Below are 66,972 nucleotides of genomic sequence, written 5' to 3' on the forward strand. Positions count from 1 at the left end.
TAAAATACAATAGATTGCAAGTCATAAGTGCAATATTTGAATCCTTAATAAACTTATATGTGCGAAAAGTCAAATAGAATGGCGATAAAATCTTTTCTGACGAATTGCGCATCGCTTCCGCACATGTTGCGAGATGACGTTTAATAGACAAAGATCAATCATCGCATTTTGCTCTTTTCCCCGAGGATGGCAAGAGATGCAACAAGTTCAGAGATGACTCAGCCAACTCTCCCACTGCCTCCCCACCTCTTTCCCGCTGCTTCCCCGACGCATCTTCCTCATGCTGGCCTTCCAACGGATATGCATGATCCCTGCTTCCTCACAGAATGATTGATTTCTCTCGACCCGAAGTAAACAGATTACGAATTTTTCCACAGCGTAGGGAAGATTGTGTGCTTACCCCAATACGCGCGTATAAGAACGAAGGCTCAAAACATTGTTGGCACAGGGGTGAAACAGCGACTGAACTCATTCCGATCGCATACGACAGATGTAGGTAACGGTACGCCCTTTTAGCAGCTAAAAGCACACTTATCATTATCACTCTGGCACTGTCTGGTGAGCCAGCATTCAAAATTCAAGAATCGCATGGCATAATAGTAATGAGGGCACGAGAAAGGAGAAGAAGCTCACTTTCCCTCTCAGAATTGATCCGCAACACTTCTATGGAAAGAAAAAAAAACCAAACAAACCAAAAACAATCAGTAGAGTACAAAGCCTTGGTCGTTCTAAATCTAAAATACCAATCGGAGCTTTCAGTAAGGGAGAGCTATTGTTTGATAAGGAATGTGTAGTGAAGACAGGGTGTCACAAGATCACGAGAAACAGAGTAGTATTATAATTGTTTGTGATAAAATTTTCAAGATTTAGAAGATTAAAGTGTCAAGCGCTTTTCGCGACTTATAGCCTTAACCAAGACGTTATTCGTTGAATTTCCTCGTAGTAATATTACGATTCTGTGTAACAAAACGTGGACAACTCGAATGAAATTAAATCAGATGAAAATATCAAATTTCTTCTTGCCCAAAAGCGACACGATTGAAAATCCACATGCTTAAGGTTCCTGAAATATATAGATTTTAAATATTTTCAAATAGTTGGTCAATGTATTATCCAGTAAAATAAAATTTTCCCTCATCGGATGAAAAGATGTGAAAGAGTTATGTGATAACCATCTGAAATCAGTCAGGCACACTTGATACAATATTCCAATTTTTGGAAAATGAAACTGCAAATAATACACCATATTTTGTGACTTTAATATCCCCCGTTAATACTGTTGTTATATTGCACTGACAAAATATTCCTAACATTCAGGAAAAGTAAAAGTTGAGGTTGTTCGGTCAGCAACTTTTGAGAAAATAAAACCATCTTCCCATGTCAATTTTGGATTACCGACACTTAACATGTCTGCATAAATACAGCTTTGGCTGATCGACATTATATTAGTATAAATACATGTATAAGAAAGGATTCCATGCTTATCATTATAATGTTGGTCAAGGGTACAGCAACCTGAGGAGATCAGAAAACAAGCTGAATTTGCGAACACTTCTTCAGGGGGGACAGATAAAAGTGAATTTAGATTGGCTCGAAATAGAATTACACTGGGAACACCTGCTGCGTGGGACATATAGTACAGAGTCTACACTCGTCTTCACGAGCTAACCTCCCCCTCCTTCCCTCACCTACCACTCACCGTCACAAAGATCCTTGCTTTTCCGCTCCACTCGCTCCTGAAATGCGCGGGATTTATTAATAAGTATTGACCGATACCGGGCCTCATTTCGGGAGCCACAGCCCCTCGGGGTGTACGGGATTCATCTCATTCCCGTCCGTAATTAACCTACCAAGCAGTGGCGGTGTGCTGCTAAAACATTGTGGCAAGCACATCAAGGATATAGGGGAAAATTCCGTTTTAAAAGAGGAAAAAACACACACAACATGCTAATTTTACTGGACTTGGTGATTTCAAAGTTCTGAAAGACCAACGAATTAATGACTGAAAAGAGTTATTTTACATGCATTACAAGAAGAGAGAGAGAGAGAGAGAGAGAGGAAAAATAAATAGATACACAATAAATTACTTCCTTCAATGTTCCCCATCACTGTTTAGGCAAAGCGATGCTGGCCACAACCTCTGGGAAAAAAAAGTCAGGTTGGAAATGTTATCAAAATATTCATCACTGATGTTCAGCGATGTCGACAAGATTGCCCCGCCGCCCGGCTATATAATATCGAAATCGTTTCGCAGACTCCGCCCTGTTTTCATTTCTCAAAGTTGCGGCGGGCGCAGCCATTCAGGCCAATCACGTGATCAGCAATGGAGAGAGCATAAATTGACATCATGCGGCTGATTTCGTTTCTGCACTTTGTACTCCGATGCAAGGGGACTAATAAATATATTCGTTTGCGGAAGGGACTCGCTTCAATGCGCTGCGAAATCCGCAGTCAGAATCTCGTCTTCAGTAGATGTGAAGCTGTCCTAACCGACGGGGGGGGGGGGGGGGGGGGGGGGGATGCTAGAGAGGGCACGGACCATATTTCTTTGCTATTCTTTTCCAGTCAGAGGTAAATATGCGTCCAGTTGGAAAAGTCACAGACTTTGGAGGGGGCGTAGTGATGATTGATAAGTCTCCTAAAAACTAAACGCTGGGACGGCAACGTCAACAAACACGAGATACAAAATAATATTCTTTCTGAACAGAAATTTCTCCTAACTACAACAATGCGGGTTTCAATCCTATTGTTATAGTGCATAGATACTGCACTTTAGAGCGTATTTCAAGGTACACATGCCCCAGTTAGCTGCAAGCTCACAGGGAACTGAAATTATATTGTGTATATTGTGAGATAAGGTAAAGAAGTTGGTGGAATCACTTAATATACTAGTATGATACATGCTATATAATACTGTATATATATATATATATTGTTATATTAAAGTATTTTATATGTATATAATGTGTGTATATTATATATATATATATATATATATGTATGTATATGAAATCACGATATAGATGGACTGGGCTGAATTAGTGCTAAATATAGGATGCAGTAGCAATGCGCCTTTGATCGATACATTTATTAAATTTGTGTGGATAAAGGATTTTGGATGGGGACGAGTCGGTGAGAGAAGAGGCCGGAGTTAGGTTCTAGAAATATACACCAATATACAGTGCGTCTGAGGCAATATCCAATTTCGACAGGAGTTTGTAAATGTTAATATTGAATCATTTCACGCACATATAGGCCTACCAACTGTAGCTGAGGTCGAGTATACATTGACTCAAACACCAGCTAGTACAGACAGGGCTACTCTTGGGTGAAAAATGTGCAATACTTGTTTTCACCTTGAAAATTTAATATTTAATATCTCTTGTCACTTTCTATTCAAGAGAATCTTTCGTCACTCTAGGTCCAGAGTGAGAGGAAAATAGTTTTCATCTCAGTAAAATTGGATGTCTAGGTATTAAAGAATAAGACTCAAAAGTGCACAAACACCTATTAATCGCTGCATTCCCCGAGTAATCTAGTAAAGCTATCATTACTGTCCTATCAGCACGTCTCAAGTTTAGAAGTTCTCAAGTTAGAAAAAGAAATCCTCTGCTGGGTTTGTGTGCAGAACAGACCAATTCATCTGTGCAAAGTTGTAAACCAACTGCTTGCAGTTGTAGGTTACAGTGTGACGTATACCGTGATACTAGATGAATTAATTGCGTCTGGATTCACACTTAATATCTTTCGAGTAAAAACAAAATCAAATGTTTTCTCTGAGAATCTCTGCTTCCAGCCGACACTATACTTTGCAACATCTTATTCTACATACCGACGACAATATATCAGAGAGAAGTGTCATACCTTAGTTGCATCACCTCGGGGAAAAAAAAAGCATATTATTGCTGTAAAGAAGTTTTCAAGAACAGCTACACCAACAAAACCGCCTTTAATGAATTCAATTCAGAAGGCTACCATACTACAGTGTACTTGATATCTTCAACAGGCGCATGTGTCTATGCGTATCTACTTACTCTTCGAATATCAAAATTTCTGATAGAGAAATACCTCAGCCAAACACATCTCATGGAGCCATAAAAATGCACTCTTCTAATGCGGAAAAGTGGTTTACGTAAATATATCAACAAAAAAAATTAGCCAACGCATACGACATTCATTTGAGTTTTTTTTTTCTTTTGTTTTAGATGAATCAGGTCCCAACCAAAGACCTCTACGCAACGTATCGCATAACGAATATAAAACATTCTCATATAAGATAGATGGCATTGCTCCGGGTGATATTTGAATATGAATACATACAATCCACTGGGCTGTCACTCACAATCTAGCGATTATCATTGTTGATGTCAAACCCTTAGGCTGACTGAGATATGGCTGGACAGATTCATTACTGGGATGCAAAACAAGCTACGTTTTATGTTTTTCGTTCTGCGGAGAGATTATTACAACAGTTGTTGCACGCAGGAGGCCGATGTAGGGTAGAGCCGAATCCTATAGGGCCGACTCGGCAGGGTAATTCTGCATGGGGCCCCCCTTTTCTTCAGGCGCACGAACCGATTCAGTAGATATCTTCTGTCGCGCTTTCACTACCCCGCGTCATTTTGTGGAAATATTGCAATACGATCGGGCTTATTCAAGCTATGATTTGCCTAGTACTGGGCGCTCCTCAAATCCAAGAAAAAGCCTTCGACTGTTGCTTGCTAATACCCCACCCTAGCCTTTCCATCATCCGCTTGAGGGCAGCGGAGGCGCCAAGAAGGAAGATTCTATTTGGTTAGTTCTTAAAATTGCCGAGGGTGTAGGGGGGGGGGGGTAAAAGAATGCATCCGTTCTTCCAACAAGCGTCTATTTGTCGTTGCTCTTCAATCGCTTTTTTTGAGATCCAGCGGAATCAACTGGAATTCGGCCCAATGATCAACAGATGGGTGATGGCGCATGTACAATGATTTCATGCATCTGAAGCGAAAATCCCATGCTATTCAGTATGAATTTGTTTATACATGCGTTTGTTAATTCTGGCCACCAAAAAAAAAAAAGGACTTAAAAACAATTTTGTTTTAAAGTCCTGAAAAAAAAAAGTTAGTCAGTGGAAAGTCTTTGAAGGACGTGAAAATCAGGCGTTTTTGGGCAATGTCACACTTTTAATTCGCACATTAGAAGTCATGAATACAACAAAGAGTAAAGAATGAATGAGCATTTACACTGATTATAGACGTCAAGTTTTATTGACAAGGTCCATGTAAAGAGGATATCACTGTATCAAAAATGAAATAACAGAGGACCACAAAATGGTCGAAATTAGAAAAATACAAACAAAGACGAACTTCGTACGGGTGAACCATTCTGTTTTCTTGTGTGAGTTTTGTGGTTGTTACTTTTTTTTTCTGTATTCGTAAAATCGTGGAGATCTTGCTTGTCAAATTTAGCCATCTGGTCATTCTAAAATGTGTAGCTTCCAAGAGATGCCTGATCCATCGCTGTAAGAAAAGGAAGAGTGGATTTCATGGGACTTAATAAATCAGGGTGCCAGGCATGGCTGGCTACAACCTTTCATTTCATAAATCCCTGACGGTTCCCACCCCTATACCATTCGGCTACAGCACGCTCGGCCCTGACGCATTGATTCACTCTGACCTCATAGCTAGGAGATGATAATGGATTTGTTGGACACTGCTGTTAGCGTGCATTTATCATCTACACCAAATCAGCTCAATGGTCCAAGCGATTCCTTCCTGCTTAGCGTTGCCATCAGGAAAGTGAAATAATGAATAAAAATAATTTCAACATAATAATTCGTGTAATGACAGTCTTTCAAAGATCGTTAGATGAAGTGATGGTGCACAATTCTGAAATGAAGGAAAGGAGAGAAAAATTATTCTATTGGTGATGAGTGTTACTTTCTTTTCTGGTGGTTGTGATAGCAATGCTAATGTGATTTGATTTGATGCCTCAGGGTGGTTATTTTGTTGCTCCAGCAGTTAATAATCTCCTACCAGTGGTAGTGATGATTCCAATGGACATTTTTTTTTTGTTTGGTAGTGATTGCAGTGATATTAATGTTTATAACTGATTGCGGAAGACATGGACGAAGGGTGGCGATCGCGATGATCACTTTGGGATATCATAACGAAGGCAGTTTCCATGGTAATTATTTTGGTGATGGGAATAATGATGAAGGCGTTGAATGTGACTGCAGCTTTTGATGATGATGATGATGATGATAATGATGATGATGATGATGATTTTGTTCACACGTGAAGTAATAATTGATATTCATCCTAACACGTACATTTAACAATATGACGTTGAGAATTGATAGGCAAAGGCAAAGGGGAAAAGCAGCTTATCTGCAAGATAGCTTCGCAATGTATCATTTATACTATTATCTGGAAAAACTGGGATGATGTATTTCATTTCATCGCTCTGGAATACTTAACGAGGATGATAAAATATAGATTGCGGAATGAGGTGTAGTAATCATTCACGATCCCATCAGAAATATTACTCAAGATGAGCTACGTGAGTAGAAAGCCAACAAAAACAATGAATTTGACTCTGCAGGAGTTCAACGCCCGGTGTGGTGGAATATCAATCGCCACATACCGCCCAGCTCTACGTCGCATATCCAAGACTCGCACCACCTGCCGTCCAAAGCAACACTTCCGTTTACCGGGTAAAAACAGCACGTGCATTTTTTGGGTGCATTGCCATCAGTAATGAGGGGAGGTGTATTCATCCCTTGAAAGCTGTGTGTCTCGTTGTTTCGATTCCCACCGCATCTTGTAGATTCAGCACGCGCCACTGCATCCAACAGAGACGGACCAGGTAGTTTACTATGACGAACTCAATGTTAGGAGTTTGTGGTCGGTTCAGGTGGGTGAACGGCCTTTGCGTGAAGCGTAGACTAATCAGTAACAATCGATCGAGACGCAATACTTTATCGTCTTCCTGGCGATCGTTATCCAGGCGCCTTCTCAGTTAGCAAACTCCCCGTATCCGATTCTGTGGTTCCGCTAATAAGTGTTTTGCTGGATTTGAGTAAGGGCTATCGATGCGCGAATATAATGCTGGAGGAAACACGCTTTCGGCAGACATGTTTCCCCAACATGTTCCTGCGGTTTTCTTGGTTTCGTTTCTCTCTCTTTCCCTCCCCCTCTCCTTAATAAGTGGTGTTTTAATCACACCGAAAGAGCTACAGGCGGGTTTCGATCGATTCAGTTGGCAAAAAGTTCGATTGTAAGCTGTGCTCATACAGCAATATTGAATCAGCGCAGAGAGTGAGCACTTGACTATTTCCTGGCAGACTGGAACAACATGTCCGAAAAACTGACAAAATAGTACTCGATTCATGTAGTCAGACTAAGGACCTTTGGCCGCGTGAGAAGAGAAAGTTTCAACGATGGCAGTACTGGAAGCCCCTACTACGTTACGATGTTTATCACTCCTGGTGTCAGATGTCTGTATCAAGGCCATCTAATGTAGTATGCTAAAAACCCATATCTTTTGAGACAAGGAGGGTAGCATCGCTATATAACAAGGTTAAGAGCAGATCGGCTTTGCGCAGATTTATATCTTTGAAGGTATCGCTCTCATCGCTCTCACAACCTTGGAAGCGTTAGAGACCGAAATATTGCATCAGCTGTTTGCTTTGTGTGTATGTGTGTGTGGGGTGTGTGTGTGTGTGTGTGTGTGTGTGTGTGCGCGCGCACGCGCTTGTGTGAAGACACAAAATAAACCCTAATAATGAATGCAACAACCTTCATGATTTGATTGTTCAGGAAACCGATGTGTTTTGAACCTATTTATAAAATCAGCTTTCTGTCCGACGAAGGCCATAATCCATCAAACACACACAAACATATACAAACATGGTATACACAGAAAATAAATGAACATGTTATTCAAAAAGAACCAGTGTTTCGTGCGGTTTTTTCAGTATCGCACTAATGTCATGTTGAAACTAAATATGAGTAGAGGAATTCTAACCCACACAGCCACACACACATACAGATATTATATATATATATATATATATATATATATATATATATATATATACACTAAGCAAAAAAAGTAAGTTCCCCTCCAACATTTTTGGATATATCTCAAAAAGTATTTTACGGATTTTCATAATTCAAACGGGGATGGATAGGGAATTTCATTACTCATAACATGAATGGCGTATCATTGCCACCAGATATTATTATTTGTGTAAAAAGACGCATTTTATGTCAAAATGCATGGGGAAAAAAGTTGCATGGGGAAAAAAGTTGCACTTTAGGCCATAATTATGAAGCATATTGTATACATTTCCTATGTAAGTTCACAAATGACCTTTTTAAATTGTGTAATTCTCAGGAATTTCTTCAGGTACTATATGCTTCCCTATTAAACAGATGTTATGCATACTTTTTAAACAATAGCCTTTTCAATATGAAAATGTTGGTAGAAGCCATGTGATTTGTAATTCCAATTTGGGTTGATCACATTAATGTGCCTGTGGCCATTTTACATCATGCGCTCAAGTTGTAGATCAGTTTGTTGAGGGAAATGGCATCAAACCTATGGAGTGGCCTGCAAGATCCCCTGACTGTAATCCAGTAGAGAATCTTTTGGATATCATTAAGCGGAAAGCGAGCAAGAAGGTGAAAGATGACACTTCATTCCAAGAATTTCAGCGCATCTTGCAGAGAGCATGGGCCTATATTGAGCAGCGCCAAGTACAAACTTTAGTTAACAGTATGAGGAAGAGATGCCGGCTGGTCATTGAGCGGATGGTGGACATATCAATTATCAAATACTTCACTGTATGCTCATGAAAAGAAAGAGACAGAAAAATATGCAATAAACCATGCTTAAATTTTCAGAATCATGAGTGATTGTTTGATTATTTGTGTAAAAGTCACTGCAAAACACTAAAGTGCAACTTTTGTTTGCATGCGTTTTGACATAAAATGCATTTTTTCACACCAATAATGATATCTGGTGGCAATGATTTGCCACTCATGTTATAAGTAATAAAATTCCTTATCCATTTCCGTTTGAATTATGAATATCGGTAAAATACTTTTTGAGATATATTCAAAAATGCTAGGGGGAACTTACTTTTTTTTGTTGAGTGTATATATATATATATATATATATATATACACATATAACACACACACACACACACACACACACACACACACACACACACAAATAGTGTACAATCACCATGTTAAGGAAAGGGGAGCATTCTGTGTCACGTGTTGCCATAAATTAAGTAGACATCAGCCACAGTCGCCGTAGTAAGAGGCATCCACCATTCGGCTTTTTGCCGGAGTACTTTCGTGTTTCCTACGCGTATTTTAGTCAATAAAAAACAGTTCAGAGAATTCTTCCCATTTTCATTTGGGTTTCTCAACGCGAGAGTGCTTCAATACAAGATAATTGCAGACCATTTTAGAGCAATTTATACAGCCAGACACTAATGAGGTAGGAAATCCCAGAGACGATGAAAACACAATCGGGAAAAAATGAATGACCCTTTCTGGTCTAATCACCGTAAACACGATGCAGCGCTGTATGGGTCGTAAGGTTTTTATCTTTTTACCTGAACACGCGGCAACAGGTCAATGTCAACTCAGAAAAATAATGTCAATCAGAGCAATGCAGTGGAAGAAAGGTCAGGGTGAAAAGAGATATGGCAGGTGTGTATCTGAAGGGATGCAAAATAGAAAAGACATGATAATGACGATGCTTATTGTCGAAAAGTGCACCAACTTATCATGAATATAATGGAGGAAGAGGAAACCAGATAAACAAAACGATTCCATTCGAATAAATGAATTCTCTTTCTTGCGTGGAGTTGCTTTATGTTACGACTGATAACAAATTGCCCTTCATCAAAAATACTGAATAATCCTATTCTTATTTAAGGACAATTTATGAACCGGTTGCAAAAGGATTCTAGTTTAGATTATATTGGAAAAAACCCGCAGAAACATTGACATTTATCATGAAATGAAGTAAAAATGAGACAAATTAATACCGATACCCTAAAAACTGATGAGGTGCAGAGGGATGATGACATTAAGAGGAGAAAAGAACACAAGAGAAGGAAAAGACGTGATCTATCTTTGGCGACAGTCTAAACCTTTAAAATAGCAACAGATGAGAAAGCGGAAAGCAGCCGCGACAGTTTGTGCATTAGGTCCCCGAGCAGATGATGAAGCCTTAGCCGCCACCCTCCTCCCCCGCCACCCCCCCCCCCCACACACACGCACACATCATGTCGTTCTTGTGGTATTGATGGGAGCAGACAAAGTATAATGCGCTATTGTGCGCATGTGCTGCGCATGCGTGACGAGGGTGGTTGACGTGCTTGCGCGCGAGAACAAGTAGGCTTAAATGCCGAATATTTCGCGAGTCAGATGTTATTCGAGAATCTAAAAACACGCGAAAATATTACCACTGATCCCGACATAAATGTGACGTGCAAGCATAATTTCTCCATTCAGCGCTGTACTGCACGATCGCGAATTTAACCTCTCGCCAAATTGTCGGGAAGTCCCGATTCGCGAAAAATCAGACTTGCTAAATTATGGCGTATACGAGTTAGCCATGACATTGGAAGATCGGCTCTTCAATCACACAAGAATTATGATCACTTGTAGGAAGAGAAGATTAATTTTCTCTGAGTGATCACGTATTGACTATTCGTTGAATTACATGTGTTCGTAGGAAAAGTGTCTCCCTTTCAATCAACAATTGGTCTCCTTTTAAGCTTTTATCTAACTTTGCTTGCAATGGCTCACGGAGGTCCTGGTCCAATTTCATTTGAAAAAAAAAAAGTGTGATGGCAACTCCTGTTGCAGTGGCAAGTGTCATGGTAATGACAAGAATAAGGCTTCCTGATTGGCTGTTGCTACAAGAACTTGTCACTCCAGTAAAAATTGATATCATAACATCCTTTATGAAATTGCTGGTTGCCTCATGCAAAGATTGAAATGTCTGCTGCATAATCTATGTAAAACGTGATCATGAAATTTCAGTTCCTCCAGAACAAACTCGTCATAAACAGTCAACCTTCTGGCAGAAAGTAACGCGACATGACTACCTCATTTCGACTCGATAACTCTTTCTATATGATTCTTACGCAGCTTATTTACTCTGATGATTTGGTCTTTGGCGTGAGTTTCCATCTTCCTGTTTTGACTTTGACTTTGACTTTCAAGGAAAGAAACCTCAAGGTTTTATCTTTCTTACGGATGGCTGTGCTTTCTTGTTGCAGGAGCTTTCTGTTCTCTCGATTATCTGACGTCCTTGAAAATACAACGGTATGCTTCTCCCACGCAAACTCAACGCGGTTTCTAAGATTCCTTACCGCAGTCGCTTAACTTTTTTTTTCTTTTTGCGGAGGCGCCATCACGCAAAAGTTCTGGTGAACTTCTCAATTTTGACTTGCGAGAGCCGTGATACCGTTCCATTCCTTTGTCGATTCCCGCCAATTGATGCTGCGCTTCTCTCCCGCTGACGTGACGAAGGAGCTGGACTGGGCGAGCGAGGTCGAGAGGACAGCCGAGTGTCATTCGCTTTCAACACACTCTTCAGTAATTTTAGTTTTACCCCCTAAAAAGATCCCCGAGACAGTTTAACTGAACGTCTCCCTATGTTTGATGTTTTAAGGCCGTCTCTGATAAGGAAAATCAATCACTGAATGGCAAGGTGTTGAAAATGTTGACATTTTCAAATAACGTAATGTGTCACATTAGAAGAACACATGACAGTAACGACCGCAGAAAGAAACGAATCGAAATAATTATAGGTGGTAAATTCCATGCGGCAGTTTATGTCTGCATAAGACTTCCAACATGAGAATTGCTGTAGGCGTGTGGAATAGTTAATGTATCGACCCACAAGCAACGAAAGCGGCTAGATTGAATAAGCCTTTCAAGGAAGCGACCCTCATCGTTAAAAATGTTAAAAGGGAGAAAGAAGAACGTCCCTAATGAGAAAAACAAAGAAGAAATAAAACCAGACAGAATCATTGAATGGGGAGGTGTTGTAAATGTTAACATTGTAAATAACGTCCTGTGTTACGTCAGTGGATAAAACCGTGGCGTCCGTTGGTCTTTTCCCCCAGAAGCAATAGAACATAATATCCTCTTGCTAGTCTACTCTTGGCCCTAACATGATAGCGGAACACAAAGACGATAAATCTACAATGACAACACTGATCGTTTCCTTTTTATCGTATATTCATTTTATTTGATATAAAATCGATACATATCAATAATCTCACATCATGTAAACATATTCATCCAGCGCTGCCCAGACTTAAACAATGCAACCGGATTACAGAACCGACAAAGTAGTTTAACAACTTTACACGGTGAAGGAATGAACATGGATCTTTTTTTTTTTCTAACACCGCTTAAATTACAACTTTTAATTCGTAGATTAATCGCAGTTAGCCGTTATGGAACCTCGTTGAAAATGAATAACCTTGAGATTACATACATCGTACAGTTGTTAAACTGTTCAAACATCTGAATTAGTTGTTTCTCACATCTTTGAAAGAGTAAAGTACATGTTTTGGACAGCTGTTGCAATAGTATCTCGAGAGGTTTCCTGGTCCTCACACTAAAATGACTAACCAAGCTACAGAGAAATGCAAGTAATTAATAACTCTAAGTAGAATGGATATGATCATCGATCCGAAAGTGTCGTTGTTAAGTTACGCGAGTATTTCGTTCCATTAACACCTCGATTAATCAAAATAAATGTCGTGTTTACGCTGGCAGCTTCTGCGAAGATCATCGTACTTCATACATGCACACTTTGGGACTGATAGTCCATCGCAGTTCAAAATTTTCGAGTCTTTTTTTTTTGGCACTCGTTATCTGCCTAACTGCTCAGTGATAGCCTTCAAAACACGCCGATTGAGATGAGGATTTAAACTCGGATTGGTGGCAAATACCGCCGCAATTTCAGACAATCTGTCAGGACCTTTGCAGTCTTAAAACAACACATGGGCACTGCTGCCCCAGAGGCCTGGCACAAAAATCGTGACTTAATTGCCAATTTCCGTCTTGGAGCCGTCAAGGGCTTTCTTAAGGCGACCAATAGGTGTCCCCTCATCTCTTCTGACCGGCTGGGTCGCTATCTACGTCAATTGCGAGCTTGTGAACCATCTCTATGGCGTGGGAGAAACCAAGTTTGACTTCACATGCTCAGGACCTTCAGAATGAATGCTTACAAGGCAGAGAAGTCAATTAATCGAGTGTTGTGTCAGGTAAATGGTAAAATTACCAAAATTGTAGTACAGCATCTTCGAGATTCCTCCATTCCTTGAACACTGGTCCGAGACTCTATGCGATACGCATCTACAAAATGACATGATTTCATTTTCATCCCCTACTGATATAAACGTGCTGAACATTTACAGATATTTCAGTTTACTGGTTTATTCCAACTTTCCGCTGTTGAATCATCTTGCACGCGACTGTTACTAATCATCAAAAGATGCTATAAGCAAAGTTTTGAACTGACATGGCACTGCACAGTTGTAGGTTATAGACATACACTAAAGCGAATAGCAGCAACTGAATCGTCACAAAAGCTCACTTTAACACATTTCCATTGAACTCCCGGTTATTAATGCACCGAAATCGTGCTTGAACAAACATGTAAAGGTATCGAGAACATGCAGGCAATTGGGGTTACCATAATCTCTGGTTCTGAATCGAGGAGTAATTCCTGTATTAGTCCCATCAATTCACCCCACTAAGCAATGCAAGAAGGATGTACAATCAAGAAATCAATTTCTTGAAGATAGATATATGGGTCTTTTACATTGATGCAGGATGGTTATTGCAATAACGTAGTTTTTGTCATATCTATTTCATGTCATCATCACTGTTTCAATCGTGTTAGCCAAATGAAATTCTGTTCTCTCTCAATCACACGCTGCAGTAGCATGACTCAGCTTTAGGAATCTCATTTCTCTTTTACACATGTCCGCATTGTTACTGTTTTTGCAATGAAATAATTCTTCCACTTACTGACAGACTGAGTGGTCTTGACCTGAATCGTACGTCCCTCCCTTAGTATTTTTACTCTCCCGAAAGGGAATTGGACCAAAATGTGAAAGATTCATAGATTTTCATTAGAAATATGGTTTCAGATATTCCTTTCACAAATTGTATCTTTTTACAATTGTCATATGTAAAAGATTTGTTTTTGAGTTAAACTATCTGCAGATGGCAGTAGCTCCTTCATGAAAATAGCGATAGCTTTTTAAACACTCAAAGCTTTTGAACAGATAACACGATTTTCCTCTTACTAATTTCATTTCACTAATCTTTTTGCATTCGTTAAATATACGTATGTTTGAGAAAACTTCCGGTTGAATACAGTCTACCTTAACAATTTCATGAGGCACGATTTTTAATCATCGCGCTGTAAAAAGATACAATGCTAGAAGGAACTGTAACAATGTAAGTGAAATTGTTGAAATTTCGGTATGCATGTCTGGAACGCAAATTGAAAGAGAGTAATGATACGCGGGCACATGATACTTTTTCCGCCATTAATCCATGAGGACACTGCCCTGTGCTGAAGCCATTACCAGTTAAGATAATTTCCCATGAAGTGCAGAGGAAATGAGGTCTGGATGTAACAATAGCAGACGATTGCTTTGAATAATCAGCAGTTCAAACCTCTGCTGCTACTATAAAGTATGTTATAGCAAGAGGGATGACATCTGCATTTACAGAAGCTCGTTTAATTACGACGGGAAAATCTCTTAATGCATATAGGATTGTCCACTTGATATGATAGATTAATCGGAGGCAGCGACATTCAAGGATGAAAGGGATTTCTCTGTTCAAGAATCATATCAGGGAGATAAGAAACACTATTCTTTGGGCTTACATTGAGCAATTACGAACAACCGGATGAGGGTATACTTGAAGGGAATTTCCCCCAAGAAAACCAATCAAATCATCTTCTCATTCTTTTACACAGGTACACATCAACCTTTGCAACAGGCAACCGAATCACGGTAAGTGAAAAAAAGGTGAGATCTATTCTTTTTTTTTACATATTGTTTTTGCTTGGCATCTAGCGAACAAACAAGATGACCGATTAGACACAACAGTGTTGGAAAGAAATATTATGGATTTTGGAGCAGGAAGACTGAGATAATTTCAGAAGTTAGTTGGAATTTCAGGTGACAGCATTTGTTCATGCAGTATCCAGAAAATAGATTATCAGCAAAATAGTGCTGCATCTAGCGTTGGAAAGCGTATCATCTTTTACACAGAAACAGACTGGACCCATATTACTACACAAAACGCACGACGTTTGTTTCGATACACTGATACTGATGCAACGTATGAATATAATGTATATGTAGACTATAGAATTAGACTGTGGGTTTAACGAGGAGACTTGATTTATTAGTTGTAACCTCTACAACAAACCATCAATCAACGGAGAGTGAGTATTCAATCTACATTGTCATCTACTTGATAAAACACGTCTTCATTCAAGCTGAGAGTTGACATAGCTAATGCAAGCATCCGCGCGCTGCGTCTACGAGGCGATGCAGCGAACGCAAAAAGGAGGCTGCGTGTTTCAGCAATCTTTAATTTCAGAGCGGAGGAGTAAAAATAGAAGCCAACGTTGATTACATCTGGAAGACGGAGTCACGTCAGTACAGGCTGCACATGTTACAACCCAGCATCGAGGCATCTCTTACCAAATGACGTGCCGAAGCATGGCGTTAGGGCTTTTTTCCCCTCTACGCCGGTGCAGGCCAGAAACAAGAGTATAATTTCAAAATGTCTTCTTATCCAATAATAGTTTCATTGAAACTTTAGAGCAAACCAAATCTCTAAAGCAATCCAAGACTATGTTAGCGGCTGAATTTGACACTCCACCAGTAATCAAATAATGGAATGTACCAACTGCTTAAAATTTCCAACTGCAGTTGATTTTTTTTTTTGCTGGCATAATGTTTTGCTTCTTCCAGTTGGGTATCAAATTGTCCACAAAAAGTAACATTATTACAAGTTTACAGGTACTTTATATGTTTGCATATGTATATATTTCAAGGAACGTAGGCTTAATATAACATTATTATCAAGAAGATAATCTTTTCTGAATATGTTGTCTAAAAGATACATATATTGACTGGCCTTGATGTATGGATCAGGTAAATCAAATTCTGAGTGTGCAAGTAAAAGAGCAATAAGTAGCATTCATTTTAGTGGTTTGAATGATAAAGATTTATGACAGTTAAATAGTTAAAGTTGATGCATTCATTGCGCTGATCAGTTACCAGTTATGGTGATCTCATTTTCCAGATCAGTACTTTCATCTTTGAGAGCTCCAGTATTGACCATAAATATATAGCGCATAGGATATCATTGAATCTTTTTAGATACGACAATGGTCTTTATAATCTATATAATAAATCTGATAAAGTTAATAGTTGTAGCAATATAATCTGGATCTTCAAATGAATGCGAATCTACACATAGTCCTGTATAGATCGGCAAACCGTTGTTGGAAGCTCTACGATCAAACTATACCGATGTCTCCACATTGTCGCTGGATTGTTCCTCCGTGGTGTCCCCTTCCCCGCCCTCCTCGGGGACGTGCATGTTGAGCGCCGCGTCGTACGGTGGTGGTGAGTCCATAGGGACGACGACCACGCCCTCGCCACCTGTTGACTGGTTGAAGTCATTGGCGCGATGCCATGTAACCGTCCGTACCTCTCCCTCCCCGTCCATAAGAACCCAAGACTCGATCTGCATCTCGTCCACCACTTCGCTCTCATCCTGCTGACTTCCTTGGCTACCGAAGCACAGAGGCAACGACGTTGGACGTCTGTGACGTCGATTGCTAGGCGTCGACGAGGCCGACATCATCGGCTTGCGAAGACTGGGATTGTGCTCTGAGTCTCCGGTCGGAATCGCAGCAGTTCTGTTGACAGAATCACTAGTAGCCGCAGAGGCGTTGTTGTGTGAATTCGTTGAAGGTTTAATCCGACTGAGCATATTGCTGATGGCTAACACGTGGCTAGATGTGCTACGGGATGGAAGTATTCTCAAACTCGTCGACGGGGTGTGACCATTCGATAGTGACCGATTGTTTGGCGTTAGAGGTGAGCGAAGTGTCCAGTCGCTCGTGGATGACTGCGCTGCACGATCGTTTGATAAACTAGAAACATAGCACAACCCTACAGCTGTGGTGGCAGATCGACGTAATGTCCTCGATCGGCCGTTTCCATGAAGATAGTTGTGTCTCGTATTTGTGTCGTGACTATGGACGATGTGTTCGTGCTTGCCACGGTGCGCGGCATTCGGTGGCCCCGGTCCTGTCGGCGTCAAACCTGACCGGGATCGGTTCCCGTTTGCAACTTCCATGAGGAGTGCCTCGGAGTAGCTAGGCACAACATGGCGGTTGTCGCGTATCAGCGTCTCTAAACTCCTATTACTATCTACCGCAGTGACCCTCGTGATCGTTCCACTTTCACCCGCCCATGGTTCCACGGTTATCATGTTCGCTGTATAGTTCGTGCCGAAGAGCTTCTCAATTTGATAATCGACTATGGCAGTATTCATGGATATCAATATTCTGAAAGGCCACGAGAGCATGGATAGTGAGGTGACCCAGAACATTGACATGGAAACGTACCAAGGAAGCTTCTCAGAACACGCGTACGTCACCATTTCATCGGTAAACTCCACTTCCGTGAGGCCAAGACCTTCTCTTGTTTCCAAGTTCTCATCTCGTCCTTCGTTCTCTGTAAAGAAGCGCGCCCTCTGTGACAAATAATCGTTCTCTGCCTCCTCGTTGAGGAACATGAAGTTTTTGTTGAAGGTGATCTTGGTCAGAGGATGGTCCTCTAACCCAAGTAGCTGCCTGGACACGTCCTTCACGCCACACTCACCAAAGTCGAACGCACCTGCCGCGGAATGCGTGTTGATCCTTTCGAAGTACTCCTGCGTTGTGGTGTACGCATCGCCGTGTCTGTACCGAGTTACCTGCCGCGTATGCCTATTGTAGTGGTAGGAAATCGCGCGCCACCATACAACCGGGTAGGCATTGCGTATTCTGCGTATACGGCTATACACAGTACTCACGTCTTCCTTGTACTGAATCTCGATGCGGACATCGCTGTACCAACACTCGACCAGGTAGACGAGGTAGAGTAGGACTAGGAAGGCGACTGGGATGAAGGTGTAGCCGTCCTGGCAGGGGCTGTCCTTCACTGTGACCGCCTCCCCTTGCACGGTGTAGGCCACCACCTCGACGATGCTGGTCTGACACCAGAAGACCACGGCCAGACTGCCGTACATCAGCAGTGTGAGGATAAGACACTTCCAGTGGGTCTCTTCTTTCAGGCTCGTGCAGGCCGTGCGGCGGATCGGGGTTTGCTGCAGGGGGGAGACGAAAAGTTGACATTATTTCGTGGGTGACGATAGGCGGAAAATGCAATATTCATAATAGTCAGAAGCTGGTGTACTCAGCTCAAGTCATCGAGGATTCATGTTAGACTATGATGGTGGAGATACCACACTTGGTATTTTCATTACAAGATGTTCTTTTCCTTGTTTCAAAGTTTCAATTTTAAAGGCCCTTAGGATTCAGGTTTCAGTTCAGTTCAGTTCAGTTTTTTATTTCTGCATTTCAAAATCAATACAAATCAACAAATCAACAAAATACTTACATAGTCATTTACACAGCTAATATTCGTAACGTTTGGATCTTACATACATTTTCTTTTTTTTTCCTCGTTCTTGTTCTTGTTTTTATGTTCTCGGGGCAGAGCTAAGTGAAGATCAGGTTTCAACAAAGATTGCTTAAAGACAAACAATTCAGCTATTGGTTTTGAACTTCAAATGTGCTATTACTTACAAAACAGGACTTTCTCCAAACCTGAATCGACTCTGATAGCATAGTCTTTCTGATTTTTTTTCCAAGGGGGTTGTTAATCACAAGAGTTATGGGGATTTATAGATGCAACACGATTCATCCTTGTTAAATCACACTTCAGACAGTTTCACGTAGAAAACAAAGCATATACACAACTTACTCATGGTTTGAACATGTGCTATAATTATAAATGTATCTTTTCTTGTTTGTATTACTTCTTGCATTAAATATGTAATCGGCACTAGTCCCGACTACTACTGCAACTCTTCATGTTAGCAAAGCTATTAACGGCGATTATCTTTCATTGGACCAACATTGCACTTTGCCACAAGATCATCAGTCGCTATAACCTTTTTCCAAATCATAGAGTGAACTTCGAACAAAGCCCCCCCCCCCAAAAAAAAAAAAAAAAAGAAAAAAGTAGATTAATAAAACTTTGTCAAGTGTTCACGTAAGTCCGGAAGCAATAATAATGTCTTAAATTCCGCGGCATCGAGTTCATGTTGGAATGTTGCTCGCTCCACTGAGCACCCGGCGTCAAGGCAACATGGATATCCCATCATCGGATGGGTTTTTCATTATCCGCTACGTGCTCCGGCATACCAGCCTGTGATCCCACATCCATCACCATCACATGGCAGAGATCGGTGAGCGGCAAACACACCCGGATGAGTCGTGCTTGTGGGAACAACAATCCACCCCGTCACAGGTTTGATGCCTTAATTAGCGCCAGACGATGTTCATTACATCCACGGCTCATAACTCTCGTAACTGTAACATTTCATCTCTAATAAACTGCTGTGTTATATAGAGCGCCTTCTTTGCTTTTCTTGCCGTTAGTAGTTTGCTATATACAGCTGTAGACCAATCAACTCACATTCTAGGATAACACGGCATTCTACTTGGACTTATTAATCACAAGCTTTATCCTTACACATATTGATACAATTAGCATAATGAGGAAGAGTTAATGAAATAATGAAATCTAATAACACTAAAGAGGGGTCGCGAGCAAAGCAATAATTAGATAGAATATCGGAAGGTGTGTACAAAAAAAAAGTTGTCAATTCCAAGTCGCTTTGGACTTGCTCAAATTATTACGCAATGTGATTATGTTTAAGCAGTGTCAGGAATCAAACTTGACTTGAACCGCCAAGTTACGTACTGGTGTATTAACCCTTTCTGTGCCCTGAACTTTGGACAGCGTGTGTAACGCTCTTAGGTTTTCTGTGCCAAATTTGCACTCAAAGCACGCATAGGGTTAAAACAGAAGTCATCTTGCTAACTCTGAATCAACACAGCGTCATTAGTTGATTTTTGCCAATTATGAACTGCCAAGTCAAAAATATCTTGCCGTTTTCCACCTGTTGCGTCTTGCCTAAATACACAACGCGCGAAAAAAAAAAACAACGAGTCTTTCTCACGCTTATTCCGTTCCATCAAAAAGTGGTAACACGCTCTCTCATCAACTTCTCATTATGACGTACAACGATCATTACCCATCTGCGGATTCAACCGCCACATGGCGTTTGGTCACTGAAATTATTGCTTGACTGTCGATAATTGCCTACAAGGACACATTGAGCTTAAGCATCAAATGTGAACGACGTAAAATAGATACAAATTGTATCTGAACCAGCAGATGGTTACAGGTTATAAGCTAATGTATAGAATGCGAACGAACTGCGGTCAACGTCTGAACTGGCGGATGATTACGAATGAAACTAATGCGTCGAATGTGAACGACTTACAACTGATATCGGTATTAAGAAGACAACAGACTTGGCCAATTATTTATCGAATGTGAACAATCTAAAGTTCACACAAGAATTGGTAGATCTTACATAAAATTCTAACTACCCGATAAAGAATGCACTCATCCCGAGGATGATACATGTTTCAGACATGCTGAAGATTTGATTCCAGGCTAGCTAACTTCTTGACTGTCAACGAATGAAGACGAGTACGACGAGATCTAACTGTGATTAAAACGCATTTGAATGCGTATTACTACACTGCTAGAAATTAGACAAAATGAAATCAAATAAAAGTGCTCCATAATCTAAAAACGTGTGCGAACTTATTGTCATTCGCAGTTGCATTTTTTACGAATACACAAAAATACGTAATTTTGTATTATCATACACACATACAAAACAAGAGACAGAAGAATGGGGATAATCATATGCATTAACAGGGTAGATAGCTCGCTAAAATCAAGCTAAATAGGGGGAGAAAAGAGGGTGTTTACGAGTACAAAACATGACCTGACCTTCAGATTTATAAAAATGCAGTCAAAGAAGCTAATCAGATCCTGAGGCTTTCTAAATTGACCGCGCTGCTGCAATGATTAAATCTCACTTTTTTATCTACTCTCAATCAGCACACAATGATCAGCTGGCGGCGGGAAAGCCATGGCATGGCTAGGGCATACCCTGTCCGACAGACTCGAGGCTTTACATAGGACAAAACCATTGTCAAGGACAACCGCCACTCGACCAAATTAACCACCCTGTGGACTCCAACTGCCGGAGACACCACCCCCTGAATACCAATCAAATTTCGATCATGGAGAATTAAGCTTTATGAATTCCCTGACAATGAGCGCCAGCCGGTATTACTGAAAGCACTGGCTTGTGATGGCTAGCACCATTACACAATTTCATACGCTGCCCAGACCACAGAATTCAATTAAGGTGAAGGGGTATACAGCTCTATTTCTGCCGAAAAGAACGAGCAGCCACAACACTCTGATTTTTGGATTGCAACTATAATATGTTTTGCACCTCTATATTAGGAACACACATCTCTTCCTGCGAAACAAGTCAGGGTGGTTGGTACTACGGATATTACACTGACTGTCGTCGTTTGAAAGTGAAAGACGGTGGGCATTCTTCGCCGACACTGCTTTCACATTGTGAAGGAACAGTGTGTTCCTTCTATAACGGGCAATGACATGTTTCGTAGGAGAAATTTTTTGCGGTGACACCAAAGAGGTTCACGAGATAGATTCACAACAGGCTTATTTCCTGCGAACCCATGTTTGCTGCCGACACTCAAAAACACCTGAAGTATGTGCCAAACTGGATCTGTTTTTAAGAGATAGGAAAACAATTGATTCATTCTTGTCTTATTGCATGATGACCAGCCACTCTGCAAGGAAGATAATGTCTTTATGGTGGCAATTGCTTTTCCGCCATCCCTAGTCATAAAAGGCAAGCAGTATAACTAATGATAGAGACACGGGGGTGTGCGAATAAAAATTGCACGAAGATTAATGAAATAAAATTTAAAATTACTCAACTGGACATGTCCGGACACTTTCCAGACGTATAAAGACTTATTCAAGGATATTACACCATATCAATTTCCTTTGCTGAAATTGATAGGAAAAGTGATAAAATCGGCTTGATAGGAGGATTTACATAGTGCACATATTCCTTGACGGGAGATACTTTTGTTTTATATGTTTTATCAGCAGGAGAAATTTCATTTCATTTAATGAATAAACGAGCAAAATATACCCGACATTAGAGTTCAAAATTCATTTCCAGATTGCTCAGAAAGATGGCGGCATCAAAGCCCCGTTATCAAGAGGCAAATGCACCTGTAGATTTTTTTTTAACCCCCCTAGAAGTAAAGTCAGTTGTGGAATTGAAGATGGAACTCTAAAGTCATTAGAGAAGAGCATAAAGCCATTCGTTTCAATTGTTTGGGGGGGGGGGGGGGGAGTTGCGTCGATTGTATGTCATGTCCCCAGTGTACAAACACTGCTTTTTAGTGGACCCTTCATTTTTCTTTTTGTCTCGGAATATAGATAACGTAAAAAAGTTTTATATTCGTTGATTACATCTACTGTAACAGTAAACCAATGTTTACTCAAGATCTTATTCCGTGGAAGAAGAAATAAAGAAGATAAATTGAATTGAATAGAATAGAATAGAATAGAATAGAATAAAATAGAATAGAATAGAATAGAATAGAATAGAATAGAATAGAATAGAATAGAATAGAATAGAATAGAATAGAATAGAATAGAATAGAATAGAATAGCAGAGGATAGAATTGATAGCTGTAGTGCCGCTATGGGTGGAGCGAGTGTTGGACGCATTACGTGTCATCGTATGTAGATATCGTCGCCCAGTTGGGGATGCCCTGCTTTAAATCTACTGGTGACGACAAAGGAATGAGAAATGAGAAGTGAGAACACGTTACCCGTACATCTTCCCACATCGCCTCTCAGGTGGAAACGGTGATGAGGCTAACATGATGCTCGTTTCCCCAAACACTTTGACATTGCTTCAGGCGATCCACTATTATGAAGAGTTCCTTTCCAAAAGTTGCTAAATCCACTTTTGATGTTAAGGGACAAAAATGATTTTTGTTCCACATGCTTCTGTGTGTTTTCACGCAAGGACTTCATGTCCAGTTATAGTGACCCTATCATAATAAAGTGTACCTTGGAAAAATATAATGTGTCTACACGTAATTTTAAAGAATTGATGCTCTTTTTGATTTTGTGGATTGAACACCTTTTGGAACAAAGCTCAATTTTACTGCCTGATTTCTTCCCTTTTCTAAAAGAGTCAAAGAGTCATTTGATGAAAAATAGATTTAGCACTTTTAGAAAGAAACTTTTCATACAAACCAACCTATGTGATCACACTAATGGGCTGACTCCATTTTGAAAAGGAATATGTTGGCAATAACGTTAAGCAGTCAAACCCGTATGATATAGGTTGATAAAATAAATCAATTCTCCGTCATTTTTCCTAGCAGAGGCATACTAACTCGCAAGATGCAAGAGTTACAGAAAAGGTGCAATACTTTTCTCTCAGCGCTCAATTTTGTCACTTGATACGGTATATAGTTACCATGGAGCTGAACTTATTATGATGACGTCATATATCCTGAAATAGTCAAACTTCGATACGCTTGCTAAGCGTTCCAAAAGTGCAGAAGCATGCCTTTATAGTTATCACGACAATTCATCTTGCTTAGTTGTTAATGGAATGGGGGCGGGGTTCGTCTAATCACGTAAATTGACAATGTTCGATTCATTGGGCATGGCGATTCAATCAGCGAACCGAATGCCTATATCTGCTTCCGTGTTCTGCCAGACAAGCAGTCGTCGCTAATTGACAGAGAGAGCTCGCTTTAAATCTTTGCCATTATTTCTGATTTACCATCTAATTCCGTTTTTCCTCTAACAGAGCCATAAATTATCCCAGACTAAGCAATAGCTTTGAAACAACTAGAGCCATTCGCCAATAAATTCTAAGTTTACCCTCTTGCAGATTGTTTTCTTTTCCCTCGAGCAAGTGTGCCGAAATAGGCACATTTGGATACTTTTCCGATACGTAAAAGGCTGAATAAGATTCATACGGCTTTGCAGTATGCATTTCCTTTTATTCCAAATTTGACAACTACGCAGACGTATCTATATTTAAGAAGGCAAAGCCTTCCTGAAGAGCCAATTGTTTTGCCGAGTGTGATCGATACTGAAGGGTGATGACGTTGAACCGTGGTCGTCACTTTTGGCACTTTTATGTGTCAACACCGAGTCACAGGGATTCTGGTTGACGTCAATGATTACGACACCTCGCGATGCAAAGCTTGCACAGATCGTAGTCGACTAATCTCCACCGACAAGCGGATCTCAGGAATAAGCCATTCACTTTGTGCATGAGCAGAAAAAAGGACAATTTTGCCAAACAGGCATGTTGCCATATAAATTAACTGACATTAACATCTGTGATGTAATGATTACTCATGTAATCCTCATAAAATGTTGTTTGCCAGCGTTTTCACCTGACAGCAACAAAGTGTTTATTAAAGCCTGATATTTGACAATGATGTTCGGAAAGAGTCTGTTAATGCATTCAGTACACTACAAAAAATGAAACTGATGTTTCCACGAGTTTTAACTGACGAGCCATTCTGGTCACCTGGTCTACGCAAATTCATTCTTTGTTTGAACTTGAATTTCATAAATAGTTACGTCGGGAAAGCTTAATATGCATTATGTCACTTTGAAAACGAGTGAAGTGCGTAAGAAAGTGAAGGGGAAAAACCGTCATTTTCCAAAATGTGCACATGAGATAATTATGAACTGGCTTAAAAGGAACGTCAAACGTGCGCAGTGCACTTGACGAGACCGTCGCGCACCCTTCATTAAAGGGGAAATCCAGTCCAAATACAAGTTAGTCTGATAAGAAAGAGTAAAATGTTACGAGTTAAACGGTAAAATTTTGATTGGAATTGGGTGAAAAATAAGGAAGTTATGACATTTTGAAGTTTCGCTGATTTTTCAAGAAACAGTTCTTGAACGGCCAATACAAATATGCGAATGTCAAAGTGAGCATGTCATCCCCTCACAACTTGCCATATAGTTCGTACACAAAATTGTGAAATTTCCAGTTTTTCATTCAAACGCAGTTATGTCCGAGGCTCAGATAGTAATATCATATCTAACTATTCTGAAGTTATTCAACCGGGAATAACGTCAATGTTTCAGACTTCAATGACAGACACATTAATTCTCGTCATTTTTTTTTACACGATCAATGAAAAATTGTGAGGTTATGACATGCTTACCTCAATCATTTGAATATTCATATCTACTGTACAAGAACTGTTTTGCACAAATTAGCAAAAAATGTTCAAAATGTCGTAACTTCCTTATTTTTCGTTCGGATTTCAGTCAAATTGTTACTGTTGCACGCGAAAGATTTTAACTCTTTTTTTTTATTGTACTAAGATTTGGACTGGATTTCCCCCTTTAAGCTCCCTATCCATGAATGCCGTTGATATTATACAGTCATGTTGGCAACAAAACTGAGGGAGTCACAAGCCAGATGACAAGTAATGCATAGCGAGCGCAGCACACGCTCATGACAAATAATTTTTTTCTAAGCCTGAACAGAAAAGAAAAGAAAGAAATGTCCAGTATCATCTACCAACATGGTAACATCGCTTACAAAAGAACTAACGTGCCATCGAGACATACCGTGGCGTGATTATGAAGCTTACAGGTACAGTTACCAATCAATCACAAATCTTAAAATGTCTGAATATTCACCAACACCTGTTACTGTAATAACGGGCTCTACGCCCACTTCAGTTCCAAATGATACGAACCCCTTGAAATTCTTTCAGAAACGCCTTAGGCGTATAAAATGAGAGATATTCTTGAATAAAGGTAAAAATAAAACCTAAAAACTCAGGGATATTATGTTTCATGACATTCCAGTCACGCACAGACTTGAGTTGACAGTAATCGATCGGCTGCATAAGTGATTTGCACCACGTGATATTTTTGCGATATTCACCTCGCGGAGATAACCAAAATGGCGGGATTTGTTCCTCTCTCTTTCTCGCCCCGAATTGTCTGCTGTTGAAATGGGATGACAGTGAGACGTGAGCGAACAAAACCTCTCGCCTGGCCTGTAGATACAATTCAAAACGGCTATCTTTCCTTCAACAAAGGATGATCATAATATTGCCAGCTATAGACTAGTCCCTTTGCGGTCACGATTCTCCATTGTATTCACTTGAAAGGAATCGTGGTAATGATTGTACACAGTTTAATTGCACATGATTTGACAGTATTAAAGTGATACTATTAAAGTGTACTATAGTGATATGGCGAAGATACTTTAACACGCGTGGTAAAGTAAGACAATGAATCATACATATTGGAACACAAATACATTAACCACGAAAAAAATCTGAATTGCCTCACTGTTTACTCAGGTTTATCACATCTGCATGAGCCAATTTGTTGGTGTCATTCGTGACGTGAAGCCTATAATTTCAAAAGCTATGAAACATCACAACAGCAGACGAAATCAGAGCACATATGTCACACATTATAGCATCCTTATCTACATGATAATATTATGTAATGAAGTCTTAATTCACTTCCCTGTTATAAACTCGCTTTGCGCGCGACGTTTGCAATGTAAAACAGCACACCAAAACAAATCGATGACAATGGGGATGATGGCGGAGGACGTACTGAGAAGCACATTCATATATCTTCAGCCGTGAATACGCCTCCCGGAAGGTAATACCACAAAGTTGAAAAGTTCCTCACTGTTTGCAAAATATGTTTACAACACAGACTTTAAAAAAGAGCTCTCTAAACAGATATGTTGAAGTCAAAATTACCGGTATAGAGAAGACCGTTATTAATGAACTGTTATCATAAATTTCTCCCCAAATCGAATTAAAAGAGGGAAAAATACACAATAATGCATAGTCCCACAGACTCATCCCTTTGAAGAAAGTACGCGAACTTTATCTACGTGTGTGTATTGAAAATTACACTACATAGAGATCAACTTATTACTATTATTATTAGTAGTATTATTGTTATTATTATTGTTATTATTATTATTATCATCATCATCATCATCATTATTATCATTGACCACTTATATCAAACAGTTGTCGTCATTACCATCAATGTCGCTATTAGTACGTATTTTATGATAAACGCTCTTCATTGCATGGACAACGTCAAGAGTACGAATAAATCGAGGTAAACTCTGTATGAATGCGTCTTTAGACAATGTGGCATCAAAATAGATTCCCTCTACTACGACTGTGTGTTAGTTTACCCCGTCAAAGACAATCACTATTTAATTGTGACGTCAGAACGTACGCCCTATGACAATAGGGATCGTATGGCATAAAATGATCCAGACAACTTCCCAATGAACTAGCATCACTGCAAGTAAAAGTTTCTCTCCGTTAAAAACATGAATGACAATCATAATGAATGTTCATTCAATGTTTAAGTGATTGTCGCACGGCAGGTCACGGAATCAAAGAAATAGAATGCACTTTGAGTTATATCGCCCATGTCGTATTTTATACTGCGTGCACAAACATGGGATACGGCGGCGGTTTGTGATTGAGTGCAAGCAATCAGTGTTATTGGGTGTATTTGGATAAATCGTTTCCTTTTGAAATATTCATCTAGAAATATCGTTTTAAGGATTGCCATTTGTTGTAAGCGAAATTGCATACTTTACTAAATCTCCCTCAATTTGTATGTAAGACACACACATAAAACAAGCGTTTGAAATAGTATACTAGGAAAACTGGTTTGTACCTTCGTTTGTGTTTTTTCCCTCTTTCATTGAGCAGTATTGCGAGATTACGCGCGCAGCTAGCTCAATCAACTCAAAATGTCTGGGGGTATTACCGGTAATACACATCAAATATGGCGGCTTTCAACAGATTAGCGGTAAATGAAACCTATAGACGGATATTTCACTCAGCATAATGCAAAGTTTTGTAATAGACATACTTCTCTTGCAAGCAGAAGATTTATCCAAGTCTCTTTTCCCCAGGGGTGGACACTGTATAATTTATGAAATGCTGCTGCACACATCTTAGTGCATGTACAGTATCCATACTTGCTCTCATACAGTATCATTAACATAAAAGCTGCACAGATACGCATACGTCGCAGTATTATACAAAGTTACATGCACGAAATTTATTAAAAGTACGCATACCGCGAATTTCATGACATGGTCAATAGAACGTAAGCATTTTCCTCACAAGCACGTAACTGTGTGAACCGCACCGATATTTGTTTCCAAAAGAAAGAAAATAAGAAAGAAAATGTTTCGAGGTGCGCAATCGAATTTCACTGTGTCAAAATGTTTGCAGAAGGTTGACACTAGAGACAGCAGGTGGTTTTGGCGGGAAAGGCTACAGAATTAAACGAAGTTTAGGGTTTCACGCGGCAGGCATTCAACGTGTTTGTCAGAGTTTCAACTTCGAGCTGCCTGGGACAATATTTGTCAGCCGAACTATTTCAAATAATGCAACATTTTGTTGACCAGGATTTCGACCAATGAAAGGCGCACTATTTCGAGACGCTGGTCGCTCTTTGCGGAGGCGTGTACACGGGGGGTAAGCTTACAAAAAATGTATGTGAAGCTAACAACAGAAGTTTATTTTGCAAAGCAAGGAGCTTCACACGCAATTCTTCCCCGTCAGGACATCCTAGCACAAAAAGCATGTTCTCTGAAGGTGAATTCATGATGTCGTGAGGTATAACCCCGACGTCTAATCACATCATTCCATAAAAGGACAGGTACTGTTTATTCTAAAAATAAAGTCACTTACTGAACATGCTTTTTTTTGCTATCAAACTTGCACGAGGCCGCGCAGTATGGGCATCACATTCACGTCGTATGGCTTGGCCACGAATGGCGTGAATGGTATAGTTATGCACATAATAACACTTGAGATATGCATGATATAGTCATCATCAGTGATCAAGTTACAGCGTACAGGTTTGTACATCCATCAATGTACACAACATGTGTGAGTGCAGATAAGCTTCGATGCTTTGGTCACGTAATATACGTCACAGAATGAGTGTGCGTGTATATATACACCACTTACTCGTAAACTACATACAGTTTATATGAATAAACCAGTGAAACTAAATGCCAACGCTTTGATATCATGTAATAATACCATAATAGTGTAAGTTAAGCTTGCATCTATGATGCATTTGTAGAAGTTAATGTTTAGGATGGTTAATCGTTACATGAAATCGTCACATTCACTTTCTAATATAGTGATGATAATGACAATGATAAATGTGAATACCATTTGGTATATATAAAAGATATCAATTATCATATGAATTCATAAATACAGAAAATATCATCTCGGTTCATATGCAACAAAACTATTTAAAAAAAAGGCCCACGGAAAAGGAGTGCTTCTATACTGTAAACAACTCATGCCCTAGACGCAAAAACTTTGACTTTCTTAAATACAGAAGGATTTAAGTAATTCATAACAGGACAGACCGGACAGAAAATAAAAATCCAAACATAGAAGACATAAAAAGACATAAAAAGCACAGCAACATGGCATGACTGTAAAAATGCCTACTTACAAGCCCACAAGAATCAGCCTGTCTATCCATATGTGAGATCTAAAAAACGAACACTGATACATCCCTCAAAGCAGGAAATGTACAGGTTTACTAATCTATTATAGGCCTTTCGATAGGTCTTCCGCCGTTACATCAGTGCATGTGACAATACTATTGATAATAGATGCATAATCTCTACCTGAAGTGTTAGACTGTTGGAGGCAATTAGGCAATTCATACAGGTACCATAGACGTGACTCAATGAAGCACGCTCTCACTGTCTATCAATATTGTGGTGTAACATGACTTCATCGATGGTGATTTGTTTTCTCCATTCGGGAATGTGTAGGTTTACTAATCTATTAGGCTTTTCGATAGGTCTTCCTCCTTTACATCGGTGTGGTGGCCCCAGACGTGACTCAATGAAGCACGCCCTCACTGTTCATCAATATTGTAGTGTAACATGACTAAGTGCTGCCTTTTGTTTTCTCTATTCGGGAAGCATGATCAAAGCAAGAACAGCGCAAGACCATTACAACTGAAGCTAGACTATAATGTTTTCATCTCATCTCATGATCAAGGACATCGCATGTAGCACTTAGCCTAATGAAACCAACAATCTCCAAAGTCGCAGGAAATTCAAGCCTCTATCCACGTCCAGCAACGCTGCTACCACGAACACGGAGAAACATTGTAAAAACAACTAAAGATTGTGCTGTACTTGTTGGGTTGCAACCATACTCCTACAGCCATTTACGCAGTGGAGCGAAGATTATGAGTGGGGCCAATCTTCGACTTTCGATATCACGGCCGCATTCAGTTGATAGAAATTGTCAATTTGTAGTAAAACTTGACAATATTCTGTAGGTGACCGGTATAGTGTGACGGGAAGCTACTGGTATAAGTAGCTTGACAGTGCATGATGTCAATTTGCCGTACAATTGGCTTACTGGCATAAATAGTTAAGAAAAACATCTGGCTAAACCTTAATATCAATGTCTCAAGAATACTCGGAGACCACTTTCAAACTGTGGACAGCAGCTGAACTTAAAACGAATCACACACATGAAGGATCCAACTGTCATCATCCTGATTGGAGCCTGACTGAACTTGTCTCAGTAAGATTTCTTAACCTTTCTGTTCAAATGGATTCATCCTCATAATATTTACGAAGGAAGAAAAAGTAAATGTAAAGTGGAAGGTTATCATGTCATATGATATATTTGTCTACGTGGTTCCAAGACAAACCTTTAAAACACCCAAATGAGTCTGATGTCCTTTTTAGTTGGGGGACGTGAATGCTTCATTGGTAACTTGAAAAATGTCGTTATCTGCCTTGCATTAAGGTGGCGCGATTACTGAGTGATTAGATTTTTTACCCAATTCTCATTAATCTATCTTTTGCTGCAGTTCTTAATTTGTGTTAGTTTGCAAGGCTCTTGCGTGCTTCTCTACTTTGCAAACATCTATTAGGGTAGGCCTAATTAGAGTGGTAGCGTAGAACTAATTCATCAAAGTACTCGGATACTTTTGAACAAGACTGCTCAAGTCACATTTTCACGCTGCTGAGAATATCAGCGGCAGTATACGGGTTTCAAAATGATACATTCTCCCTCGAAGGCTTATCACACGCCATAAGACGCGTTTCGAGACAAATGTGGTGTTGAGTTAACCCGTTGAGGACGGTTTGATTTTGCCACAACACGCATTTCCCATAGACACCTGCCCGAGTATACTCGGGACTGGTCCTCAACGTGTTAAAATTATTCCAAGGTTTTCCTCCATCTGCAACGTCTCAATCTAGAATACTTGATCCAGCGAATAATAATGGAAAACACATTTTTCGTTCCAAGCTGGTAACCGCAACATATAAGATTCACGGACGGTGTTAATGGCTGTAATCTGATTAAGCGAGTGTTATCTTCATGAATGTTTAATTATCAATCATCATTATCATCTTCATAAATGTTTAATTATCAATCATCGTTATTATCTTCATGAATGCTTAATCATCAATCATCGGTACTATACCTTCATAAATGTTTAATCATAACGGTTTAAACTTTCATGACATCTATCAGTTTTGTTGCAAAGACATTTAAAATCTTGTGAATAATGAATGAACGTTTCTAGGGAATTGTGATCTATGCACAATTGAAAGTTTAACCTAAGTAATGATCTGGAAGATTTTACATCCTTGGGGGGAACTCAAAACTTTCTTTTTTGTTTTCTTTGTAAAGCTGTGCGGAAATGCAATCCGCAAGTTTAAACATGAGCCCGTCCGCCGAAGTGAGATGTGTCTTCCGGGATGCTCGATTTTGATGTGTATGTCTCCTCCATTTATCAGCGGTTCGATATCATACATTATTCTTCCTTGTCTTGGATGTGTACCGTTCGCGGAATACGAAAGTGGTACTCTCAGATGGAGAAGTGGTGGGATATATTCTATTTCTTCTTTTGGCTGGGTGGAGAATATGTTTCTCTTCCTGATCTTACGGAGACGAGTCGTCCTCCAGGAGCCGACTGGCTCCGTGGGTTACGGAAAATGAACGATTGTGACTGGAATGGGGAGATGCCCGATCCATCATGGCTGATTCCCGCCACGGAGCGCGGAGGGCGCCCCGGGGTAAGTATCGGCGGTGATGGTGGAGATAATGAAAGATGAATTTAACGCCCTTCGCAGAAGGACTAGGAATACACGCGTGAGACTGTCTATTGGATTATTTTAAGACGAGTATATAAATATTGGCTGACGTGACTGACGTACGGGTATTTAATCAAAGGCAAGGGCTTTCGGTTATGTCTTTTTACAAAACAGAAAATTATTCCTCTTATAGCATGTTACCTTTCGATATTGTCAACCTTAATATCATACAGTTCACGCGTGTATCCTATTAAAAACCATGCATTCCCGATATTTGAACATACGGTTTGTTTAACTTTTTAGAGCATCTACAAAATACGAAGTGCGCAGAAAATCAAAATAAACTTTGATGAGAAACATAAAGTTAAAAGCATCGTTCACATCTGAAATTTCCCCAATGCGTCTCCTCATCGCTGTCCGTGCAAGTCAAGCGCTCATTTTCATACTACAAGACTAGTATAAGTAACTCGCTCGCAGTGATCCTTTTCACGCTGCTCCCTCTGTTTGCTATCTGGACTTTTCTCTCTTTTTTTTTTTTTTTTTTTTTTGGACAGGCAGACGCTGGATGCATCATGTCGTGCGGCGATTCTAAAAGAGCGTTATTAAATCTCTTGGTTTGCTCTCCTCGCTTCCTCCTCAAACTCGCGTTTATCACTGCACTTTGACGACCCGGGAAAAAAACCGAATTAACGTGAAAACCGAGCGCACAGAATAAACCAACAGATGCACTGACACGCCTGTGCCACGCATGCATTAGGGCATGATAATGACGTGGGATGCATCAGGTACTCGTTGGCAGTGGGCGAGTTTAAAGCTACCGTAGTCATCGCCGAAACCCGGGCAAAAAATCGACGCGTCTTTGGGATGAAACACGAGAGGAATAGAATTCAGTGGGGACGTCATCGAATAGCTTTTCACTAGAACGATGGAGGGAAAAAAACGGGTGGAGGAAGGACTAGAATCGTTGGCAGTGAGAGGATTTTTAATAAATTTACAGCCTGCTTTGATATTTATAAGATTGCTTATACCAAGTAACTTAATCTTCTTTTCTGCTTTACTGGGCAGCACCGCGTCTCCACATAGAGACGAAATCTTATCTGTCTTACAACCATGATTATTCATCTCCTTGGCTATAATTTATGATGAATGTCGAACCACTTAGGAATAGTTTTAATGCATGACTTACTTCTGATGTAAGGAAAGTAGCAAAAGATGGATGACTTTACTAGCTCTATATCACACTCCGATAAAGAGACACACTTTTCGAATGGTTTGCCAGCAAGGAATGAGAGACTTTATACACACAATTAGATGGTGTCACGGGCCTAGATCAGCTTATATCCTTTAGGAATTCTTACAATTTGCAGTGTTTCTGTGTTGTGCAAAACTTTGCAACGTTATCAGGTCTTTATTACGCAGACGCCTTCTACAGCTTCGGGCAGCCCTCGCTGTTGAAATTGAAGAAGCGACTTTAGATCGCGACTACGCAATCAATGAAATGAATACATAATATGCCACAATCGATTTTCCTGGGCTGTCAAGATCTTATGACACTCGAGATAAAAGAACACCAAAAGCGCGGTCACCGAACCAGCTGAGCTTCATTCCTACTACACTTTATATGGATTGAAATGACGACCCCCCCCCCCCCCCCCACACACACACACGTTCATTTGAGCTTGTGGCAAAAGAAAAAAAAAAAAGACACAAACAAAAATCTGTTAGCTGCCAGGAATGATACATTGATAGCGAGGAAAACTACAGAATGTGTTTTTACGCTCACAGGCGTAATCCAACGACGGAGAAGTAGCAGTATCATGCCTATTAATCTTACCTAGTATAGTGATCGTGAAGTGGCATCGGATGAGGAAAGGAATTATGCGTAAAAGACGTCTTAATTTGATGAGCAGAAGGTGGTTTGGGCACTGACTGGCAAAGAGGGAGCTTATTTCAGGGGAAAAACTCCAGGCGAATTATACAGTTCATCTATTTCTGTTACTCAAATTGGAGAGCGCCATTGCAAAACGAAGGAGAGTGCATCGATTTAGTGAAGCGTCGTTATCAAATTGGAAGAAAACGTTCATTGACATCAATACTGGGTCGCCCTGGGATGAAAAGTACTGTGATAGCACTGACCTTCACAGCGATGGGACTCTCTCAGTAAAGTGTCAAATGCCCCCCACATAATGTAGGATACGAAATTGCGTTTAAATGGTAAGCCAGCATCTGACCACACGATACGTCGGGGAGAGATTTAGGCGCGAAGACCAACGTTCTTGTATTATAGAGGGCATACGGTGCTTCTTTGCATGCATGTGAAGATGTGAAGAGTGTGGAATATCGAATAAACCTTGATCGACATCATTCAGCAGCTCGTCTTCCTAATCGTCAAAAAGAATGTCCTACAATCACTATCATGCGAGAAATAGAAGATGTGTGTAAACGCATATATCGGTTTCAGTATTCACTAAAAACGCATGCAACGTGCTCTTCCCACCATAACTGTACTAAACAATAACAATGTATTTTTTATGCAACACGTAGCACCGACATCGTGTGTGTGTGTGTGTGTGTGTGTGTGTGTGTGTGTGTGTGTGTGTGTGTATTTGTAAAATGCTGACAAATTTGATTATTTAATCACCTTGCGTGATGTGACTCAGAACAAAACTATACAAGACGGTGTTCGGGGGGGGGGGGGGCATTTCATGAAGCTTTTTGTCCGACAAAGTTGTCGGAGAAATTTGCTCTAAGCCAATCATATGCAAGGATTTCAGTAACTTGTAACAGTTTGTCTGAAAAATATCCGACCAAAACGGTTCATGAAATGCCCCCCTGATGTCCATATCAAATGAGATTTTATTTTTTGTTATCATTTTTCGCCCATTGACTGCAGGCTACATGCTCTGCTCGAGTGGGGATGCCTCCGTAGACTGCTCCTAGAAATGGATTCTATCACGAAGTAAATGTTGTGCTTCTATCATCAATGCAGTTCCTATTTGGGAATCTGGATCACAAATATGCATCTACATTTCTCCTATTGTTCAAAGCATTTCATTTTCTCGGCGAGGGAAGTATCGTGGTGTCTGTACAGCACAGTGACGCCAGGTTGTTAGCCTTCTCATCGAGCCTTCGAGAAAATGTATATGAAATCTCAAATAAATCACCTCGGAATTGCATTTACTGCTGATTTGAAAGTAAGTAATGATTGTTTTGAGAGTAACATAATTTCATATAAGACGTGAAGAGATGAAAATCCCTGTAAGCTTTTGATAATGTCTTACAGTAGAGTACATGTATGTGGAAGATTTGGTAGTTTGTGTTCAGTATAATACTCCGAAGTGAGGATCCGAAAACTTTTTTTTTCCTTCTTCTTTTACATTTACAAAATTTTCACTTTGATTGCTATACGATTTTATTTTGCAATGATAATTGTAAAAAGAATGACATTAAATCTCTTGATTTCTATTTTCGTCCCACTTTTTTGTTGTTTTTATTTGGGGGCAGGTGTTGTTATCTATTTGTTTTTGTTTTTGTTTTTTGGTGAAATTACCAGTTCAATTCAAAATTCAGTTCATTCTCAACGGAACACAAGTTAACACGGTGTGCGGATAAGATGACAATATAATGACGTCATTGTCCACGTCATTGTTTTGCTATAAATTATGATTGCCATTGCAATAAAAGGTTTAGGTTTACAACACGTTCCAGCGAAAAAAAAATGCCAGACCCACCAAAGAGCAGTGCTTGCATTGTGCATGTCACTCAAATAAAATTTAGATAAATGTATGAAAAATGAATTTACCTACACATATAGACATAGATAGAGACAAATATATAGAAATAAATGGGGATATGCACATGATATAGGCTATAGCCCACGAAGAGAAAACAAAAGCAAACTCGGGACTGGATATTGGACATGATAGGACAATAGACGCAAGAAGACACAAGAAAAAGAGAGAAGACAAACTTATTTAACAATGAAAACAAAAGGACAAAATTATTCAACAATGAAAACAAAAGGACAAAATTATTTAACAATCAAAACAAAGCCTACATAGAGAGAAGTAAGAAAATAAGATGATGAATCAGACAGATCTGAATCGTACGCTTCAACTTCTTGATAAATCATAATACTTGTACATGATCGATATTATGTATATGATTTTACAAAGAAATGCTGGCAAATACTAAATGATGACACAAGCTAACTAATCTGCAGATGAAATATACGACCGTAGTAGAGAATGATTGAGTTTATATGCGCTTAAAAGAATTATCTGTAAGAGCATGTTTTATTTTATCAAGAGAGTTCCAGAATCAGGAACAAGTATATAAAAAAAAAAAATATTTTGGGCTAACAATGTTCATTGTACGAAGGGAATATGAAATTAATTGGATTGTCTAGTAGGATTATAATGGGGAAAATGTTTAAACGTTCTGTTAGATATACTAGGGAGAGAGTTGTACATGAAATGAATGCGAATTTTCGATTTTCAAGGTTTTGTTCTGAAAGAACGACTGATTTGTATGAGAGCATACAGCAGTATCATACTGTCATTGCCCTAGTTCTGGGCATGGTTCCTAAATCAGACATTGACCTGATGCTTGCATATTGGAGGCGATGTATTTTCCTGAACCATGGGTAAAGTGATTGATTTCGTGAAATTTCCCCAATGAAGCACGAACCAATAAAGAAGACCGGGGGGGGGGGGGGGGGGGGTATGAAGTCGGGTGATCTGCGGTCAACCAGTGAGGTTGACGGCTGCTCTGCCGTGGCTTAAAGTCGAGTATCTTCTCTTGTCAAGACTTCAAAACTCCTTCTGATCTGCTCTCGTTTCTCTCTTCTCGTCCCCCCCCCCCTCCCTCATCTTCCTCCCCCTCCTCCACAATGATTCGTACACTTCGATCTTTTCCACTTTGCTAAGTGAGCTAATTTGGGCGCCATTTCTGGCTGTCGATATAGCCCTTTACACAGCACTGCGAAAGCAAGCACTCGTCCATCGCGAGAATGGTGTCTGTTTGAAGAGGCGGTAAGGTATGCGGGTGCCCGGCTCGTTACGCTCAAGCATTAGACACGCCTCACAAATCGCCCCACCAACAAGACAAGCTGCTTGGGGCAACATGTGGGTAGATCAAACGCACCCCGCTCATTAGAAACTTTCCATTTAACGAATAATCATTTTGGCGCTTTATATATCGGTATCACCTCACAACCTCTGCACTTCTGCAGAATTGCTAAAGATGCTGACAACGATGCTAACATTATGATAATAACAATGATAGTGATATATATATATATATATATATATATATATATATATATATATGGGCCGTGACGCGAGAAAAGGGCCCTTAGGGCATTAAATACCGAAAATGAGTTTTCACCTCCACATTGTGGAAAGAACTCTGACGTATTTAGATATGCAAACCTTTTTCTGAAATTCCAATCCTAAATGACCCCATTACGTCATTCAAAAAAGTATGTTTTGTCCAAATCCTGTCACTTTTTGATGTGTCTATGCATGTGCGCGCAGTTAACTAGTTGATCTGTTTTTGCGCGTATTGCTTTGTCAAACTTCCGCGCCGTTTTCTGGCGTTTGCGCGCAGCGGCGCTAAGGGCCCTTTTCTCGCGTGATATATATATATATATATCAACATCGGCGTGTTCAAAGATTCGCTATGATATAAGAGCCGATATTGTGCCTCATGTTTATTGCTCCTGCACTATTATTATGAATATATCGAAAGTCATTTCAACCGGCATTTTCACAAGTGTTTTTTCGTTTTCATAATAAGTAGAATGTGATTATTTTATTGTTGTACAAATGTATTACAGAAAACGGCTTTGCGTAACTGACAGAGCACAAGAACATCCTTTATATTTCATATTGTTCGTTACACATTACTTGTCAAACTTCATCTCCATGACAACACATCGTGTTATAGAAGAGTTGATGGAAAAACCATTTATCATGAGCAATGAGTCACACTTATGTCGAATCGCAACAAGCCATTAAAAAATACTCTTGGCGATTGCACAAAAACAATAACAACATCGTCTGCTGGTTTGCAAAAGGTTTCCCATCATTTAGAGAAAAGTGGGCCTCACGAAGATCACGATCCATCAGCATTTGATCCTGAGTGTGGAGGGAATTCTGTCCAAATCACATGAAATCCCGAGTCTGCCACTCAACACGTCCCACTTTCTCTAAGAGAGGCGAGTGCGGGGCAGATGAAGGAAAACATATCGCCTTTCAAGTTGCAGGCAGGGTTTGTATATACGAAACAGCAAAAACACGTAGCTGTGACAAGCAATCGCGATGAAAGTCGTGATTTGGAATACACCCACCTATTCGAATGTCCCTCTACCCCTGGTAAAGAAGTATTATATATGTATATACATACATACACACACACACACACACACACACACACACACACAATACACACATATATATATATATATTATATAATGTATACATATATGTATATATTATCTTTTTTTTTTTCCGAAAAGGAGGAACAGTGAGAGGAATAATGATGTCAAAGCTATGCACGATTTCTCCTTCCTTTCTCATATCTCATCATATATATATATATATATATATATATATGTATATATATATATATATATATATATATATATGTGTGTGTGTGTGTGTAAAGCACAAATTCAGTGATATCCACCATTAGAAACAACATGAACAATTGTCTCAAGACTGGATTGAAATGATTGTTTCAATATATTATTATACATGAAGACGATTACATTGCTGTGCTAACATTAAGTGAAGAAAGATAATCATATAGTAAAAAGGAGGTAATGGGCGGCCTCTTTGTCAATATAGCGAATAAAACTCTGGCCTAGACAGAAGGATGGGAAATGCAGAAGGACGAAACTGACTCGAGGCAGGTCAGATATGATATGAAGGAGTGAGTGCCTGCGGCTGAGATGGCCGAGCTGCCGCGAACAAACGCGCCCACTAGTCCGCATAAGTAGCTGTGTAAGTGTCGTCTGCGCAGAAATCGGAAGCGCCAAGATTTTCCGCCAGGTTCGAGGGAGCACGGGGTAAAAGGAGAAATGCTCGTGTGTCCTCTTCTTGATGGCGTGCGGACCCATCTCTTGTTTAATTGACTAGATATGCTAATGGCCACGTCTTCGACTTGAGTGGCCTCATCCAGCGTAGATAGAGAACTCGGTCCCGGATAAAATGTCCTCTGGAGTGAATAAAAGTCGACATTCCGCGCCATCTTGTTCCGAGAGGAACCCAATACAGGCATTTGCCCGCGGCTGGGATAGCAAACTATAATTACTTTCCAGAGCCAACAGCAACATGAGTGCGAGGATAAAAGAAAGAGATTGTCAGTAAATCCGCAGATTTGTTTTGCTAAAGCGAAATGAAAGAGAAACTTGATTGGAAAATGTATACCCGTTAAATCCACCCTTTTAGAGATTCTAACGCGTCGACGTCACGTTCAATTTTGAACGAGATATCATATTCACCAAATTACACGTTTAGTATTCATTGTCATTACGTCATCGTACATAAAAAAAATATATACATATATAGAGAGAGAGAGAACTTACGCAGCTATTTCTTTTTGCTATTTTTGCATTAATCACTTGCACTCATTTTAAGTAAATGTCAACCAAATTTTATTAATGAAATATGTCTTCTTAGTATTACGTCATTTAAAAGACTATAGTGCGACATCGTAACACAAGTATGCAATATAAGTTTATTTCATTCTCTTTTACATCCTTTCTTTCTATGTCTGAAAAAAAAAATCTTATCGTTCCAATGCTTTTGTTGTTGTTGTTTTTTATCAGATTATAGGACCTGAATTTGTATTGTACCACTGGCTTCCTAAACACTTTAATTTCGGCGCGAACAATATCCTGGTGAAAATGACGATATCAATGCTTGGCTAAAAACAAAAAGTAAAAAAAAAAAAATGTTTGTGCGGAGGTAAGCGAACTGCGCTCGGGTGTCTCCAAAAGTAAGTTCTGCAACAAATACAGTAAACATGCTGAGCTATCACTTTCAAATGATGTCTTTAAGTCTGGTCAATCTGCGGGCGCTTCATCGGATAGGAATGATCAATGAAACGAAAGTAAATCTCCAGAAACAGAGAACAAACACTTCTCATCGCTTGTTCAATTACACGGTGCGCGCTTTAAAGTTATCCTCCTCCGGAAAGAGGCAATCAAGTATATAAAAACAACCATAAAATATATTTGATGATAGTGTATTTTATAGTATATATATACATATATATATATATATATATATATATATAGATAAGTAACAAATATACATGCAGTTTGTGTGTGTGTGTGTGTGTGTGTGTGTCCGTTTGGTACACAGCTCTTTCAGAATCATCGAGAGTGTATAACAACATGGCCATAATACTGCTTTGCTTGGGCTCGTTATTCTCTGTCATGATCGGACAGTAACGCTGCATAATGAACCAAACGTGGGGAGTTACAGATGTAGAGAAATGCATTTTGAAGCCTAACGAACCTTTCAATATTGACAAAATTGACATATTGTATGACATGCAGGGATAAGCTCTTCTCGATCGCTGTCTGGTGCGTCAAATATTATGTGCGTGCCTACGCAGCTTTTTTCGCCGCGTATCTTCTAGCTGCTTGTTAGCAGACAGCATGATCCAATAAGTTTAGGTACCGCGTAATAGGTTTGAGGTTGGACGATAATGTTCTGGGAACAGGCCGTGTGTCGAGCATGTAATACAACGCCTCTAGTCATGAAAATACCTTACCAGAGCCCTCAAGGACCGTGTCTGTCTCTTTTCCACTCTGTGTAGTATTCGTGAATAAAGAATCAAAGAAAGAAAGGTTATCAATTATAGCACTGCAAGACCAACATCTTGTAAATTATGATTTTGAATTAAGGAATGGACGACCAAATAGGATATCAGGTTACATCCTTACCCAGGACTTGACATAAGTCATTTTAATCGAAGAGTGGCTGTTTCCTTTTTTTTTTTAAATTCAATATTCCCAATTATTCTCTAAAGTCATTTCTATACATTTGTTTGTGACGCTTTGTCTGGTGATAATTTATTATTAATTATGTGTATATATTTTGCGTTTTCAGTGTTGATGTATCTGATCGTCTCTGATAGGATGCAAAGACCATTCAAATTGATAAACTAAACAAACTGAATTAAACTTCATAAACATTATAAGGTGGAACACGTCCGTCTATACGTTGTTTAGTATTACAATCCAGGGAGCACTTTGCTAGGTGAGATATGAACACAATTTCTTACGACAGTTGCAAGATTCTTTTAGAGTGCCTTACGATTATTCAGAGACTGTATGCAGGGAGGAAGTTCGAACAACATCCTGCAGCAAATTGAAGCAGTTGAAATAAGTGATGTAGACAAGCGAGAGGACTGGATTAAATCCGGGCATTAAACTTCATGATGCAGCTCAGCCTCTTCACACTTCCACGTCGGGGCGGGAAAAGCGCATCGGCGTATAAACTTCGACGTGCGATCGTCTGCGCGAAACCAAGTCCCCCGTGGCGATATCAAATCGGCGTGAAAACGAATTTATCGGCTGCAGCGTCACACATCCGCATCCATATACACCTTAACTCGACACATACAAAAGAATAAACTCTCCGGTTACCCCCCAAGACCTACGGCTTCGTATTTACCGGATTAATCATTCACGTTTACTGAATTTTCCCTCGACGAAACAATCGTATTCAGTCGGTTCATTTGCATATTCCTGTCTAGATTTCAGCTAACGAGTGATTTGCACGCGTCAGCATGTTGTGAGCAAACTGTCTGCACCTATATCTTCGCTTTTCGAATTCGTGTTAACTTTATTCAGTCCACTTTTACATTTTGTCAGCACGCCACAAAAACAGATCTACAAGTATGCCTTTTCTCGTTGTTTCGAAAATGAACAACAGGAAGAGCTAGGAATGGAAAAAGTCAAGTATGCATCGCACGAACACGAGTTTACCCTCGAGATAGGAATAGTGGGACTTGCAAACGCAAAAGAATGAACAAACGTTTCAGCAGAATTTTGTAAGCACTCTCGCGCAGATTTAACATCATTGCTGCCAGCTGACATTTTCACTGAGAACCGCTTGATGAATCATAATGCCGGACTAGACTACTGTATAATGATGTGGTTTTCAAATAAAAAAATAAAAAGAGAAATAATTCGGTTGTGATCTATACCCACGTGACTGAAAAATGTCTTTTTGAAGAAACTCAAAACTGAGCCCCCCCCCCCTCCCTCTGAATAATATCTTTCTTTCATTTAATGTCTTTTTTCTTGGAATAATCTAAGTTCTTGTGATGGATTTCTGGACACTTGATGCAAATCATTGTAATCGATACAGACTGCGCCATCAAGGTGCCGAAAAGGGAGAGTCTGCGTGAACATTTTCTGGTCAAGTACGCTTCTCATAATCCTCAGTGTTGGCGCCAAAACACAATTTGAAACACAATCTCAGCGCAGATAGCAGACGTCAGAGTGAATCGTCATAGAATCACGCTCATCAGATGGGAACCATGTCAAATACAGACAATCATATCGGTCGTCGACCCAATCTGCTGGCTATTTCTGTCATGATTCTGGCTTTCAAGAAAAAAATAAGGAGCCAACTGAACTCGTGCGCAGCTCAAGAGAGAGAGCAATAATTGGAATTCTTGGGGAGATTAAAACAAAACATCGCGATCTTCGGGGATTCTGTGGATCGCTGCATGATGCGGCCAATTTACGTACAGATGGAAACGAGCGCACATCCATTTTTATGAAGATGTAGATGAAAAAAAAATCGTCAACATATCACTTTGCTGTTCCATCTTCAACAACCAACGGTGATGTGAAAAACACGTGTACGGAATTATCTCATTCTTGAAGAAGAAAAGTACTCAACGCTGAGATTCTGCTGTGACAGTAAACTTCGGCAAAGATTATTCTGCCGTATTTCAGTCGTTTATCTAGTTTCCTTGCTTGCTTGGTTACATTTGTTTTTCTTATCAGAAATGGGTGAAGGAATGGAAATTATAGTTTTGGGGTTGTGATCCGGACAAGCGACTGGATCCAGAAATCTTAAAAGTTTACTTTTACAAGATAGAGGGATTTCACCACTATACATGTTAACTCTTCGAAGAATGCGCATAACGGTTGATCAGAAGTTTCAGAACAACAGTCTACAGGTCTTTAACACCACAAATTTAGACTGGATGCAGGCAATATTGTGGATCTGAATATTCAGATTGGTCAAATTTGTACTGTTTGAAAAACCAGAAAGAATTTGGAAGTGCAGTTGTGTGACTTTTTAAAGAAATGTCCTGCCTGAATTTATCCATTTTCTTTTCTGATCAATTTTCAAGAAAGATGTGCATGTGCCATGAACTAGATTCTACAGAATGTGACTGAGAATACCGGTCCTATAGATTGTTCACATTTATGTTTGTTGTTTGACAGAAAATTAGTTTCTGTTGAAGTCAACTTCCAATGATCATGATGAAAACACTGATAATAAAAGTAATGACAGTAACAATGATAAAGATATAATTATGTATGTATATAAATACATCATACAGCTGTATATATACATATATATGTACATATATATATACATACAAACATATATATATATATATATATATATACATACATATACATCTGAAACAAGGTCCTAATCACAATAAGATACATTTAGTTCCATCATTTCAATCCACACATGCCTGATGACAAAATACGATGGAATGGACTTGAATGATGTACTTCAGTAGTCTAAGAAAAGAGAGAAATAAACGAGAAACATGTTCAGTTCAAAGATTATCCTATAATGTGTATGTTCATGAGTTTTGTGTGGGCAAATCAGGTCTTATGGATAGAATAAAGCACGTGACTCCATAACACTGCAGCTGTATGCACCTGTGCATATCACAACTGTCCTCTATTTCGCAGGTAATTTCATACACAGTGCGATATAATCTGTGTTTCTGAATCTTCCGCAGGTCCCTTTCATTAAGATTGTGATCACAAATACATGAAGATGTGCGCCGAAATAATTGACCTATCCCTATGAACGCATACGTTATTTTGAACTCGAAACATTTTGGCTTGGTGGACTCTGAGGGTATGTGGTGACATGTCATATTTATTGAAAGAATCAGCGGCGCTAATGTGTACTGAAACACTTACAAGTTTGAGAAAAAGAAGAGTATGAAAATTAGGAGGGGGAGAAAGCTTGTAGGCCTATGTGCTTCAGTACACATAATCGCCAATAATTTTTCCTCTTAATATGACATGTCACCTCATATATACCCTCAGAGTTCACCAAGCCAAAATGTTTCGAGTACAAAATAATACAGGAGGAGGAATAAGCAGAGGAGGAGGAGGGGATTTTTTTTTTTTTAGCGCAACCGACGCGAAACCGAAACCTTCTTTTCGCATCTCAAAACGTAGTTCACCATTTTTCAGGTGTTCGCAGTGGGATGTCCCAGTTTCCTTGCACTAGTTAAACTTTATTTTCCCCCAGACCCTGTCCTAGAATCCTGGATCAGAGCCCTCACCTCTTCACCACCGGGAGTTGCTTCCATTAGGCTCATTCAAGCCGCCCAGAAGCTACTACTTGAATTGATTTTACCCAAGTGATTCAACTCTCAATAGAGAATAATGCAAGCGTCAATTAAAACATCATGATGATAATGAGAAATGGCAATGACGAAACGACTGGATGTAAGAATATTATTATACATGACTACCCAAGATAGTAATGCGAAATAAGAATTATGACCATCCTAGGAAGACTATTTTCTTGAAGTAGTCATCTGGCTGGTCATATGGTAATAATAATGTAAAGTTTCGGACACAAACACTGACACACACACACAATGTCACGTATAATATCATGATTTGATGTGTGTAAACATATCGAAGGCTCTTGATTTTCTTCCATGCATGCTGGACAAGATCATTCAAAGTAAGTTTGAATGCAGAAAACTCTCAAGGAACAAAATTGCAATAATTCAAATACTGATTTATTTTTTTCTCATATTATACACTTGCCAACCAATATCTGTATCGGTCACAATTTCGGTCTTCTCTGTATAGTCTTCAGCTCAGTTTTACAGCTTACAAAATATCATTCTGGTCCCAAGATCAAAGCATTGTTATTTGTGCAATCTGTGGAATCAAACATACAGACAACTGCTCTTACCTCTTCATCGCCAAAAGGGCGTTTATAGAACCAGTAGATGGTTGAGTGTATATACACACATGAGTGTGTGTGTGTTTAAGTATACTAAATAAGATTTTTAAATATGAGAGGTACACATCAATACTGTACGCCAATTTACATTCATCCAGGATAAAGTAAACTGCGACGATGTTGTACGATGTGTTACGTCATAGAAAGTATATCTATGATATCCACTTTTCCTCTTCAAACTTTTTATAAATCTTCAGCTATAATCCATTTGATTCACTATGCACCCTGGTTTTTAATCGTGTTATTTGTTTTTTTTTTTTGCCGACAGCAAAGCTTACGAATTCCAGTAAAATGTCCAAACTTTACAAGGAGGTTTATCAGATGGTTGGAGAAAATAATATACTTTTTTTCCCCTGATGCATGGCAGAATAGAATTACATTATTGACAAGCGACCTAGCTCTTTCGGGTTATGCGCGCTGAAAATTAATGACATATTAGGTTTTACACATACCTGCACAGTGAATTACTTTGTTTAAGTCCGTGAAACATCATGAAAATTAATTTTACAAGAGATCCAATGTCATTCAAAATTTTCCGCCGTTTTAAACAGTTTATACTCTATGAACATGTCTGTCGAATATTATTGTTGTTTTCATAGGGTCACTGTTCCAAGTAAACGTTTGATTTCCACTATTGCCCAGTCCTTGACCTTGACATTATCGATCGCAATCTCCGATTCTTCCCCTTGGCATTCTAGATTTTTTTTCCCCGTCGGGTTTTCAATATATGTCACCGATCATCTGCGCAGAGAAAGCCGTTCTGTCTGGTGCCAGTGATAATTGTCATTAAAGGCGGATCCTAAAGCCCTGATGGATGGCAGTGATGTGTGAGGGGGATGGAGAGTGCGGGTGATTACAAGGGCAAACAGAATCACTGATCACCGTGGCTCATCGTCAAAGGATTATTAAAATGGGACGTAGGGATATAGACATCGACGCCGCAACTATCACGACGTATAAAACTGGTGGAACGGTTACCCGCTCTAGGCATAATACATGACTCGCAAAGCAGCAATGTTTAAATCTTTTCCAAACTCATCACAAAATCTCTTATTTCACAGCTTTATTGATTATTTCTGTATAGCGGTAGATGGAGGGGGAACTACTGATACACTTGAGGCTTTTTTTTTTCAACCGACTGGGCTTTCTATCTTGCCTAGAAACAATGTACAAAATGCGATGAGATAATTGTTGGTGACTTGCAATATTGAAGATGGTCAACGTCAAAGTTTAATGATCTCTCATGACATTTCCTAATCGCAAGGAAAGGATTGTTTGTCTTTTTCTCATAATATACATTGTAGCTCAAAAATCTTCATGACATGTGTATAAAATACATTTGTGACGTAGGTTTTAAAAAGAACAGAATTTAGGATAAAAAACAACTTTATCATAATCATACGATCATAAAGATGTCGTATCAATACTTCTATACATACTTCGCTAAAGGATACTGTTTGTGATCATCTTCAGGTTGTTATTGCAGGATGATTCCACCCTACTGTTATTCCCCTTCCCTTCCATTTTAGAACATCATGATCCAGGAGGTATGCATTATTGAATAAACATATATGCACGCCATACAGCGCATTTTAGTTTTATCCAAGCCCTTCCCCTACGGGTGTATTTGCATTGATTAAATTCACGAGGATGCATAGTTTGACATTGGTCCCATGGATATACGCGTGCTCCAGCGGTATACTCACTTCAACCGCGCAAATAAAACAACTCCATTATTATGATTCAAGGACAAACAGAGGACATTCAGCAACCTTTCTCATGGGGGGAATGGCAGCAGACAATACAAGCAAACCAATGCAAAGACGCATGGTGTTTTGCTTTTAGTTGACGTCCTTAATTTGCCCATAAATTTCCCCAAACGAGTCCCACTGTCGTGGCGCCTGATGTGGACGTCGCGCCATGGAGCTGGTATCTCGCTTTACACAGACCTCCGTACAAGTGCGTGTGTAAGAGGTCGCCTGAGTGGCGTACACACATACACACACATGGCGGGTGTGGAGGGAACGCTTCACTAAAAGCATGAATAAAGCATGCCCTGCGCGTTTCCCGCGTCATCCTATTATCATAACGAGTCTCTCACCCCGCTACTTGTTGCTGTAATCGCCTTGCTCGCCGAGCTGATCACTCAAAGGTTATGTATATAAAGGAGCCGTCGGAGAATACAAATCCCAGAATCAGGCAAGAACTTCGGCGGGTCAGCCGGCGTACAAATGAAATGCCAACGGGCGGGCAGAATTGCGACCCTGATTAGATGAATAAATGGAAGACATTTTCACAATCAATGTGAGGCGTCTTGTGTGGCTCGGCCGTTTTCATGGTGATATGAACGCGGCAGGGATTGGATTCGAGCAGACATGCTCTTTTAACACACCGACTCCATTGTTACTCATAAAGGTGTAAGGATGAGTGACCTTGCCTTGATGCATCTTGTTTTTATCATCCTCTCATCGCAATGAAGATGGTACTTGCACTCTCGAAGTTTATTCATATTCAAATGAGCGTCGCTGAATATAGATGATTTCAATTATCAATGACAAAACAAAAGCTATCGGCATGACATGTATGACATGCCAAATGCATTCATACCACACAAGATAAAGGTTGTTCCGGATATCCAAAAGCTTTCCTAAGACTTGCCCGACATTGTATCCGGCGTATGCAAAACCAAATTTCAGATATATATCGAAATGTATTCAAAATGACAAAGTGAAAAAAAAATTGATTCCAAGTCAATGTGGATAACATTTGTAGATCTGAATAAATACCTAAGCAGGTCCATTAGCAACAATCGTACAAACACAATTTAGAGACCAAAACGTCTTAAACCCTATTCATGCATTTAGATTTATGTTTTTCATTTCCGATACTTTGAGATGCATCTTATACGACGGACAATATAAGGTATTGAAATAACCGCATTTTTATCATCAACAACACAAAACGGCTAATCTGTGACAAGTCAAATGGTTGGATGTTGAGCTGTTGGAGTGTCCTTTCTGTCGGCCAAAGACGTGGGGTTGGCAAGGAAGGCGGCAAGAACTTGAGGGGACTGTGGGTGGATGATACCCGCTCCTTGATTCAGTATTTGGTGAGCAATCAGAGTTTCCGTTCTGCTAGAATCGCCTCCAGTGAGGCCCCCTTTAAGCAAAGGGAAAATAACATATCTGAACGGAATGAAAGCTACAATTTGTTGGCTTACTTTCAAATTGACCTCTTTTAGGGGCGGTTCAGTTGTCACGAGTACAAGGCAGCTTGAGGGAAGTATACACTAGCTGTGTGTACTTTATAAACGCACCTGCTAAGACTAACGGCTGAACACAAGTTGGGCTACTCTTCTTTCTTTCTTTCTTTCTTTCTTTTTAGGGAGAGGGGGTGGTACCCTGATTTCCGTTTGAATGTTATTCAAGTTTCTGGTTCTCTTAAGGAAGAAAACTGCAATGTTTATTTTTTACTTCATGAATTTCCTCACCCAACAGTAGAGTTCTCGAAACTTCTCCGACATTAACTACTTCCAAGTTGCATAATATTCCCCCTAACCTTTCAGCCACCATAGTTCTAATGAAATGTGAATCTCGCACTGAAAGTCGATACCTAGGCCTATATCTTTTCAATTTTGTGTCCACTGTTCTGGATGCTCATCGGCATCGTTATTAAAAGTGGTGACGTCATATCATAGCTCACCTCATGTTTTTCTTCTCAAAAGCTTGATAAGTTTTATAGTGCTTGACCATAAGTAAATGTTTGAATTGGATTGACTTGAATCTTAAATAGAATTACTAGTTTGATATGTTTTACGTGGCCTCTAAGGAAGGAACCTTAATAAGGGATATTTGTGGAGCAAGCAACCATGGGATCAACGATCACTGAAAGCCCCCTCCCATTAGGACTAGGCAATGTAATGAAGTAAAAGTGCCTTGCCTAGGAACACTACCGCCGCAGTCAGGGGAATCGAACGACGGACCTCGTAATAATGATAGCGCGTTGTCTTAACCACTGAGCCCACAACTCAGCAGCGTAAGCATCCTCTTTAATGTCATAGGTGGAAACCAGTGGGATCACATGACAGTAATCTTGCACTATCGCGGTTTTGAATCAGTTTTTACAAGACATGCAGAAACGTGAACAGTTCTTTACGGTGACAGTGGTGTGTTGCCCCTCTGTCAAGCAGCGTGTGAGAACAGCGTGTAATATTTAGGAGAATGGTCCGTATACACGCTTGTATCACGTCCGTGGCCACAACAGTGACACGATATTTACTCTTGCGACGATTGTTCTAGTCTTATTTTCTCCAAAGACTTAGGGTTAGGGTTAGGGTTGTGATGGAGTTTTAGGGTTAGATTGATGTGAGGATTCGGATAAGGGTAAGGGTTATGTTTGTGGGTAGAAATTTTGTTTGGCTTAGCGTGCATCATGCAGATATTCCATAGGAGCAACTGTCGCCGGAGCAAATGTCATGGAACCGGTCACAACATCACAGGTTGTGTCGGTTTAGGTCATAATGTGAAAACGGTATGTTTATCTCAACATCAGTGTGGTAACGAAATATTTCCTTTAGCAGGTGGGTATGTCTGCATTCTCTCACGTGACTAACTGGGACCATCCGCCACTACCATCTAAATTCTACAACGACAATAGATGGTGACCCCGGTTTCACATTTGCTCCTGCGACAGTTGATCCCTGAAATGTCTGCATGATAACCCAAACATAAATTCTACCCACAAACATAACCGTAACCCTAATCCTAATCCTCTCATCAAACATGTCAAACTAAATCTAAAATCCTATCACAATCCAAACCCTAGACCCAAATCCTTGGAGAAAATAAGACTGCAGCATTTTCATGTCACCGGTGGACTCACGTTAGAAGCCTGTGATTCCTTCTTGGAGCTTTCAGAATTAGTTCTGGTTTGAAGAAGACCTCTTTTCATACATCTAGCTCCCAAATTTGATTTCTGTCAAGTTGATTATTCACTTTTTACAAGCACTGGAATATTATGCGTACACTAGATGAAGCAGGATCCGAGGAATCCACAAGTATGTATGAAACTCTTGAGGAAAAAAGATTGTTAGGGATTTTATGAGGACCTTCTCGCAGTTTGTGCTTCGTGTGTGAGGCGTCCTGAGCTTTATCAACAGCATACTCTCATCCGTCTCTCTTCCCTCTTTTTCTCCCTAAATTAGGGCAAATTATCCCTGGAGATCGGTGCCCGAGTCTGGTGGGGGGTGGGCAAAATGAGACTAATGTAATGTGACATCTATTTCATTATGGCCTCGCCGGGCGTAGAACCGACATCAACGATATCTGCCCCGGGCATCCTAAGGATTTACCCGCCCAAAACTGTGTGCCGCCAAGCCAATCTTGGAGACGCCGGTTCGTAATAGAGTAAAAATAGCAAAAACAACAAGAATAACATCACCATGTCTATGGACTTTTGTATAGATCTCCTTCCTCATCCTACAAGGGTACACTGAGGATTTGGTTCGCGGCTCTCGCGGTGCAAATCATCTACCTACTACCACTCGTTATCGTTTAACCCGTGCTGCTAAGCGGGAAAATCGCAGAGCACGCCTCGCGTCTGAGGTTTAGCGAGGTAATCTGGCAGAATGGATTTTGACACCAAATTATGATTGCTCATCGCTTTAAGTGCACTGTCAACAAGTTGATGTCACAAAATTATTCGAGCCGGTGTTTATTAGGGCTAATGCACTCAAGACAATATGGAACTGGAAACACATAGGTGAGTTTGTTGTTTCCTGCTTTGTTACCATCGCTATACAATGTGAGGATAGAAACATTCTCTCCTTTTACTTCTTTGTACTGTTCTCGTTAATACGTTATCTCATTTGTTTAAATTGAAAAATGATTACATTAATGGACATTATATTTTGAATAATTCTAGCACGTGTGGCAATTAGAGAAGTACGAAAAATTCTCGAATATCGCAAATAACAAAGTGCGCTTGTCTTTCCCTGATGTGATAAGATAAAATCTCAAATAGTGACACAATTTTCTATGCACGTTATGAAGGTTACACTCATCAGTTGAGATTTTTTTTTATCTGCAGTGGTGGCGCTTTCTACAGCGTTCCATGGCCACAGGACAGACACTGAAGGAAACTGCTTATAATCTGTTCTTAGTTCTTGTCAAGATTGCATGTGAAAATATCACTATTTTGAGGATTATTTGAACTGGTCAAAAGATCATATATATTGGGCGGCAATTGGTAGCTTTGCTTGTTCTTTAACTTGATACAGACCATATATTCTCCATGTTCGTCACGGTTATTTACAATGCACCAATGGATAAAATTCGTTTTTAACCATGAGCCTCCGATTCTCGAAAACAATGTGTGTTTATGATCCCTACGTTGAATACTCCTTTTGTCTACCAGGTCTGTATTCTTCCCTCTTCTTAGTGAAAAATCATCCGAATTTGATCTCAGGCTGCTCCGATCAACTATAGCCCGATCACGGCTCCCGTCTTCGTCACAGCATAATGCAATGACAAATTTGGTCGCCCAAGGAGTTCGAATCATCTAAAATTCCATGACATCGCGCTGGGCGTGTTGCTTGAATCTCGGGTCTGGCGAAGGGAAAGCGGTAACGTGATGATGCTTTGTGAACAATCTTTTCATCGGATCTGATAAGCACTCCGGGGGCTTCACGCGGATTGAAAACCGACTCTGATGTTCACGAAGGCACATTGCGGCTACAGGCTTTCTCAAACTTCACGACTGCACACACATTTTGCACATTTTGTGCATTCTATGCCGAACAATAGGGAGGGAGATAGCACTAGTTTTTTCAGCAGCTGCCTCTGAAAAGAGAGGGGGAAAAACACATTCACGTACATTTCAATTGGCCTATATGGCGTTTACCTTTAAGCTTGTTACATCGCCGTACATCATAAATGAGTACACCAAAGTAAGGGTATTAACCGCAGAATTTTGCACAAATTGGGACCAATCTAGGCACGGGCTTAATGTAATAGATGTATTCGCATTGACGTATATTCGAGCAGCGAGATTTCATTAAAATGCTGCTGACATAGGCAGACGATATGCAAGTTGTCCCGCGCTTTGCCTGTGCCTTAAATAGATGTACACAAAATGCCTCTTCGCCGTCGACAGAATGTGGGGACATGCATCAATAAAGGTTTGCTCTCCTTATTGCTACCTTTCCCCCCACTCATAAATGTCAAATGCAGCAAATACATATATGATTCGATATATTACAAAGCACGACATATTCCACTTTTATTACTGAACCTCTCTCTCTCTCTTTCTCATTCTCTCACTCTTTCTCTTCCTCGACGGGTTTATACTTATCCTGGCGTCTTATTTTCTTTTTGTGCTTTCCCTTCAACAAATCATTGTCTTCCACGATGTGTTGTACGTATTGTACGCACCCATTGACTTTTATTTTATGATATCCTTTATTCGAATTTTGAGAACACACACACACACACACACACACACACACAAACATAATATATGTATATATATATATATATATTATTTGAACATATACTAAGGAGTTGTTTGATTATATGAATATGTATTTTATGATGGGTTTATATATTCACAATTGTATGTGCAAATAATAATTATATAATACAATATATGTATATATTATACCCATTAATAATTTTAATTGTACTATTCTGCCTCAACCAACGAATTATTGACTCTCCGGTTTCGAACCGTCTGAAAAATTACAACGCGTCTCTTCCTTGAAATTATCCCTCTGTTTTTCCCCTGAAGAAGAAAAATCGAAACAGATAACATCTGTCGGGCTTAGCCGTGATGATGATGTTGACGATTGTCAGATGATGACCATCGTAAGGAAACATGAACACGTTGTGAGAGGAAAGTAATATATTAGACACAGTCATGAAAATATTACACGCAATGAACTTCTTAATTTAGATGTAAATATCAATATGAATATAAATACAAATATAAATATAAATATAAATATAAATATAAATATAAATATAAATATAAATATAAATATAAATATATCATATATAGGCCCTACATGTCAAAACAGTCGAATCTTTTAAGATCCGTCCAAAGGCAAATCTTGCTTTTGCATCTGTTCATGCTCTTTTTCCTTCTGTTTCTTTTCCCACATCCGATATGTATGATATATTATATACTATATACATCACATATTATGCTTACATGTATGCATATAATTATGATACGCACAAACACAAACACATGTTTATGTGTGTAATGAATATATGTTTGTATATATATATATATTATATGTATATGTATTTATATATATATATATATATATATATATATATATATATATATATACCTAAAAGAGCGCACGAATGGACACTCATTCCACTGTTTACTGGGACAAAAAGCGAGGTTAAACAACCACATCTGCACAGCCTGGCGTATAATGTCGCTGCTCATTACCCATCCCGACAGCGCATCGCATGTGTCTGCGTGAGGCGCGGGAGTCCGCCGTCCACGTGGGACTCAATGGGGTCGTGTTGTGGGGGGACCAAGCAGGTGCCGGGCAGGTGTAGGAATCCACACTGCTATCTGATATGGCGGAGATGATTGAGTGACGTGATCGGAGAGTTTGGCTGTCTTTAACGCAACCAACCCGACCCACCATTGATTGGATAACGTGGAGCCCGCCGCCTCTTTCCCTGCCTTGTTAATACAGGGTATCTCCCTTTCAATAATGTTCAACAGATAACGCTACAGCAGCATCCGTACATTATGTACGACAATGATATGTGTATGAAGATTAGTTTGGATCTTTGACTTACCAACCCCCACCCCTCCATCCCTCCCCACAGTCCACAATCTGGGTCATATATCTTGCTTTAGTCTTCACTGACATTCAAAATCCACTCCTAGTCGGCTCTCTGGTACAGCTACATCTTATTATGAAATCTTGGGAAATCATGTCGAATAAGCAATGATTTATGTGAATGATACAAAGTACATTGCGCCAGAGCCTTTTAGCGCATTTTTATGGCGACATGCCCTAACATAATTATGACAAAATAGTGACTCTTTCTTTTTGTCTAAGGGGAGAGGGGCGGGGCAATACTGACGATTTATAACATAGAAAAGAAAATACACGAATCTTCCGGTTACGATGTGTATTTTCTGATGCAGAATCCTTCTGTGGAAATACCACGAAGGTTATCTGACTGTACAGAGCAACTATAGTAACACCATTAATGTAGTTCTTTTAATTTTATCTGTCACTTGATGCTGAGAGCATAGTAATTTATACATACAACGCTCAAGAGAGAAACATGCGTGATGTTGACATAATAATTGGTTCTTCTTATTGCTGTTACTATTGTGTCAAAAGAGATTCCCTTGCACCCATCACAGGAAGGAGAGTTCTCCGTAAATAGAGACTTGTTGTGTCAAAGGACATACAGGGTCTATCCTTTTATGATTATTGGTGCTAAATACGAGTCTGGTTGTTTGGTAATTTTATCTTTCGTAATGGATTGAATCCTTCCTTAATCCAAAGACTCCATTGATAAATAAGCCGTGTAGGATCATCACATCACAGTTCCCCCTAACTAACAATCAGAAACCTCATTTGAATTGAAAAAGAAAAGAAACAGACAGCTCAGCTAAATCAAAGAAACGAATTCAAGCTACATGTTCGCAACTGGAAAACACTTAATCGGAAGAAACCAGCATTAATGTAATGAATAACAATTGAATAAGGGACTGAAGGAATTATCCAAAGTATACGTTCGCTTGCGATGTCAACGGGGCCCACTGTTTTTGCTATTGGTATGGTTATCACGAACTCAAAACCAGCCAACATTACCATTAAACCAAATGCTGTCGGCTAATCTTTCGTGTCGGGCGGTTTAGCAACTGCATATGAATAATTCCATTCCAGTCACGCGACGATCGAATGTATGCAGGTGCACATTATAGGTATGAAATGTGCGCATGGATAGGAAATTGAAGTGATTCGGGGCAATCAATTCAGGTAAGATGAGCTCAATGCTGAGTGAATACCACACCAGTGTCTTCACACATTCGGCTCCTCAAAATTCAACTTTGTCGAGCTTCCGTCTTCATGATTGAACAGCTTCTTCGTTGAAAAGCAAACGAGTGATACCTGTATTACAATTTATCCTTGTCCCAGTTTTGCCAACTTACGGAAATAAAAATCGGCATTCTTTAGTATTCATCTTTGACGCATTTATCAATTTCAAGTCTTTTCAGAAGGATGGTAGGGCATTTTGAGAACTGCTATAATGGTAGATGCTTGGGCTACGATTAGATAAAGACATTCGGTGCTGGCGAATCATATCGCCTTACGGCCAAACTGAAACCTCGTCAAAGCGAGGGAAAGGTATTCGATTTCTTTTGTTCGAAGCTAAGTGTATGGTGCTCAAATCCGACCTAGCACTCTCTATCTAGCGTTAAAACTTCATCGACCGTCTTGCGTGTTCTGTTTCCCGTTCACCGCCACCACATCTTAATCTGGGCCCCGTGTATTGATTTACACGCCAAGGGCTAGTCGCGGCTTGCATTTTGTCGTGCATGCCTACTAAACACGTTGGGTTATTTCTTTATTGTAACTAGTATTTAAGATTATGGAGGGTTTAATTTATTTTTTGTGCAGTGCTTCTTTAAAGATTAACATCTTACAGTATTTCAGACTACAGTGGTGTATATGTAATCGTCATTTCGTGGTGCTGATTTACACTAAAAGAATGAAAAAAAATCACATAATGGATATGATTATAACTCCCCCAGGAACGATGGGAAATAGTGTTTTGCATTTATGCTATATTATACTCCGTTCTCTGTACAAACTCTACAAAATGCCTTTTGGCGCCTTCCTTCTCCAGACACGAAAATAATTGGCTGACATTTCTTCGTGATATTAACACCGTTCACTAGTATCGTCGTTAACATTTCGTCGCGCTGAACATGATGATGAGTGACATAATCAAGGTCGGGTAACATGATTCCGTCTGGAATCGATCGTCTGCTGATAGTGTCATTATGCTATTAATAACAAGAACTGCGAGCGATTAGTTTAACGAGAACATCATTACGTCTGCCTCCTCGTGGGCTTAATGATCTTCTTTTAACGACAACACTATCATCGCGCTTTCTCCAGAGGCTGTGGTGACTGTGCTGCAATATGAGGATAATTTAACAAGCATCTCGTCAATTTTTTTAACCAACAGCTGCTTCAAATCGTCACGGAAAACATGATTTTATTCAACACACCGATGTCTAACGAAACTTGTCAAAATATATGAGATGAATAAGAATAGATCAATGAATAAATAAATGAATTACATACACTTTGATTGTTGTCAAAATATTTAAAAAAAATCAAAGTTGTTATTATCAACTGTTATTAAAAATACATTGTTCATGATAAGAAAATGTAACATTTAATAACTTGGATCTAGCGATTGGGTTACTGCACAATTTTTAGGCATGTTTGGAGCTTTAAGTTAACGAAAGTAACTTCTTCATAATTATTTTGTTGTTGTTCTTTTTTAATCTAATTTTGTTTCCGATATCGACATAACCTAATCAGCAAGTCTTGTCGATGTGTCTCACCACTGTTGGATGAACAAGTTTCAATCATATAAGGCAGGAATGATAATGACGATGATGATGATGATGATGATAATAATAATAATAATAATGATAATGATAAGAATAATGATAAGAATAAGAATAAGAATAAGAATAAGAATAAGAACAAGAATAAGAATAAGAATAATGATAATAACAATACATGATAACAAAGCCTCAATGACATGGCGCCTATTTGACAAGTGCGGCAAGGATAATCAGATGGCTGCTTATCTTTCGAAGTCTCTCCCAAATTATGTGTGTAATTGAATGTCTGCACAAATTATTGGCTCGAAGGTGAGTTTCTATACCATCTTGTTGTGTTTTGTGCTAAACTTTGGTGGCTTTGTCAAGCTGACACGTCTCGCCCTGGCGTCATAACGTAACACAAGATTATTCAAATGTTGATTGGAGGAAGAGACAATGAATAGAGTAGATATTTACCTCCAATGGCGTGGAGCTCGTATCTTCAGTCATGGTGGCGCAGGGATTTCCGATCACTTAAATCCGTAGTCCATATCGCCCGAAGTCAAGCTATGTCCGACATAGTCCCCACCGTCGACGACTTTCGGCAGAGGCAGCTGGGCCGTCTCGCTAGGCGGTCGAGCAACCTCATCGCCACTGAACACGAGGGAGTCGCTACGCCCCAGAATGCTTTACATGTCCATCTGTCAAGGCATTGTCTGCTGCTCTCAATACACTCCGAACAAATCATTTATATTCTCCGAGGACATCCTAAATCATGGTGAGGTTACCGTAGAAAATTTCATATATGACGGACAATATGAAGCTGCCACTGTTTTTCTTTTCTCCGTGCATCTGCCGAGGAGCGGCCCACAATAAACGGAGGCGCACGCAGCGTTGGGGGTCGGTGCTGTCTGCATTCGCTCAGTCCTCAGCCCAATTTGGCGGCAAACACGATTTGACAGTTCTTGCGTTAACATCACTCGCAGCTAGTTTCCTTCTCGCTCGCGGAATATGCGCACTCCGCTCTCTCGCGCTTCACACGGAATGCTAGTCTCATCTGATTGAGGCCGAATTCATCCCTGCGACGCCCATTCTAGTCTGTTTCCTTCGTCGCTTTTCTGCAAAATAAACTCATATTCAAGCCACTCATTCTTCGAATCTGCAGATGACTCAAGGAATTTATAGTTACAAATTGATTGGAATTTCAACTGACATTTCTACGTCTGGTTCGGATATAAGAGCCTGCACAGTAAGACTCAACACTGTCTTCTTATCGACCTTGTCCGTAGGTACGTTGGGAATGAACGGCTAGGCCTCCGGGTGATGAGAACAGAGAAAAGAGAAATTCAGACTTCACTGATTCCATCTGATTGTGTTTCGTTTCCCTAAGATTTTAGGCCACACGTCCTTCTCGTAGGGTCCTTCGCCTCAAACGGTACCTCTCTCTCAAATAACAAAGGACAACTCTATGGGTAATTTGGGCGGGCTTCGATGGGAAATTGCAAGCATTGATTTCAAATGACGGTCTTACTTACGCGCACACAACGTACACGCTCACACAACCATACACACTCAGTCTGACACATGCATACATGCATGACAAATGCATACACTCTCACTGCTTTGGAGCTCATTTTGACGAGTGAACAATATTACTTTCAATTTAAACTAATTTTGCTTGTATTCATCTCGTTAAATTCTCAATAAAACTATCGCCATATTGGACCTATTTTATTCATTACGTTTGCACTACCCAATATAACGAATCCATGCATTCATTTGATTCAGTGCTTTTCATTTCTTACCATCAAGCATCGCCAAAGTAAAACTTAGTGCATTCCTCTGACCCAGAATCTGGTATGAAAATCGATGGAAATTGTGTTATAGAATTTACAGATTAGAAAAACAGGGGCGCTTTATTTACACCGTAGGCAGCTGAAGCGACCTTCGCGTTGCCCGTGCAGGGATAATTTATTTTGGGAAGTAGCTGAAAGCATACGCCCCAGGAGCTGTGAATCTATGCCGGGGCTTTCCATAGTAAAGAACGTGCTACGTGAATCATGATAAATTGTAATGGAATGCCACTTGCGCTTGATGCATAATTTCAAAACGTTGGGAAAATCTCAGATAATATAAATCATAAATGGATTTTTCGTCCGTGTGCGTGTGTGTGTGTGTGTGTGTGTGTGTGTGTGTGTTTGTTTCATCATGTGGTGTTGCCCTTTATAACGTATGATTTCTGCAGCAGGTTCTACAGCAGAATACGACCAGAAATATTCTTAATGCTCTCAAGTTTACACTTTTTTATTTTTTGTATGATGAAAAGAGGCTTACAGTCTACAAGTGACGTCACTCAGAGGAATGTAACTTTATAGGAGAATGGTTTCATAGTGGTTACTTATTTCTTACCTCGAAAGTTTTTTTCATGAACATCAACATGCCTTTCAATCATTTTTTATGACAATAGTTTGCTTTTGACACTCGGAACATACACTATCAGCCACTTCAATAACAATTCTAGATAGTTAATGTCAACCTGCAGTATACAAAGCATGGTATAAACTTGAGTGGACCGAACTTCGTATATTCTGCATCGAATACCAGACAGGCCAACCAGATCAATTGCACATTATGTGTGGGGGCACTGTGGCATAGTGGATAAGACTCCCGACTCCCGATCGGAAGAACCCGAGTTCGAATCCCGCCCAGTGCTTACGTCCTTGGACAAGATGTTTTTACCCACTGTGTCCCTCTCGACCCAGGTGTATAAATTGGTACCTGGCAACGCTAGGGTAATAATAATAGCAGGGCCCTCTGGTAGAGCAGTGGCAACACTGAAGAGGCTACCCTGGGTAAATAAGACCTTATTGTTATTGTTATCAGGTAGGTAATTCTATCTATGATGATCGTTGATTTGCTCCTTTTTGGTCTTATCAATGTGATAGACATTGACATAAACATCCACAAGATATTATTGTATCTATACGTGTATCTACTGTATGAGACACAAGAAAAATTACAATTGGCTCTCAGTCCAACGAGTGTCCAATGCAGCTGAAGCGTGATAGGAAATGAGAGTTGATTGAAGAGTTTTCGGCATCATCAATTCGACAAGTGAGGACCGCTGTGGCCTACAGTGTTAATATATCATTAACGAATAACGTGCGCGTAATTCGTCACAAACTTAAAGGTCGGAATTCAAAAAGGTATTCTAACGTAGCCATGAATTATGTAAATGTTGACTGCGTAAACCCGCGTGGCACATCGCGCACGCCAACAATATCCAATGGCGAACGCATGCTGATATGCGCATGAGCAAGGTACGCCGACACTTCCAGCTTGTTTTAGTTCAGGGATTAAATTCAAACCGTTGTTTGTATGTACATCAGGGGTCTTATTTAAAACTTCCTTAGTGTAAAGCGTGAGTTGACATCTTTGGTGAGTTTGACTCTGTGCAACAACTCATTTGAAACATCTCAGTACATCATACTATTGTATGAACTACAAAACGCCCTCTAGTGAATAGCCTTTGCTGCTCTTTCCGCACAAGACAGAGCGTTATCAGACGTAGATATGAAGTGAGTGACTGATCATAATGCACAGCCGTGATGCCTTCCTAGTCCAACAACCACAATTTTGAAGAAAATTGGGTAAAATGATGAAGTATGAGTCATAAATGAACCGACAAATATAAAACCCAAAACATTTAATGTAGACACATACTTGTATCGCCTCCACAGCACATAATCATTATCATAATATACAATACCTTTGGAAATAAGTAGGATTGTTTGTCGGCGTGTGTAATATCTATTTATGTTAAAATTCTTTTTCAAACAAATAAGAATGCATTACACGCGCGCGCGCGCGCACACACACACACACACACATACACACGAATTGTATGTATATATCTATATATATTTTTTTATTATATATATACATATATATATATATATATATATATATATATATATAATTATGTCCATACACACACAGGCATCCAGGGCATGCCGTATATATACCAAAAGTATATCATATTATTCGAAAGTCATTCCATTCTTTTTTTCTAAAGTGTCTGTGTTGGTCAGTGAATATCATCTGCATTACGTGGTGGCATTATAGACATACAACATGCCCTCTCGCGGCTAAGATGAAAAACGCTCTTAGCACAGAGAGCGGCTGAGAGAATGAGCTGATAACAGAGTGTGTTCACAGAGACAGAAACAACAATAGCAACTTTGAATCGGGCGAGGCAAGGCAACGGCCTTTAAGCCTCTATACAAGATTACCATCACTTTCACCTAGAAAGGCCTCACAGAGTACGAGACTCAGCACCATCCACTTTTCAAATTAACTCATGTGGCGCTTTTTCATTTTACGAGAGAATGTTATCACCGCCGCCACTTAGCAGTTATTTGTTTCGTAGCTGTGGCGGAACACACAGCGCTCTCCATCGCAGGCTGAAAATGCAACTGTTAATGTTTTATTAATTAACGTCTGCTGTTTAATGTATTAATCGGCGTAATGAAGTGTATCCCCGGAGGCTGTAGGTTGGATAGAGAGGCACCAATATATCACCGAAAGGGAACCTGTCACTGTAGGCATTCACCAACAGACACGAACTTCTTTTCGCTTTCGCCGCTCACGGAGAGTCACTTCCGGCAAGGGGTCACAAGGGGTTGCCTCTGCGTGTGTGTTTGTGTATGTGGTAGAATGTGTGTGTTTAATATGTGTGCGTCTACCCTCCCACAGGCTACCTCGTGGGGTATACAGTAGGGAACCATACAGCGCAATGGCCATGGATGCCTTTATTCCTTCAAGCATGTAGAATAAACAGATCAGTATACAAACGAACAATAGTGTACCCCATAGACTACTGTGTGTAAAATTATGTGTGTAAGTCTGTGCTTGTCTGAGCGTTTGAAAGTTTTACTATTATTTTGCATTTGTTAGCGGTTTGCAATAATCAATCCAAGCTGACGCCAAACACGGAGAGGCCGCCTAAGTAATACAACTTTGTGTCTTGCACATCATTTTAGTAATGCCTGATCATAATTGTATGTAAACTACGTAATTATACTTATGCTTGTATAGGCCTACATACGCAAACATAATATCTGTTATATCCATCTATGTGTATATCTATATATACATGTATATATATAAGTATATTATATAAATTAATGTGCATATGCATACTTCTATAAATAAGCAATAAACGAAGTCTTACGCTATATCCTAAGTATATTAGTCATGATATATTGCTTTGGCCCACTATTCCTAAGCCGTGTTCAGTTAACATTAGCCTCTTTTAGGGGTGTATTATGTGTTGATAATAATGAGCGTCGTACATTTTTCAGATTATTTTGATTATTCGTAGATACTTCAATTAACGTAATATTTCACAACATTTCTAGAATTGATTATATGTATGTATGAATGTATGTTTATATCTATATACATTTATCATATCGTATATTTTGCCACGAATCATTTACATATCCTTGCAATGATATGAATTCTATTCGACTGACATAGATTTTCACAATTTTATAACGAACTCTATCGGAAAGTATCGTTTTCCTATTAATGGTTTATAATGAACGTGAGACCATCTTTCATTATGCCGAATTCAAATATTATTAAAGTAAAATGCAGTTTTGATAGATGCAACATCAAGCAATAGGAACGTAACAATTGCTGAGATAATTTTCTTGGGATGACAGAGCGTCCAGTCCTCCACGTCTCCCAGACAACGTCTTCATCGGCTGTCATCCAGGCGACACGAGGCCCACCGTGATGCTGCTCCGGAGAATGATGTGATGCGGTCTGACGTTTATCCCATCAATAAATCAGGGCTTGGGGATCAAAAAAGTGCGAACTTGTGGGACTTTAGGAGTGACGATGATCTGACAGGGCATGGGGGCGAAGGTGTAGGTTAATTTCTCCGGGGGAAGCGGTGATGGAATCAGATCCACATTAGAGAAAATGAGAGCCACTATTAATATACCCGCTGAACTGTAACGCTATGATCCCCAGGCTAAACACACTTGAGGGTACTGTTTTGCTTAGGCTATGCCTGACTGTCAGGGACTGTCCTAGACGGCGCGAGGCAAAGAATGGGAGGTTCCTCGCTATTAAAAATAAATAAATATATATATATATATATATTATAAGCCGTGTCGTATCTTTTCATACACTTCTTGGACGTTTTATGCTATTTTGTTTTCTCTATCATGCATTCCCTCGTTCTCTGCTAGTTTTTGCTCCGTTTATATGTTTCTTTCTTCCATCTCCTTTCTGATAATATGTAATGCCTTCAAACCATAATGACGTCATCAGCACCTTTTGATGGTTATTTTCCTCCTTCCAAATTCTTCTTTATTTTGTCGCTGAAACGTGAAAAAATGACAGCATAATGTCGTTAGTGTTAAGAACTCTAAAACCAGTGGATAGGCAAATCCTTATACAAGCTAGTAATTATCCATTTGCATTGTTCGCTGTAAAAGCCATGTTTGGAAAACTGAAACAGTATTGGAGTTGTTTAACGTCGCGTACAACGAAAGAGCACTTTCTGAAGCAATATCATGATTGTTTCGTCTATCGTGCAAGTACAATCATTTTTACAGAAAAAAAAATCTTTATTTGCATTCACCGGTTCAAATTCTCGTATGCTCAAGTACAAAATATAATTATGACAACGAAAGTTAAGCTTAAAAGGGTGAAAAGAAAATCTAAATTCTCATCCAGAATCCAACACAATCATAATCCCAATGTCATTCCTTCTGACAAAAGTCTGAAGTTTGCTGAAATCGAAAAATGCAGTACATTATGAATGTTAACAGTCGAAAATGAAACATCTAACCATTAATGCAGGCAAGGTTTTGCAGTCTGACATAGTGACGAAATGATATTGAGCATGACTAAGAAAGAAATGATCATAGTTTAAAGTTATCTAAAGTTGTTCTTCTGCATAAAACATTATTATTATTTTGAATTTCTCTAAGATGCTATGGGCATTTCATACCCTCCCTTCCAAAGTCAGGGGGAAAAAAAGGCAATGTGATTTTGAAAACATAATATTCAATCTAACTATATTGCCTGGTACACAATGATATCGTTAAGGTCTCTTGTTCTGAAAGATCTTATTTTCATCAGATTACTCGGAAAGCCGTTCTTAAATCGATTTCCGGTCATTGCTTGACCGTGAAATAGCGATTGTCATAGTTGGCGTAAGTTAAGGGATGATTATTATAAAAATAATTTACAATAATAGTAAAAATGAAAATAATATTAACGAAAATTATAATAACAAAAATTATAGAGATGCTGATGATAATGACAATGATCATAATGATGATGATGATAATGATGATGATGATAACGATAATAATAATAATAATAATAATAATAATAATAATAATAATAATAATAATGAATGAATGACAATAATGATAACAATACCCATAATGATAAACGGGTATACAACCAATTTAATAGGAAGGAACCACCCAAAAATCAATGAGAATGTGAAAAAACACAGTAATGACTTCGTCTGCTTTTAACATCATCGAACTAAAAGTATCCTGCTAGTATAGGGTGGTGCCCCTTTGTTGGAAGCCGCTCCAGCCCATCCCCCTCCCCTTGGCACAGACTTTTATTCACTGACACTTGATTCAGCGATGTAAAATGAAAGACTGTCACCTTAATGGGGGGGGGGGGGGCATTAGGAGCGTTAAATTCGTAGAGGGGGTGAGTTCAGATCAGCTAAAATTAAGAGTTGATTAATTTCATGTTAAAACTTTCCATTAAGACGATTTGTCGATTTTGATCAGTCCTCTTTATTTGGATTATCATCTCTTCTCCCCAGTGGCATGAAAAACTTTTTTTCCATAATAAACTTTAAGTGAATGATATATTTTGTGGAAGGTAATTTACTTAACCTGGAATTTACAGATTTCTGTTCATTCGCACTGCTATTACGTGAAGGGATGTATACTTTAAGAGGGCGCCCTTGCATCAAGCTTGTATATACCATTGGCTCGGGAGGAGATGTTTTATTGCCGTGTCGTTGTGTTTGACGTACAATGCGTCAATATCATTGTCAGTAATATATCTCAACAACAGGTGAGCTAAATATTCTCTAATCTCTTATTAGTTTTAAAAAAAGTCATATGAAAATATTCACTTTCTTTTCTATTTCTTCTTCTATTTCTATTCTTCTTACCACTGCTGTGAAGCATTCTCTTGATCAGTGCTGTGTGAAGTCAAGAACAGATGTAGCGTACCCAACTAGAGAGGGCAGCACACGACATGACCAAAACTTCACACATTCATTATGTAATGAGGGGTTAGTGTTTCACTATTTATCTTCTCCTGCATTTGCTGAGCATCAGTCCGTGGCCCTTTGTAGAAAAATGTCCATGCAGGGTAGTGCATTCTGCCATTATATTAATGGTACAGAAGGAAAATGTGTGGGTGAAAATGCAAGAAGCAATCGTTTCACAATGAACTCTCTCAGTAGTGTTATCCTATTTACAAGTAGTAGTTTGAAAGTAATTCGTACACAGTTTGAGATAATAGTAGTGTTAGGCGGCAGTTTCAAACAGATATCATACGAATGATACATAATTCACAAAGTCTTGCAAAATGATAAGCGTAAATGTCTTCCAGCTCGAACGTCGCTCTAAAGTTGTCCAACTTCTGTCTTATTTTTTTTAACTGCGTAAAGGAAAATGATTATATATTAAAATAAAAAGAAAATAAAAGCTTTCATTCTTTACTGCCTTTACTTGCCTTTACTTCATTATTCGATGTGGTCTATTTTCTCTTAAAGTAGGGGTTAATTAATTCTTTGTTTCTCATATTATTTGGACTGAAAGCAGAGAAATAAAACGGATTAGTAAAAAACAATATTACTTCATTTACATAGACTGCCGGGTCTTAGAACGTCGTCTTAGTCTACCATTAGGGAGCTTTAGATTTTAGACACGCGGACGTTCAAAGGGGGAAAAAAACATGGTCTGAGCGAGCGCAGTAGCGCACGTCAAGCTACTGCGCACGCTCAGACCATGTTTTTTCCCCCTTTGAACGTCCGCGCGTCTAAAATCTAAAGCTTCCTAATATCTGAGGTTGGAATCTCGCTCCTTGTCTTTATCCATAATAATTCTGTCATAGTTCTTCTTTCAAATCATTGCTGTATGTTTTTTTTTCTTATTTCCGATCTATTCCAGTTATGTACTTCACAATCACGTTCGCTCATCACTTACTGTTATCTCCACTCTTCCATTCCAAACTGCTAACTTTTAGCTCTCCATTATAGCTTAGAAGAAAGGATCTCTGTCATTAAGTGCATTGCCTTAAACCTCTCTATAGAACCCCTTAAGTAATGCTTACGACTACATAAATCCATACAAAGCTGCCCAAAGAATCATAAAGGTACCTAAGATGGAGTGGGTACAAGTTTATTGAAAAGCAAGATTGAACATGTGCTATACGATAAACTTTTTTGTGTGTTTGTTTTTCAGTTGTCTCCCTCTGCACAAATATAATTATTTGTGAGATTG

General features: G+C 39.5%; 1 protein-coding gene across 1 annotated transcript; it reads right to left on the reverse strand.

Annotated features, from left to right (window-relative positions):
- Nucleotides 1-16,598: 16,598 nt before the first annotated feature.
- On the reverse strand, nt 16,599-58,103 carry LOC139723394 (transmembrane protein 151B-like). The gene is made up of 2 exons (XM_071634640.1): nt 57,881-58,103; nt 16,599-18,455 (listed from the first exon to the last, which is right to left on the reverse strand). Exons 1-2 carry the CDS (start codon nt 57,911-57,913, stop codon nt 16,599-16,601), a joined length of 1,890 nt encoding a protein of 629 aa, XP_071490741.1. The 5' UTR covers nt 57,914-58,103.
- Between the last annotated feature and the right edge of the window lie 8,869 nt (nt 58,104-66,972).

The sequence above is a fragment of the Diadema antillarum genome, unplaced genomic scaffold (genome assembly GCF_040938485.1).
Source record: "Diadema antillarum isolate AM-2024a unplaced genomic scaffold, OU_Dant_1.0 scf00000188, whole genome shotgun sequence".
In the NCBI taxonomy this organism is placed as follows: Eukaryota; Metazoa; Echinodermata; class Echinoidea; order Diadematoida; family Diadematidae; genus Diadema; species Diadema antillarum.

What these genes read in the sequence shown, in the direction of transcription:
- LOC139723394 (XM_071634640.1), bottom strand. Translation starts at nt 57,913, where the DNA reads ATGACTGAAGATACGAGCTCCACGCCATTGGAG. An exon ending in CGAGCTCCACGCCATTGGAG is followed by an intron (nt 18,456 to 57,880) that starts GTAAATATCTAC and finishes TCCCCCCTGCAG; the next exon opens with CAAACCCCGATCCGCCGCAC.